This window comes from Somniosus microcephalus, chromosome 1 (assembly GCF_052327205.1).
Source record: "Somniosus microcephalus isolate GS21.2 chromosome 1, FLI_Smic_1.0, whole genome shotgun sequence".
In the NCBI taxonomy this organism is placed as follows: Eukaryota; Metazoa; Chordata; class Chondrichthyes; order Squaliformes; family Somniosidae; genus Somniosus; species Somniosus microcephalus.
The window spans coordinates 425,610,800-425,682,888 of NC_140987.1; the positions used below are offsets into that span (position 1 = coordinate 425,610,800).

The 72,089-nt window shown below is 44.5% G+C and overlaps 1 protein-coding gene across 13 annotated transcripts; it reads left to right on the forward strand.

Moving 5' to 3' along the window:
* The first annotated feature begins 3,069 nt into the window (after positions 1–3,069).
* chrdl2 (chordin-like 2) lies at positions 3,070–59,836 on the forward strand. 13 transcript variants are annotated; one of them, XM_085999998.1, is made up of 14 exons: positions 3,437–4,047; positions 4,170–4,250; positions 4,387–4,603; positions 5,497–5,657; positions 7,564–7,676; positions 8,556–8,667; positions 25,269–25,414; positions 30,222–30,315; positions 31,133–31,197; positions 44,746–44,920; positions 50,592–50,786; positions 51,528–51,710; positions 57,011–57,109; positions 59,684–59,836. In XM_085999998.1, the coding sequence occupies exons 4-14, from the start codon at positions 5,552–5,554 to the stop codon at positions 59,812–59,814; spliced, it is 1,419 nt and encodes a 472-aa protein (XP_085856124.1). In that variant the 5' UTR covers positions 3,437–4,047; positions 4,170–4,250; positions 4,387–4,603; positions 5,497–5,551; the 3' UTR covers positions 59,815–59,836. The 13 variants fall into 13 exon arrangements, with proteins under 13 accessions (XP_085856152.1, XP_085856124.1, XP_085856129.1 ...); XM_086000003.1 differs by having other exon boundaries at positions 5,515–5,657; XM_086000026.1 differs by lacking the exons at positions 4,170–4,250; positions 4,387–4,603 and adding an exon at positions 3,070–3,280 and having other exon boundaries at positions 3,825–4,047; positions 5,515–5,657.
* Positions 59,837–72,089: the final 12,253 nt, after the last annotated feature.

The window sequence follows — 72,089 nt, forward strand, 5'->3', positions numbered from 1 at the left end:
GAATCCCACCCCCCCCCCCCCGTCTCTACCTTTAAGTGTTCAAATTTTATCATAAAAAATGGCTATGACAGATGTATCTATTTGCTGCCATTCTTACGAAGTTCTTTCATTCAATTTTTAAATCACCGTAACTGGTTGAAAGCAGACGTTGTGTCTCCTAACTGTTCCATTTTCAACACAAACACAATGTGATTGCTTGATGCATCTATTGATGCCATATTTACAAAGTCTTCTGTTGGTACCTTTTACAACATGTAAATTAAAAACACTTCAACTAGGGTGTTCTATGCATTTCTTAGCTACTTCAATTGGTTGTATTAAGAATGATGTCTCCTGTCTTTCATTTGATGTGATATTTATGAAGGCATATGTTTCTTTAATGTTCTGAGTTCCTGTTTGAAGTGTTTGTTTTTAACACTTTAAACTGGGTAATGGTATTGTGTTTCTCCCAAACTGCAGACTTCTTGGAAACTCCAACCCTTTGCTTCAATAGGGCCATTGTTTCAGTATTTACAACCAATTCCCATTTCAAAAGCTTGTATGGTGTTTACAGCTTTGTGTCAACAAACCATCTTATCTCAGAAGCCTGTATTCTGTTTACAACCTGTGTCATTGAGGCTTTTATTTTTAAACCCAGTTTTCATGTTTTAATAAAGTCAAAATTCCGTTCATAGGATGGTATATCTTTCTGAATATGGCTATTTCCTTTACAGCACCTGTCCAAGTGCCTTGTCCAAGTATTCATTTTCATGTAGGGACCTGGACAATGGATGTTAGTAAATTATTTGGCCATGTGACATAATGGCCTGATATTTGCGGTCAGTGGCGAAGCAAAGGCGTTTGCCGCAGGCCCCGAAGTAAGCTTTACACAAAGATCTCTCGATCCCTGTGTCGAGAGGTTCGGGTTTTCTGACGTTCAATTCAAATCAACAGAGTATAGTAGGGATCCCCTAGTGCAAACTGCTGTGACATCAACAGCTGTCTAAGCAGCCAGTCATAATACAGAATTCTCACAGACAGCGAACAAGGAAGTGAGTAAGCTCTTAAAATTCTAACTTTTTAAAAATGTTAGGGAGGGAGAAAATCAAAGATTGGGGCTCTCTCACAGGTAAAGGCAAACATGAAATAAAGATGAACAAACTAAAAGTTTCTTAAAGTTTAATTTTTATTAAAATGGATACATTTGACACTGCACAAAATTTAAATTAATTTTCCAGGCCCTTAACATTTGTCTAGCAGTCAATATGCTGTTAAAACCCCAGTTACACCTAATTCCTTTGGGTCTAACTTTTAGTGGGGAATTGAACAGCAGACTTACTGCGGAAGAGCCGAAGTTTTCATCAGTTTCCCTGATTTGTGAGATTACACTGATGGACTGCTCTGTGGGGTGGGGGCACAGCGCAGCCAGTGAAGGAGCAGTGAATGACAGACCCCAACTTCAGGAGTTCCGCGTTGGACTGCACATGCGCCAAATCCCGAAGTTGCGGTCAGTTTCAAAGGCGGAATGACAGCAAACATTGCCAGTTCGCCATCACCCAGACCGCAAATTCCGGCCCAACATAGCCCAGCCTGAGTCTGTGCACGCCCCAGCATAAGTCACTGGATAATGATCAGACATTGGAGCTGCGACTGACGTTTCCCTCCTTAACCTGAGGGTAGGGGGGTCAATGGTACCATCCCTATTGTCATGCAGGATGGTCCGAGTTAACAGCAGAGGCTGGTGATCAGACCTGGGCCTGCTTTGTTCTAGTACGATAGCCTCTTGCATTGTTCCACGGAAGCTCAGCGTAAACTCGAGAAACAGCACCTCATCTTCCGATTAGGCACTTTGCAGCCTTCCGGACTCAATATCGAGTTCAACAATTTCAGATCATAACCTCGGCCCCTATTACATTTTTACTTATATTTTTTTCCACCCCTTTGTTTTGGGTCTTTCCTCCCCCCACCCTTTCCTTTTTTTTCCTCTCTCCCACATGGCAGCTCTGTCTCATCCTGCCAGTACACTTCACACCTAATCTCAGCCGTCTTTTGTCTCCACTTGTCCTATTACCATCTCGTCTGGTTTTGAATACCTCTTAATGTCTCTTTTACTTCTTTTGTTCTATAGCAGCCCTGCCTTCGATCTATTTCATTTCCTTTCCAGTTTTGAAAAAGGGTTTCGACCCGAAACGTCAACTCTAATTTCTCTCCACGGATGTTGCCTGGCCTGCTGAGTTTCCCCAGCATTTTCTGTTGTTATTCCTGCTCTATGTGGCTCTGTTCCACATGGGGCAATGCATGCAAGTAATGAAACCATAGGAGACGGGAGGGGGGAAAAGCTATGTCTACATGTAAACCGTCTAAAACTCATTAGTGTATTGCTTTTGCAAACCTCCCATTATTCTTTATTTAAAAATAGAATCTCCATATATATAACCTGGAGATTTCAGGACACAAAAGAAATAAAACCGAGCCTATGGGCGCATATCTATCTGTAAGTGTGACTGGCGGTGCCCAATGTGTTTAGGGCATATCCCATGAGTCAAGGAAGATTATTTTTTCAGTGGACTTCACATATTATTTACTAACATGTAACATGTTGAAAACCTCTCGCGTCTTTTATTAAATGAAATTGCTTTGTTGAATGTTGCATCAGATACTGGCCTTTTGGCGCAACAAATGAAATGGCTCTCTCTCTCTCTCCGTTTCTGACATTTCATGCTGAGCCATGCCACAATTAGTCAATCGCAATCGTTTTACTTTGTGCACGACACAAATAAAATGGCTTTGCGCCAAGCCAGATAATTTTTCGCAGCTCTGAGTTTGGAAGCTGCGAAGTATTCACACAGTGGGTTACGTGCAGAGGGCTGAAAAGACACATAAAGGGGAGTGTTTATTCCCAGCCGGCCCCGGCACTGTCAGTTAACGGCTGCAAAAATCCAACCTGCATCTGTTTCCCTTTCTCATCTCAGTAAAAAAAAGTCATGAATAATTTGATTACAAATATATGAAACATATTTTTTATTGCAATTGTTATTGAAAGCTTAGAATTGTTTTTGTCATTTGATCATTACTTGCCTCTTTTGTATAAGACGTGTTTTCTAACTTGCATTCCGCTGAATACATTCTTTTGTTCTCCAGGGCCCTATTGCGCTAATTTACCGTTCTGATGATAAGTATTAAGTTGCAGCAAGTTTGCCAAATGAGAGGAAGTAAAGTTAGTGGCTTCACGTTACGCGATGCACCCTCACTCCTCGCTCCGCTGAGAGTCTCCAGCAATTGTCCAGGCGTCTTGTTTTAGGTGGGCTTCGTGTCGACTGGTCCTTTTCTGCTTGAGATCCCACCGTCAGATCACATGTGTGAAAGGGGTTTGCGTGTGTGTGTGTGTGTGTGGGGGGGGGGGAGGGGGGGGGTTAATAATCAGCTATCCGTTCCCCAATGAATGATCCGCCCCAAATGGCTGTCTTCTGACTGCTCTGTGCATTTGTGCACCAGCCCTGTGTCTCTGACAGACTGTGTACTGTCAGCCTGTCGATGGGGCAGCAGCCCAGTGAGAGTCGCTGCTGAGTTAATCTTATCTCCTCCAGCACTTTGGAGTTCGGCCACCTGAGGGATTTCACTGGATTTGGGAGAAAATGAAAGTGTGAGCTTCAAACACTGGGACAGTGTCTGGTCATCACACTGTCAAGCGAGGGTTGGTGATATGAGTTTATTGTCTGTATCTCCACGGTCTGTTGTCCAGAAAGTCACAGACACAGTCCGAATTGAACCTCTTAGCACAAGGTGTTTATTTTTTTCTCGTTTTGTTTTGTCCTAAAAACAAATTCGCTTATCTACCGAACTAGTTGGAATTGAACAGTCGAAGTGATCGCTTGATCCGAACTCAGCCTCCGCGCCCTTGGGCTCTTCCATACATTTCAGCAGGTCGGAAAAGCTGGTGGATTTCCATCATAAATCACCGAGAGAGCATTTCAGAAACGCGCTCCGGATCCTAACCGGGTTCCCTGACAGCAGGAGAACAAAATATTAAAAAAATCAACACAAACACGGCGGCGTTAACCGCTCCTGGTAAGTCATTCCTTACTTCCAATGAGATAAATGATTAACTCGGGAGAAGACCCTTCATTTTCTAGTTTTGCTTTATCTGAAGATTTATATTTAAGATCGCGTTGTTTTTCCTTGATTCTTAGTACTGTAAGCATACCAACACGAACGGAGCCAGAGTCATGTGTGAAATCGTTTGGTCTGATAATAGTTGGAGCTGCGAATAGGTAAATAGACAGAGAATGAAATCATTTAGTGGCCCTTCGTGCTCCAATACTCTGATTCGGTTATTCTGTGATATTAATGTAAAATGATGGATTGTATTGGAGAGCTGTTCATTATATGAATTTTGATTTTTTAAAGCACGGATGTGGTGTATTTTACCAGTAAGTCGCTCGCAGCAGGTCTTCATATTCAGAACCTTGCGCATAGTGTAGAAAGCGGTTTATTTCAGACCTTCGTCTGCCTTCGCCAAGAAAATACCAAGAGCGGTGCCAGCAAATATTGGATGTCATCTCCAGTAACTCAGGCTGAGTTACCGCACGTCAGGAGCCAGAGATTCTCGCTCCTTCACTGAAAGGTCGGTGAAACTGATTTCAAAAAACAAATGTTGTGCAATTCAGACTGGTAAAGCGGACAACTTCGTAGTTTACCGCCCCTACAATAGATCAGATACTACAGAGGTGGAAATGGCTATAGCTTATGAACGTAAACTACGAAACGTAAATTATGAAACGGATAAATACAGAATTATGGCGAATTAATGGTGTATACACATTTTGAAAAACGCAATCGTTGCTTTGATTCCACGCATATTACGGATTCGAAACATAACTCATATCAACCAAGACTTATATAAATTCCCACCTGAATGTTAGATAGACAATCACTGTCAGTTGAATAGAGACCGTGTATATGGGTTTAACATTATTCTACTTCCATCCTTTACAGGTGTAGCTGGGAGAATAGATCAACAGGTAATCTCAGAACAGGGAGTTTGGGGCACTGACATAGAAATGACATAAATTCCTGGTTTCAGGGTGTAACTGGACCAACACTGAAGTGTGGCACACACACACAGAACGGAGTCCACACCAGGAGGGGCGGTGATGTCTTTTCACTCCAGACTGCATGCAATATTCGGACCTGCCGACTGGTGTTTTAAATGTTCGGTAAATGAATAACCCCAGGGTGTTGGTACACCTTTAAACCTCAGATTCCAGGGCGACTTGCATCATAGCCTTAAATGCGCCATGCGAGCACTGAAGTGTCTGAGCAGTGAGTGTGCGGCAGGATGTGTGTGGAATGTCTTTAAAAGTACGCACTGGTTTTTTTTGGAAGTGATGCGTGTCTGTGGGGTTTGTTGAGCAGTCTGGGTGTTTCTTTTCTCCTTATCAAATTAAAAAAAAGGAAGGAGGGGGCTGCACCTCTAGCTTTTATTCGGTGACGTTTTCCCTTTCCTTCAAAACACAGGTCCCTTTTTTTTTCCAGAGGAGTTCTGTTGAACCATTCCCGGTCGCGTGGAAGAATGAGAGCGATCTGGAGACTGGCGAGCAGAGAGGAGCTCAGCCTCGTCCTTTACTGCGCTGTCATGTTCCTCAAAGTGGAAGCAGGCAAATCTGAGCAGGGCAAACGTAAGTTCTGAATACCGCGCACTGGGTTCTCGCACACTTTCGCTGTCAGATTGAGTCCAAGCGCTTTACTCCAACATCCACAAGCTGCGACAGAGTGTCCCCAAAGCAGGGTTCATGTCCGCAGAGAACTCAGCCCCCGGCCTGCAAATGTTTTATTTATTATTTGAAAGATTACTGCTGCCATTGTTTGATTCTGCCCTGAGACTTCACGACGGCTGGAGGAGCCTGGGGAGACGCTTCCAGTGGCGTGGCGGAATGGGCTATGGGAAGCCAGGGGGTCATCAGATTCCTCACCCTGCTTTGTCCCAGCCTCGGTGCTCCCGGCTCCACCCCAACCAACCCGCTGTCCACTCTGTTCTCTCTCTCTCCATCTCATCCGTCACCATACTGCAGCGCCACCGCTCCCACTCCTGAACAGACAGAAAGCGACCCTTTCGACCAGTCCCAACCTTAACCCAGAAACAAGACTATCCTTCCCAGTGGCCCGCCACACAATTATCGTTTCTACTCGTCACAACCAAACCTCGACACAAGGCTGTCGGCTCTACCCGCCTTAACCCAAGGTGCAAGATTTTGAAAATCCCGGTTTTGGTAATCTTCATTGACGCTAAGGTTAACGCAACGCTTCGTCCTGTTCCAACTCTCACCAAAAATTTCGGAGCACAATCTCAAAGAACGCATGGGGTTTCTAACTTCGAATAGAGAGGCAGTTTCTGTCGCGCCTAACCCTAAATAATTCTAGTTTTTTTGCTTAAATTGACCCTAAACCTAAGTAAGGCTGCGGTTTTCGGTAACTTTGGCCCTAAGCCTGAAGAATGAGGCAGTTTGAGCTGGCCCTGATCATAATGAATGATTCGCCTTCTGCTAACTCCCAGTCTAATCCGAATGTTGCAGTTTCTGCGGAACACCCATCCGAACCTTAAATAAGTCTTCAGTTTCTGCTAACTCCGACCCGAACCCGAAATAATAGCTACAGTTTCTGCCAACACAGCCTCTGGCTGGGGCCATTGCAGGATACAGATTTTGCCAACTCTAACCCGAAAGCAAACTCTGCCAAGGGTTCCCTTCGGCTAGGGCCATTGTAGAATGTTTGACATTTCACACCCAAAACGCTACTGAGTTTGAACCATTGGCTTGATTGAAGTATTTTTTTTAACAACAAATAGAAAACAGAACATGAAAATGAAATGGATGTGAAGTGCGCGGGAATTGACCTCTATAGTATACTCGTTTTAGTTCCATTCCTGCCCAAAGACAGATGTTTTGTCTGCACCGGTTTTGTGAATTTGCCGGCCTATAGGACTTGTTGCACACAGAATGTCGGTGTCCAGTGCATGTCTAAATGTGCTGATAAGCGGATGCTCCGACTAACATGTATACTCTACAAATAAACTGCAGCGATCATTTGCTGATGGCTTGAGCCGAGAAGACAACTTGGACCAAGCAGTAGATACACTAGAGCAAGTGAGTTGAGTTCATGCAAGCCTGTGTGTGCGAGTCTCTGGCTCTATTTGCGGATCTCGTTTTATTTGAAGGGTTATTCAGAACAGAAGATATGTAAACGTTATTTTAACAACGTGCAATGCCTCGGGAAACCAACCTGAAAATCTCAGTGTCTGTCTGGGCATTGCAGGATGTTGTGATTCCACGCTGCTGCCTATTGCGTCTTCGTATCTGACTGAATATGGGCTTCAACATTTTACACTTAAAGTGCATGACACTCGCTGTATGGTCAGATACTTTAGATCGAGTCTGGAAATATCTCAGGTTGGTTACTGCGCCTCTTAAAGGTACTCGTTATTCGGTTCAATGTTAATAGAATGGAACTATCATCAGGTCGCTTTACCACGGTCAGTGTTAACATGAAGCAAGGCTTTGACCTGTCTGTTATTTTTTTTCTGAACAGAGTCAGACACGTTTTGCGTGTTCCAAGATAAGAAGTACCGGATGGGAGAGATATGGCACCCTTACCTGGAGCCCTATGGATTCGTCTATTGTATAAACTGTCTTTGCTCTGAGGTACATTGTCATCATCTTTTTCTTCTATAGAACTTAAGGGCCAGGGAAGCTGGGTGTAAAACGTAGCAAATAAAAAAAGACTTTGATTGAGTTGAAACCAATAGACAATGTACCTATAGAGTGCTCAGACACGGCACTCTGTACAGTCAAACAGAAACAGATTGAAGCGCTGTCATATTAGAAAACCCAACTGTGTGAATTTTACAGGCTTGGCGATAGTTTAACCTTAGCCTCCTAACAGCGGCCAAGTGCTCTGTTACAATGGATTTCCCCCTTATTGTAGACCGGTTGTAACATTGTGTGGAGAGGCAACTTAAGCTAATCTTTGGTAAAAAATCACGTTTTAAATGTTGTTTTTGGAGCGCCGGTGTCTAACCCTGTCATCACTCCTTGATTATGATCACATTGGCGAAGTAAGAATTGATCAAACCCAGTGGCCAGACCACCAGAAAGTCTATCCCGGCCATGTGATGAGTTCTGTAGTCTGAGTAGAGTTACAATGTGACTTCATTCGCTGCCGCACATCAGGAGTGCACCGCACAGTCGGGCCAAGCTTCATTTTGACAAACTTTAAAAAGTTGATCACAACAGCAAAGCCAATGAGTCAGAGATGAAAACATTAAAACACAAGAGGCGCGTTGAAAACAAATGTTGTATTTAACTGGGATGAAATCTTGTAGAGGCAAGGATGTGAGGATACCGCTGCCGCAAAAAAAGCAGATTTCAAATGTGTCCTTAATGATAAATGTACCCTAAGCACACGTGTTACCTGCGACCTTTTTTGCCATGATTCCGACATGTGATGTTGATCCAATTCAAAGCCGTGTTAGCTTGCTTTTTGGTGAAATCTCTGAATTTGTGTCTTTACGACTAACAAAGGACTCACATTTCCAGAATGGGCACGTGGCCTGCAATCGAATGAAATGTCCGAATATCCACTGTTCCAGCCCCGTGGCTGTCCCGCAGCAGTGCTGTCCTCGCTGCCCGCCAGGTAATGAGCACAGAATCGCCCTTTCTTATTCTGCATGCGTCCACACAGGGTCTTTGTGATGTCGCGTGGAATGGATGAGGCGGCATGGAGATCGATCTCCTATCCGATTTAATGATATGGACCGGAGTTTGTAAGAGCCTATCACTCATTTGGACGAAATGTAACTCATTCATTCACTCGTTTCATTTGTTCCCTTTTAAAATCTGCTGCACCAATTGAAGATTAAAAAGAGGAAGTTAAACTGTCATCTTCACCTCCATGTGAAACAGTGTGTTGCGATGCAAAAGGTGGCAGGGTACATAGCGGACTATCCATGGCACACACACACTGATCTCCAGACTCCAACTGCAAGTTTTGGCTGGTGAAAAAGGGGTACCAAAGCGGAACTATTGTGTAAATAACTCTCCCACCACTTGGAATTTGCACCCATCCATTGAACAGCCTAGGAACTGTTAAAACTTTGGGTGGACTAATATTAATGATTAGCTGCCTTGTCCAAGCATCGAAGAATTCATTCATAGAATTCCATTTTTGCTGTACCTTGTCACCAATCAGACTAAAGGCCAGTCTACAGTATAACTCTAATCTGCCGACTGCAAATTGCAAATGGTCGATACTAGTCGTATATAGGTAGCTGTAGTATAACTGCAACCTAAAATACTCCATGTAAACACACACGCATTACATGAAGTACTTTGTCTCTCTCACTACACTTTTCCATTGTTGTAAAAGTGGTGAAAATTAGGGTTGCCCATGAAGTCTGTCAGGCTTTAGTGATGAGCTATAATCATCATCTGAGTTTCACTTCCACAACTTTAATTAAAGACCCAGGTTACAGAGTTTTGTACTTGTATGTATCCAGCCACTAAGGGTATAATCATGCACAGACTGGACTCTATTTTAGCAAATATATAAAACTAACTGTATAACACATTCAGTAGGGCTGTGGGAGGCACATAAGGGAATCAATACTCCCTCCTGACACACAATTGTAGAGATCAGCTATATTAAATCATTGCTATTGGAAGAATCATCACATTCATAAGCAAAGCACCTCTTTGCAAAGTCCACATTCATGACTTTCCCAGTTGCAGGCACCAGGGATAAAAAGATTGACTATTGAGCCCAGCTATCAAAGGGTGAAAAGCACTGCTGACTGAACAATCGTTATTCTTTTAGAACAAAGTGAGACCTGAATTATCTGTGTTAAACTAAAACCTTTTTACAATGTTTTAGTTAATATATCAGGAGACATACATCATATATACACCGTGCACAGGGCTCCAAGCACACAGTAACACATAATAATAATAATAATAATCAACTTTATTGTCATTGTTAGTGCACAAGTGCAGTACAACGAAATGTAGGCTTGCGGCTCCCGAGAGTGTACATTTAGATTAAGACATTTAAACATTCAACATTCATTTGGCTTGTAATACATTAACATAAACATAATAAAGTGCATTGGCAGATGTGCAGGCTTTAGAGTTTATTTGTGGAGTTCAGTAGGATGACAGCCCTGGGAAAGAAGCTGTTCCTAAATCTGGTTGTTCGGGTGCGAATGCATCTGTAGCATCTCCCAGATGGCAGGAGGGTGAACAGACTGTGGCTGGGGTGGGTATGGTCTTTGATGATAGTCTGTGACCTCCGTAAACAGCGTTTCTGGTATATGTGCTCTATGGTCGGTAGCCGGGTGCCGGTAATGCATTGGGCAGTTTTGACTACCCGCTGCAGGGCTTTCCGGTCACAGTAGCTACAGCTGCCATACCATACTGTGATACAATTCGTCAGGATGCTCTCTATTGTGCAGCGGTAAAAGTTAGAGAGGATCAGGGGTGACAGGTTACATCCCTTCAGCCTCCTTAGGAAATATAGGCGCTGCTGGGCCTTCTTCACCAGAGAGGAGGTATTGAGGGACCAGGAGAGGTCTTCTGTGATGTGGACTCCGAGGAACTTAAAGCTGTCCACCCTTTCCACCAATAGATACACATACAAATGCATGTATGGGTCTTTCAATGGGTACAACTGGTAGAAGTTGGCCTTTCACGCTGCAGCCAGGGTTCAACTCCAGCACAGAGTGATGGGATGAAAGTCTCTTCTGTCTGTTGTTTTCACAGATCCTACATCGAATGGGATTGGACAGTATCAATCCACCAGGGATGGGTCCACAGCACAAAATTGACTCAGAATTTAGAAATAATTAACATTGGGCCAGATTTTGCTGTGAAAATAATGGTGAGGCTAACAGTGCTCAACTTTATTTATATGCAGGTCAGACAGCAGCTTCCAGCGAGTGCATGAGAAGTTAGATGCAAGCTCCTCCGTAAGCTGCACAAAAATGGCATCTCGCTGCCTGGCTCTCCATTCAAATGTATTAAACAGCATGTAGTCCCTGTACTGATGTCATAGATACAAACTAAACTCGCCATTAAAAGTTAGGGCTTGTCTATTCCAGTCTAAGTACCCTTTTAATGGTGTGGTGAGTCTTAATTAAACAACCTCTCTGGTACTGAAAAGTAACTTTTACAAGTATGGAGACTCATTCCTTCAGCTTTTAATTATGTTTAAAAAACCTTTTATTTCTATTTCTTTTATCTCTCTTAATCCAATCTTTCTTTCCCTCTCTATTTTCCTTTCTGGACCTGATTTGACATTGAATTCACTATTCTAACTTACACTTCCTGATTCTGACACTGCGCTGCTCATTCAATCTGATTGGTTAAGGAGATATACAGTTGCTTGCCCTGTTCACACAGGTTCCAGATGTCCTGTAGAGGGTGCTGTGCTGTTTTAATGTTTGGCTGACAGCAGCTTGCCATCCAGAACCCCCTAGAAAGTCTATGGGTAAAGTGCAAGTCTAACAAACGTACTAAGCTGCTCACTGCAATAAGTGGCCCAGTAAGTTAGCAATCTCATGCAAAGCCATAGGCCAGCTCGTGGGAAAAGTATCATTGATTCTTTTGAGGATGCTCTCTCATGGTTTAGGGATGAGGCAAATTGGTGTGGCAGGATAGAGAGTTTTATTCTGCCTCTACCCATTTTACATAGGATTACACAGGATATACGGCACAAAACAGGCCATTCGACCCAACCAGTCCATGCTGGTGTTGATGCTCCACGCGAGCCTCCTCCCGTCGTTCCTCACCTAAATCTATCAGCATAACCCTCTATTCCCTTCTCCCTCATATGCTTGTCTAGCCTCCCCTTAAATGCATCTATACTATTCGCTTCAACCACTCCCTGTGGTAGTGAGTTCCACATTCTCACCACTCTTCTGAATTCCCTATTGAATTTCTTGGTGACTATCTTATATTGATGGCCTCTAGTTCTGCTCTTCCCCACAAGTGGAAACATTTTCTTTGTTTCCACTCTATCAGCATTTTTCATAATTTTAAAGACCTCTATTAGGTCACCCCTCAGCCTTTTTTCAAGAGAAAAGAGACCCAGCCTGTTCATCCTTTCCTGATATGTATACCCTTGCATTTCTGGTATCATCCTTGTAAAGCTTCACTGAACCCTCTCCAGTGTCTCTGTATCCTTTTTATAATATGGCGACCAGAACTCCACACAGTACACTAAGTGTGGTCTAACCAAGGTTCGATACAGGTTTAGCGTAACTTCCCTACTTTTCAATTCTATCCCTCCAGAAATAAACCCTAGTGCTTGTTTTTTTTTTTTATGGCCTTGCTAACCTGTGTCGCAACTTTTAGTGATTTGTACTCCGTGATCCCTTTGTTCCTCTACACCACCAGGTGACCTCCCTATTCTTCCTACCAAAATGTAATACCTCACATTTATCTGTGTTGAACTTCATTTTATACCTGACCTGGGAGTGCTTGATATGGATACTGAGGCCAGGATTTTCTGTGCCGCTACTGCTTGATTTCAGGTGGTAGTGGGACAGTTGTGAGCTCAAAATGTGATTGGAGGGAGGGGTCATTCTGCTCAGCTGACACTTTTGGGATTTTCTCACGGGAAGTGATAGTTGATGTTAAATACTCTTCCCCTATATTTGGGCAAGCATATTGAAATGACAGGAAAATGTCAACTGAATAATTTCTCATCATTAACGCCTTAGCAATGCTGGCCTTCAAGAATGCTGGCATGTTTTTTGGTGTTCAGCATTGCTAGGATAGCGCAGGGTGCTTTGAATATTAAAGGAATGTTAAGCCTTGACAAGTTACACTTAAATGTCACCAGCTCCGGGGAACCCCTGGCTGCGTTACACTGCCTCATAGAAGATAGGAGCAGGAGTAGGCCATTCGGCCCTTTGAGCCTGCTCCGCCATTCAATGAGATCATGGCTGATCATCCAAATTCAGTACCCTGTCCCTGCCTTCTCCCCATATCCCTTGATCCCTTTAGCCTTAAGAAATATATCCAACTCTTTCTTGAATATATTTAATGAACTGGCCTCCACCGCCCTCTGTGGCAGAGAATTCCACAGGTTCACCACTCTCTGGGTGAAGAAATTCCTCCTCATTTCAGTCCTAAATGGCTTACCCCTTATCCTTAGACTATGACCTCTGGTTCTGGACTCCCCGGCCATCAGAAATATCCTTCCTGCATCTAGTCTGTCCAGGCCTGACAGAATTTTATAGGTTTCGATGAGATCCCCTCTCAATCTTCTAAACTCCAGTGAGTATAAGCCCAATCGACACAATCTCTCCTCATACGTCATTCCTGCCATCCCAGGTATCAGCCTGGTGAATCTTCGCTGCACTCCTTCCATGGCAACAACGTCCTTCCTCAGGTAAGGTGACCAAAACTGCACACAATACTCAAGGTGCGGTCTCACCAAGGCCCTGTACAACTGTAGCAAGACATCCTTGTTCCTGTACTCGAACCCTCTCGCTACGAAGGCCAACATACCATTTGCCTTCTTAACCGCCTGCTGCACCTGCATGCTTACCTTCAGCGACTGGTGCACAAGAACACCCAGGTCTCTTTGCACTTCCCCTTCTCCCAATCTATTGCCATTCAAATAATAATCTGCCTTCCTGTTTTTGCCACCAAAGTGGATAATCTCACATTTATCCACATTATAGTGCATTTGCCATTTTTCTGCCCAATCACCCAACCTGTCCAAATCGTACTGGAGTTTCACAACATCCTCCTCACAGCTTACCCTCCCACCCAGCTTTGTGTCATCTGCAAATTTGGAGATATTACATCCAATTCCCTCGTCCCAGATCATTAATATATATTGTGAACATCTGGGGTCCTAGGATCGATCCTTGCGGTACCCCACTAGTCACTGCCTGCCACTCGGAAAACGACCCATTTATTCAGGTGCTGCAGCAATTTCCTTTCCCTCTCTACCTGAGGCAGATAACCTGGCAGCAATGTAAATGCTACTTGCATCTGCCACAAAACTTTAACTGAGCCGGACCCTGGAAGATCTGCTGGTGGGCAGTATTTGGGAGAATAAGTGGATACAAAGCTTGCTCTGTCACCAATCTGTTAAGATTCTTCTCGAATTGGAACATCTACGCTTGAGTGTCCAATGGCCTCTCTAAATGAGACTGCCAGTTTAATGCAAATGTTTTCTGAATTATGGGGCAATTTGATATGCAGAGATATTCCCAAATGTTTAAAAAAAGTGTACAGGATTGTGAACATAGTCAGCACAAGCATACTCAGTCCACTAAATCTGAGAGCACAAATCTGACAGCTATACAAGACCTTTCTGCAACTTTGGATAATCATGTTTTCTCGAATGGGTTGTATACGGTTTATGTAATACAAGAAGAATGTGAGTTATATCACAGATCATAGTTTATGAAAGAGCCATTGTAATATATTAGAACGAGGGCTTTTTATGCAATTTGATTAGAGAAACCATACCCGTGTGTGTTATGTCAGAGATTATAGCACATCAGATTGAGGCGATTAACACCTCCCAGAGGAAAGATATGTTACATCAATCCTAAACATGAAGACATGAATGAACGTGTGAGATAGAGGGACTGAATTGCCCCTTTTCTTAAATTTAGGATCTTGTGTTCAAGCACTGTTGAGAAAGAGTCAATATTAACTTTATATTTTCAAGAACTGTTAGTGTTGGGATAAATGGTTCATTCTCGACTGGCAATCAGTAACTAGTGGTGTTCCACAGGGGTCAGTGCTGGGTCCCCAACTCTTTACAATCTATATTAACGATTTGGAGGAGGGGACCGAGTGTAACATATCAAAGTTTGCAGATGATACTAAGATGGGAGGGAAAGTAGTGAGTGAGGAGGACATAAAAAACCTGCAAGGGGACATAGACAGGCTAAGTAAGTGGGCAGAGATTTGGCAGATGGAATACAATACTGGAAAGTGTGAGGTTATGCACTTCGGCAGGAAAAATTGTAGAGCAAGTTATTATCTTAATGGCAAGAAACTGGAAAGTACTGAAGTACAAAGGGATCTGGGGGTCCTGGTGCACGAAACTCAAAAGGTTAGTATGCAGGTGCAGCAAGTGATTAAGAAGGCCAATGGAATGTTGGCTTTCATTGCTAGGGGGATAGAATATAAAAATAGGGAGGTATTGCTTCAGTTGTACAAGGTATTGGTGAGACCGCACCTGGAATACTGCATACAGTTTTGGTGTCCATACTTAAGAAAAGACATACTTGCTCTCGAGTCAGTACAAAGAAGGTTCACTCGGTTAATCCCGGGGATGAGGGGATGGACATATGAGGAGAGGTTGAGTAGATTGGGACTCTACTCATTGGAGTTCAGAAGAATGAGAGGCGATCTTATTGAAACATATAAGATTGTGAAGGGGTTGGATCGGGTGGATGCGGGGAGTATGTTCCCGATGATGGGTGAAACTAGAACTAGGGGGCATAGTCTTAGAATAAGTGGCTGCTCTTTCAAAACTGAGGTGAGGAGGAACTACTTCACTCAGAGGGTGGTAGGTCCATGGAATATGCTGCCCCAAAAAGCTGTAGAAGCTACATCATTACATAAATTTAAAACAGAAATAGACAGTTTCCTAGAAGTAAAGGGAATAAAGGGTTACGGGGAACAGGCAGGAATTTGGACATGAGTCTAGGTTCGGATCGGTCATGGCCCTGTGGGTAACGGAGCGGGCCCAGGGGCCGTGTAGCCTGATCCTGCTCCTATTTCGCGTGTCTAATTCTGTTAGATTCAGGAGATGGTTCAGTGATAGTAGATTGGCGGTTAGGATCAGATCAGCCATGATCTTATTGAATGGCGGAGCAGGCTCGAGGGGCCGATTGGCCTACTCCTGCTCCTATTTCTTATGTTCTTATGTTCTTAGTGCCTCCAAAGCTTTCTGGCCCAGTTTTGAGGACAGGTGATGTGGTATGAAATGTTTTAAGGGCGATTGGAAGGGTTGTTGGGTTGGGACTTTTATATTTGTGCGGACACAAAAATGTAATCTCCAATTCTCCACGAACAATCTAATTTATTAACCTCGTCTTAAATGAAAAAAATTGAGTGAACCGAAAGATGTTTTCAGATTCCCCCATGAAGTCAAGCCTTATGGCTCCTTTGGAGACAACAAAAAAGTGGTGGTAAAATGAAGGTAGCATAATCGAGGGCTTTTGCTGCAGTGTTATAGACTTTTCAAAATAATTTCACATCCTGGCTAAGTTTGAAAACACACTTAGCATATCTAGACATGCTCCTACAAAAGATATTACTCTCATCCTTGATGTGGAAGGTTGCTGATTATTGAACTGATTTTGAAGATTTAAGTTGTATTTAAATCACAAGGTAGAATAGCAATGCTTCCAGATTGTAACCTCAGAAAACACCCACAACTGTAACATACCACAGCAACCATCCTTGTGGCTTTTGTGAGCGAGTTGCCACTTGGTGCCAATTAGTATCAATTTAAGGGGTGGTTTGGGGTGTAGGCCCTCACACAATGATTACCTTTAGGACCATTATAGATATCTGATAGACAAGGCTTTCATCATTTTAGTAGGGGTAGGATTGCAAAACTTAACAATACCTAGTATCTTTGCAGCATTCAATTAGCATATAAAATACTTCTAACTCATAATTAAGTACAACTATTCAATGTTCCCCCTAATTGTTTTGGGGTGCGCAGTCCCTTTAATGGGCTGCTCGGCCCATTCAAAGTTTTGCGTTTGTGTGAAATTCACATTTGAAAAGCCGGGCCCAGGCTGTGTGGGATCAGCAGACAGCTGTGCGGCCACACAGCTTAGCGGGAACATTGCAACTATTAATATATATAGAGAGAAAAGTGGAAACATATTCTGTAATATTGCTACATACAGTTAAATATTAAGTTCTTTTGGAAAATCCTTCATCTAAAGAGGGAAACTTACTTAAAAACAATCTGGTTTAGACTAGTGGTTATGGTACAATACTAAATCAAATTAGAGTTTTTTGTGGTTGTAACTAGCAGGGTAGATAAAAGGGGAACCAATGGATGTAGTGTATTTGGATTTTCAAAAGGCATTCGATAAGGTGCCACACGAAAGGTTGTTACACAAGATTAGGGCTCATAGGGTTGAAGTAATATAATAGCATGGATAGAGGATTGTTTAAAGGACAGAAAACAGAGAGTAGGAATAAACGGGTCATTTTCAAGTTGGCAGGCTGTTACTAGTGGGGTGCCGCAAGGATCAGTGCTGGGGCCTCAGCTATTTACAATCTATATTAATGACTTAGATGAAGAGACCGAGTGTAATGTGTCCAAGTTTGCTGATAATACAAAGCTAGGTTGGAAAATATGCTGTGAGGAGGACACAAAGTGCCTGCAAAGGGCTATAGACAGAGATGAGGGGGTTGACGTATGAGGAAAGGTTGAGTAGCTTGGGACTCTACTCATTGGAGTTCAGAAGAATGAGAGGCGATCTTATCGAAACATATAAGATTGTGAGGGGGCTTGATCGGGTGGATGCATTGAGGATGTTTCCACTGATGGGTGAGACTAGAACTAGGGGGCATAATCTAAGAATAAGGGGCTGCCCTTTCAAAACTGAGATGAGGAGAAACTTCTTCACTCAGAGGGTAGTAAATCTATGGAATTTGCTACCCGAGAGAGCTGCGGAAGCTGCAACATTAAATAAATTTAAAATGGAGATAGACAGTTTCCTAGCAGATAAGGGAATTAGGGGTTACGGGGAGAGGGCAGGGAAGTGGACGTGAGTCTAGATTCGGATCAGCCATGATCCTATTGAATGGCGGAGCAGGCCCGAGGGGCCGTATGGCCTGCTCCTGCTCCTACTTCTTATGTTCTTATGTTAAGTGAGTCAGCAAGAAAGTGGCAGATGGAGTATAATGTGGGGAAATATAAGGTTAATCGCTTTGGTAGGAAGAATAGAAAAACAGAATATTTTTTAAATGGTGAGAAACTATTAAATGTTGGTGTTCAGAGGGATTTGGGTGTCCTTGTACAGGAAACACAGAGAGTTAGCAGGCAGGTACAGCAAGCAATTAGGAAGGCAAATGGCATGTTGGCCTTTATTGCACAGAGGTTGGAGTACAATAGTAAGGAAGTCTTGCTGCAGTTGTACAGGACTTTGGTGAGACCACACCTGGAGTACTGTGCACAGATTTGGTCTCCTTATTTAAGGAAGGACATACTTGCCTTAGAGGGGGTGCAACGAAGGTTCACTAGATTGATTCCTGGGATGAGAGAGTTCTCCTATAAGGAGAGATTGAGTAGATTGGGCCGATACTCTCTGGAGTTTAGACGAATGAGAGGTGATCTCATTGAATCATATAAGATTCTGAGAGGGCTTGACTGGGTAGATGCAGAGAGGCTTTTTCCCCTGGCTGGAGACTCTAGAACTAGGGGGCATAGTCTCAGGATAAGGGATCGCCCAGTTAGGATTGAGAGAGGAGAAATGTCTTCACTCAGAGGGTTGTGAATCTTTGGAATTCTCTGCCCTGGAGGGCTGTGGATGCTCAGTCATTGAGTATATTCAAGGCTGAGATCGATAGATTTTTGGACTCTAAGGGAATCAAGGGATTTGGGAATCACCAGGAAAGTGGAGTTGAGGTCGAAGATCAGTCATGAATATCAGAATCGGCTCGAGGGGCCGTATGGCCTACTCCTGCTCCTATTTCTTATGTTTCTTAAATCTTGGCATCTTATGAAATTGAAATCAAATCAAATAAGTAAAAGCTCAACTGGTTCAGGGAAGAGATCATGCTGGGCTAGCCTACATGTGACTGCAGTCCCACACTACAGGGGTGAAACTGGACATGTGCAGGGATGCAGTACATGCGAAATCGCCTTTGCCGACTGTTACATGATACGCCTGATATTCAGTTCCATTGAAGTCAATAAAACTGAACATGGAGCGAGGCATGTAACAGGCGACCGATGCAATACCGCCTGTTTTGCGTCCCTGCCCATGTCCAGTTTTACCTCCACAATGTTTGACTCTTAATCCGCTTAGGACAACTAGGGATGGGCAAGAAACGTTGCCTTTCCAGTGTTGCTGACATGCCAAGAAAAAAAAAGACTGACCAAATTTCAAGATCGACAAAAGAGTAATTTAAGTTAAATAAAACATATAGGATAACATTATGAATTCATGTTTCTAACGCACAGCTTTGACCACTGGGAGTATATATTGGGAATTTAGGCCATGTTTTCCCCCCATAATTTATAGACAATTCCCATCACAATTATGAAAGCAGTCATGGTTTAGCCAGGCATATGCACTGTATGCAAATCTGTACACGACCATCCCATGTTCACAGAATCACAGAATCACAGAAACCCCACAGTGCAGATAGAGGCCATTTCGGGCCATCGAGCCTGCACCGACACATATCCCACCCGATCCCCGTAACCCCTACATCAACACATATCCCACCCTATCCCCGTAACCCCACGTATTTAATCCCCCTAACACTAAGGGTCAATTTATCATAGCCAATCATCCTAACCTGCACATCTTTGGACTGTGGGAGGAAACCGGAGCACCCGGAGAAAACCTCATGCAAACACGGGGAGAATGTGCAAACTCCACACAGACAGTCACCCGAGGCCGGATTCGAACCCGGGTCCCTGGCGCTGTGAGGCAACAGTGCTAACCACTATGCCACTGTGCTGCCCTGTTGTGGCAAATTGGCTGTCTCAAGGGATTTGGTTGGGTAATCACTGCCATCCCACGCCCTCATGGTTATCTCACTGTCAGTCCCACCTGGAGTGGACTCTGCAATGGGTTATAAAGGGCAATTCCTGGTGGTGCAATACATTGGGAATTCCCACCCTAATTCAGAGAGCACTGAGTGAGGCAGCATCATCAGGTAGGAGCTGCAACTTGGGTGGAAGTCAAGGAGGGAAAATGCAATTGCAAACTATGGAGTTGGAGGGAGACAGTGCCTCTGAATTTGGGTGTGAAGAGTGCCATTGTGAATTGGAGGTGGTTGCAGGGGAATGGTGTCTCTCTTAACTGGGATAAGAGTACCTCTGTGAAGAAGGTTTAGAAGGGAAGAGTACCTCTCTGAAGGGGAAGACTGCCTCTGTGAAGAGGATAGGGGAGAAAAAGGTCCATGTGAGAACTGCAAATGGGTAACCCACACTGCAGTGCAGGCCTGCTGCAGTGCAAGCATCCAGTAGCCACTATGGCTGTAGAATGGAGTTTGCAGAGCAGGCTTTTCCTGCAACTTAACCTGTTGAAAACTCAAATGCCCCTTTAATATAATAACAGAGCTGGGACCAATGTCCTCGCGGGGAGGTTATCTAGTGCCGTGGGGGAGGGTTTAAACTAATTTGAAGCCATTGTCTTCGATCCCTGCCACAAGCTCCGTTACTTAGCCACTGCCTCCATCCATCTCTCTAGCATCTGTCTGAGGCTGAGCCAGACTGCTTGCAATCTTGGGTGTCATATTTGACCCTGAAATGAGCTTCTGACCACATATCTGCGCCATCACTTAGACCACCTATTTCCACCTCCATAACATCACCCGACTCTGACCCTGCCTCTGCTCATCTGCTGCTGAAACCCTCATCCATGCCTTTGTTATCTCTAGATTTAACTATTCCAATGCACTCCTGGCTGGCTTCCCACATTCTACCCTACGTAAAGTTGAGGTCATCCAAAACTCTGCTGCCCGTGTCCTAACTCGCACCAAGTCCCATTTACCCATCACCCTGTGCTCGCTGACCTACATTGGCTCTGGTTAAGCAATGTCTCAATTTTAAAATTCCCATCCTTGTTTTCAAATCCCTCCATGGCCTCACCCCTCCCTATCGCTGTAATCTCCTCCAGCCCCATAACCCTCCAAGATATCTGTGCTCCTCTAATTCTGACATCCCTGATTTTAATCGCTCAACCATTGGTGGCCGTGCCTTCAGCTGCCAAGGCGCTAAGCTCTGGAATTCCCTCCCTAAACCTCTCCACCTCTCTTTCCCCCTGTAAGACGCTCCTTAAAACCTAACTTTGTCGAAGCTTTTGGTCATCTGCCCTATTATATCCTTATATGGCTTGGTGTCAAATTTTGTTTTATAATGCTCCTGTGAAGCGCCTTGAGATGTTCTACTATGTTAAAGGTGCTATATAAATACAAATTGTTGTTGGCAGGGAGATGGGCAACATTTGAGAGGAGAAACAAGGTGAACAGAAGACTGGGAGAGACAAATAGCACTTGAGTAAAGAATCGTTCAGAAATAGGAGGGATCAGACGGGGGAAATGTGAGGCTGTCTAAGATGGGTTTGGGGTGCATGTGTGTAAATGCATGTAGCGTGGTAAAACAGGTTGGTGAGCTGCAGGCACATGTTGCCACATGGGACTATGATATAATGGCAATAACAGAGACCTGGCTCAAAGAAGGGGAGGATTGGGAACGTAATATTCTTGGATACAAAGTACTCAGGAAAGAGAGGGAAGGAAAAAAAGGAGGGGGGTGGCAGATCAAATAAACTATTATAGCACTGGAAAGGTATGATGCAGCTGAGGGTCCAAAGACAGAATCTATTTGGTTAGAATTAAGGAACAATAGAGGAGCTATTATGCTACTGGGTGTAGACTAAATAGTGGGAAAGAGATAGAGGAGCCAATTTGCCGGAAAATTGCAGAAAGATGCAAGAACTATAGCGTGATAATGGGGACTTCAATTATCCTAATATAGACAGGGATAGTAACAGTATAGGGCAAAAAGGGGCAGGAATTCTTGAAATGCGTACAAGAGAACTTTCTTCATTAGTGTGTTCCCAGCCCAATGAGGAAGGAAGCAGTATTGGATCTAACTCTGGGGAATGAAGTGGAGCAAGTGGAGCATGTTTCAATGGCGGAGCATTTGGGGAACAGTGACATAATATCATCAGGTTTAGAATACTTATGGAAAAGGACAAGGAACAATCAAGCATAAAAATACTTACCTGGAGGAGGGATAATTTCAGAGTTAAAAAGCGATCTGGCCCAGGTAGATTAGAATCATACATTGATTTGCAAAACAGTAATTGAACAAGGGGATGCCTTCAAAGAGGAGATAGTTCAGGTAGAGTGGACACAATCCCAGGAGGGGGAAAGGAATGACATCCAAAGTTAGAGCTCCCTGGATGACTAAAGATATAGAGATTAAAATGAAACAAAAAAAGGTGGCTTATAATGTTATATAAGGTTGATAATACAGTAGAGAACCAAGCTGAATACAGAAAGTACAGACGAGATCTAAGAAAGGGAATAAGAGGGGCAAAGAGAGAGTATGAGAATAGATTAGCAGTTAGCATAAAAGGGAACCCAACATTCTTTTATAAACATATAAATAGTAAAGGGGTAAGTCAAAGGAAGGGTGGGGTCAATTAGGGACCAAAAAGGAGACCTTCTTGAGGAAGCAGAGGGCATGGCTAAGGTACGACATGAGAACTTTACATCTGTCTTCACTAGAGAATAGGATGCTGCCAATGTAGCAGTAAAGGAGGAGGTAGTAGCGATATTGAATAGGATAAAAATAGATAAAGAGGAGGTACTTAAAAGGTTGGCAGCACTCAAAGTAGAAAAGTCACCCGGTCCAGCGACCTAGGTTATTGAGGGAGTAAAGGTGGAAATTGTGGCGGCTTTAGCCCCAATCTTCCAATCCTTCTTCGATATGGGGGTGGCTCCAGGGGACTGCAGGATTGCAAAAGTTACACCCCTGTCCAAAACAGGGGAGAGGGATAAACCCAGCAATTACAGGCCAGTCAGCCTAGCGTCATTGGTGGGGAAACTTTTAGAGACAATAATCCGGGAAGAAAATAATTGGCATTTGGAAAATGATGGGCTCATAACTGAAAGTTAGCACCGAGTTGTTAAAGGCAAATTGTGTGTTGACTAACTTGATTGAGTTCTTTGATGAAGTAATGGAGAGGGTTGATGTGTACATAGACTTTCAAAAGGCATTTGACAAAGTACCACATAATTGACTTGTATGCAAAATTAAAGCCCATGGAATTAAAGGGACAGTGGCAGTGTGGATATAAAATTGGCTAAGGGGCAGAAAACAGAGAGTAGTGGTGAACAGTTGTTTTTCCGCTCACCACCACCTTCTCAAGGGCAATTAGCAATGGGCAATAAATGCTGGCCATGTCAGCGATGCCCAAAAAAAAAATATTAACAACCTGGACTTGGAAATACAGGGCATAATTTCAAAGTCTGCATATGACACAAAACTCGGAAATGTAGTAAACAATGAGGAGGATAGTAACAGACTTCAGGAGGATGTAGACAGACTGGTGAAATGGGCAGACACATGGCAGATGAAATTTAACACAGAGAAGTGTGAAGTGATATATTTTGGTAGGAGAGGCAATATGAACTAAAATGATAGAAAAGGGAATACAGGAACAGAGGGACATGGGTGCTTCTGTACACAAATCTTTGAAGGTAACAGGACAAGCTGAGAAGGCTGTTAAAAAGACATATAGGATCCTTGGTTTTATTAATAGAGGAATAGAGTACAAAAGCAAGGAAGTTATGCTAAACCTTTTTGAAACACTAGTTAGGCCTCAGCTGAAGTATTGTGTTCAATTCTGGGCACACACTATAGGAAGGATGTCAAGGCCTTGGAGAGGGTACAGAAGAGATTTACTAGAATGATACCAGGGATGAGGGACTTCAGTTATGTGGAGAGACTGGAGAAGCTGGGGTTGTTCTCCTTGGAGCAGAGAAGGTTAAGAGGAGATTTGATAGAGGTGTTCAAAATCATGAACAGTTTTGATAGAGTAAATAAGGAGAAACTGTTTCCAGTGGCAGAAGGGTCGGTAACCAGAGGACACAGATTTAAGATGATTGGCAAAAGAACCAGAGGCGACATGAGGAAACATTTTTTTACACAGCGAGTTGTTATGATCTGGAATGCACAGCCTGAAAGAGCGGTGGAAGCAGATTCAATGGTAACATTCAAAAGGGAATTGATTAAATACTTGCAGGGAAACAGAAATGACAGGGCTATGGGGAACGAGCAGAGGAGTGGGAGCTAGGGGAGTGGGAGCTCTGCCAGAGAGCTGGGACCATAGGTCGAATGGACTCCTTCTGTGCTGTATCATTCTATGATTCTATGACTCTGGGCGAATGAAAAAAAAATAATCTAAGGATTGGATTCAGACTAACGCATGCCATTTACTCAACCCATGTTTAAATTCTGCTACAAAGCTAGTAAACCTGTCACAAAGCGAATTAAGTAGAATAAATGTTGATTTTATAGCGCGCTCATTTTTTTTGTGGGGGGTGGGGGGGAGAGTGGCTGTGTTTAAATGTAGTATTCCTGATCTCCCTGTATGGTTGCCGTTGAGGGCAGTATCTTGGCATCGGTGTATGGAAGTCTGGCACCAGTTTCTAGCTGACTGCACGTCACACATCAATCGTGTTGGAGTCTCGTAACTCGCCTGATTAGAAACACATTGACGCTCGGTCCCTGCAGGGATCGGCATTTTAAAATTAATATATTTAATAAGAAAACACCTCTGCCGCTGCTTTGACAACGGCGCAAACGCACCGTGGCGGAAGACAACACACAGGCGCGTACATTCGGTGTGATCCAGCGTGCACCAGATCTCCGCAGCGGTGAATCGAAACCAATCTGCAAAAATGCTGCGAATTCTGCTTATTCCAGCGGCTTGCCCGCACACTCAGGACACCCTGGAGGCTCTCACACGATTTCTGTGTAACGCTTTTGTTTTTTTATATAAATAGCAACAAATATGTTCAACATAGATCTCGAGGTTTTATCCCAGTTTAAAAGATAACAATCGGCCAGCAAAACAAAAACGGAATAATAAAATATCGATAATTTGGGGAGTGATATGCCAAGTAAATATACATTGTATGTGGGGATCTTTAAGTATAACATAGCTTGCAGTCTGGTCATTGCTGCAAGATACACGTACATTAAATAGGTATAACATTACAACAGTGACTACACTTCAAAAGTACTTCACTGGCTGTACAGCAACATCCTGAGGTTGTGAAAGGTGCTATATAAATGCAAGTCTTTCTTGAACATACACACACAGCAGTGATGCAATGTGCAGGTGTATTTGTTGTAAAGGCTTCTAAGCATATCTGAACACATTGGCTCGCATGATCTGAGTATTGACTCGATTTTATGTACACATGTGCTATTTTTAACGCCATTTCCCCTCCCCCCCCTCCCCTCTCCTTCTCCAAACGCAGAAGAGCATCATATTCCGGCAGCTGCTAATATCATCGGGAAATCATGTGAATATAACGGCACCAGCTATCAGCATGGAGAGATGTTCGTGGCAGAGGGACTATTTTTGTCCCGGCACTCCAACCAGTGTGCACAGTGCAGTTGCTCGGTGAGTCAATGTCCTGCCCAGAATCAGCACACATCGATCCAAGACAAACCTTTGTCCTGGCCAGAGAACTCCCTGCCGCATTGTTTTGTACTGACATTGTAATGTAATCTCCAGCAGCCTTTAAACTTGTTTTATATATAGGCTGCTCCTTTAAATACTACCTGGCGCGGTTCACCATCGGTAATTACAATGGAAATCAAGAATCTGAGCCTCGAACAATTGTGTCTCTGTTTGGAGCTTTATATAGTTTGAATTAACGGGATGTGGGTCTAGATAACGATTTTAGAAAATCGTATTAAAAGCCCGGTCGAAACTGCTGAATGGGCAGCTTACACTGAAAGCCCGAGCAGTTCCTTGCAGCGTTTACATGTCGAATGCTCGAGTCCCAGTGCTACTCCCCGCGATCCGCTGCCAAAACACACGTCGGCTTGTGGACATTTATTTGCGAGCTTGTTTTCCACTCGCTGCAGCGTCGGGAATGCCAAACTGATGGCGCCAAATTAATAGAAACATTTCATGTTCGCCAAGCTATTAGGGAGGACCTAGCACAGCGCTTTCTTATATTTATTTTTACACGAGAAAAAAAATGAGGGTATAAATTAACTCCGTTTACATCCAGACAAGCAATTGCAAACTAAACAAAACCTGGTGGGAGTTGATTTTAAAAAAATAAGTCGAACGTCACCTTTTTGATTCACGTCATGTTTAACATTTTTACTAAATTTTACTTAAAGTGTGGTATTTCGTTGGAATGTAACACCTATCGGATACAATAGACAGCAAAAATAATCAAAAAGATTTAGGCAGAGGAATTTTTTTTTTAAAAAGCTAATTCTCAAAAAACAAGAGAGAAGATTGGAACATATTTATGTTCATATTGGCTCCAAGTCATGTTTTCATACACCACTGAGAATATCCTCTGCAGCAGTCTGCACCTCTCCTTAGCCCGAGGTCAAATCAGCTCTACTTAAAAACACAAAATGGAAGTCCAGTTTCTGCACAAAAGTGCTATTCTTTCAATATTTTGAAGGATTAACTACAATAATATGTTTTCATGGCACGGAAAACTTGATGACAATTCAGGCAATTGAAAGGCACACCCTGTGGTCTCATTGTTTGTGGCCAGTGTGGACAATACTGTTCAATGAATTGACAATCAAGAGATACACAGGGTTGTGCTTCTGACTCACATTTACCCACATTCACGAAGAGAAAGTACTACAGACTTTCTTAATGCATCCAAATGCAATTTAACATTTTCTCTTAAACGGGTATTTGAAACAATGTCTATGCGATGTGATGGGGCCTGAAAAGGTAGATTTAAAAAAAGCATTCTCCAGCCATACAGACATCCTCTTGTCCCCCAATCTTCTCCCTTCATCTTCTCTTGAAGCCACTGACTCTTGCTGGGATACAGGTCCACGGGTGCTAGCAATTTTCAGGTACCTCATCCAAATGGCAATCGTTGATATGCGAGCAGACTATTTCACTGTGGAGAGCCTCATGCCAACCCTTATCCTGTCTTCACCTGGGTAATTTTTACACTTTTCGAAGCCAGTGTGCTAATTGACTATATTTTTGTTTCTTTTAAGTGTAGGGAATAAAATTACAAATTACTTCAGTTTTTTGGTGAGTGAGTTCATTCTGTAAGATTTTTTTCGGCCTGCCAGCAGTAACCTGGCTAATCACGATCCGCCTGCAATAATGTTTTGTGCCTCTCAAGTGGCTTAACGGCTACTTAACTAATAAAGTAAGGACCAAAGGCATTAGACCAGCTCCAGAAAGTGGAAAATTGCGGAAAAACCGACTGAGCAGCAAACTTGGACAGCTCAATTTACTGACAAGCCATTTTTACATTTTGAAAGAATGATTTATAGATTCATGGCAATAGAACCAAAGTATTTCCTGTTATGCACATAATCAACTTCCGAACTTTGAATTTAGAAATGAAAAGTGTCCGATAATTCAAGTTCGAAAGTGTTGTGCATGGTCTAGTGGCATAGATTGCATTGAAAATTATATTTAACCGTATTTATTAGCTAGTTCTGGCCTTCTTTGTACTTGTTTTAACTTAAAGATCCAAACTTTGAAGTTATTGATTTCACATGAGGGAGCCTCTTCTCCCAGACAACCTTCTCCCACCAAAAGGAACAGTGGATCTAACAATAGCAGCAAAATCCATATTGCACAGATACTCTGTCAAAGAGTAAATCTGCAGCTTCATTGAATTAACTGTAGTTCATCGGGTGACCTAATTGCTACCTGGTTGTATTAATTTCCCCAGCAGAAAACTGATGCATTGTTTTCTGAAAGCTCATTAATGAGGCATTAAGAGGGCTAAACATGCAAAATAACATTGTCACCAATTTCACTTTTGTTGGATAAAAACAGAGAGTAATTATAAAACAAATAGTTTCAGTTTATCTCATGTTTTTTGCCAGTTTAACACCTTTCTCTGCCGATGTCAATAAACAATTTCAGGACATATCCGCTCCCTCCAAGGTCAAGGATCACTGGAATGTGATCAGGAACAGGACCCCCAAGCTGATTTCTTTTCTCTTCCCTAGCTCCAGGAACATTAGGGCCAGTTGGGCTGTTCTAGGGCATAGATCAGCTAATTTAACAGGGACCAGAATCAAATCCAGGACTTTCTGGGTCTGTATGGATTAATACTAAAGTTGTTGCCTTTACGCATCAGTCCATCAAGGGATTTTTATCTTCTTTACTATTTATAATGGTTAGAAGGGATTAACTAAATAGAATTAACCAAACCATTGCAGGGATTCTTTGGTAATACTTCAGATGAAGGAGTGTGGGGGGAAGCTCGTGTGGAGCATAAACACCAGCATGGACCTGTTGGGTCGAATGGCCTGTTTCTGTGCTGTAAATACTTAGTAATTACTTTGTAATTCAAGTACTGACAAACAATGATGATTGATTGTCAATTTTAGATATATAACTGTTTAATCGTTTATAATAAATATAATAAAGTAAGGACCAAAGGCATTAGACCAGCTCCAGAAAGTGGAAAATTGCAGAAAAACCGACTGAGCAGCAAACTTGAACAGCTCAATTTACTGACAAGCCATTTTTACATTTTGAAAGAATGATTTATAGATTCATGGCAATAGAACCAAAATATTTCCTGTTATGCACATAATCAACTTCCGAACTTTGAATTTAGAAACTAAAGCAAATACTTTTATTCACAGAATAAGTGCCAAATGAACTATTTGCATACATTAAAAATTATATAATGAAGCATTAGAAAGTTGGTGCACCAGTCAACACATTGCATAGTATAATTTCAATATTTCAAAGATCACACTGAATATTCTGTTTACATTTTATGTCTGCGTAATACAAAATAAAAGATTCAGATCTATGGTATTTTAGATTTATCTCTATTGAGGAATACATTTGCTAGAATATCAATTGGTTTAAAGATCCTCATCAGATTATGTGATTAGGTTCCGACCTCCTTCCAACAGTGAAAGTTTATCAGCTTGAATTTCCTTCAGCACAAACCGTAGACTGGAAATCCATCAGGCGGCTAACTTTGGGAAGAACCCTACATTGGTCGATATTGTTTTATTTAATGATTTTGTAGTATTAATTTAATCATATCATTTGTCAGCACAGAAGGAGGCCATGCGGCCCATCACACCTATTCTGGCTCTTTGAAAAAGTTAGCACTTAGTCCCATTTCTCTGCCCTTTCCCTATTCCCCTATACATTTTTATTTTACTATATTCTTTTGGTGCTTTGATCACATTTTAAATAGATTTGTATCAAAAGTAGACATTAAGTGCTTTTATGAAAAACACCAAATAAGAATTCAATCACACTGAGGCCTCTTTTGAATACACCTTACAGCTATATATATTTGCTACTTAATAATTCTGCTTTTTTGGGGGTTAAATTTCTGTTTTTTTTTAGGTTCTCCCTACATAATTGTCCATTTCCCAACTAGGAGGTTGAGGAGGTGACCTGCTCCTATGTCTACTGATGTTGTTCTGTAACTAGTTGCTGAGAGGGGTGCTTAAATACAAAAGGGATACCTGACTGCTACTTCCCCCCCATACTACTGGTGAAATTACTTTTTGTTTGCCATCCGTCCCCGCCCCCCCTTCCCTCTCCCTCACCAACAGCTCAGCTGAAATTAGGGATGAGGCTTGTTGGCAATAATGGCCTTACTCTGTATCGAAAAAGGTATTTGGAGAAGAATTGCTCAGCTTGCTACATTAGCAGCTGCGTTTAAAAAGGATTATTTTTGCTCTACATATGGACCGGCAATTCTTCGCCTTTTTTCTTATTTTTATGTTCTGAAGAATTTGATATCTAGGTGATCATGCATTCCTACCACTGTGTGGTGTAACATGTTGGCTTATCATTATAGTAAAAGGAATAAGTAAAATTCTGCTTTTATTACGTGGGTTTTTATTGGTGTTTTGGGGATCGCATTCTGCAATTTTGTACACTTATAATTAGGCCCACTGGTTTATAATGCCAGAATAATTCAAATTCTCTTTTTTTCTCTGTATTATGGATCATGTGCCATAATTCTGTCCAATTTTCTGTGAAAATCACAATTCAGTGCCTTTGCTGATGCACCATAAAACAGTTTCATTTAAATATTGAAATCTGACTGGCTGAATTCTGATGCAACAGTACACATGATGTTCATTAGTGTTAATGACAGTCAGTGTTCTAAAGTGTTAGCGTTGGAAATATTTTTCATACGAGTGTAGGAATGCTCCTGGGGTCTTGAAAATGTTAATGGTTTCTTCTTTTCTCTGATGTGAAGGAAGGAAATGTGTACTGTGGCTTGAGGACATGCCCAAAGCTGAGCTGCCCATTCCCAATAACTGTTCCTGACTCTTGTTGCCAGGTTTGCAGAGGTAATTTCTACATCTTTACATGTTTCTACTTCATGTATATAAAAAAAAACTCTTGGAACATTTTGTGCTCATTAGGGAATGCAGCATTTGTCCAACTTTTTGCATCTTGTGTCAGTATCAAGCACTTTCAGATCAGGTATGACATGTACCAGACATACAGTAACGTTGCCTCTACTTTGCCAGAGCAATCTACAATATCAATCCTCAGACAATCTAAATCCTCAGATAAGCAACCCCTAGTGTGCATGTAAGCTCTCTGGTTGAGATCGCTAATTTAGTGCAAATTAGTATCAAATTATGAGCAATTAGTTGTAGATTCATGCCCACCAGAAACTGACCTCCGATTACCCTTAACTCATTTCATGTCTCCCTCCAGCTGGAATTTAAAGGACCGTCATCATCAAAAAGTGTTTGAAAATAAACAAAATACGTTTGCTGAACTGAAGATGCAATGCCACTAATCAAAACAATATAATTTTATCACTTCTGCATGCCATTATTATGATGAATGTGAAGATTTGTCAAACACTCTTTCACAAAGAAATTGGATCTGTAGAAAATAAAACAATAAGGTTATAGACTAAATATACAAACTGTAAGAAGTGGGAATTTACAATATGTGTCATAATAGACCTCATAACTTACTTGTGTCTAAAGTACTTGCGAGTTTTCAGTCTGATGGCACTTGCTGCTTCTCCCTGCTGTATGCCCTCCTTATGGGGCAGAGCATTTCCCCTCAAAAAATGTCTGAAGCCGTGGTTTACTCAAAGAGGCTAGTATGGTTCCTGCTTCTTAAAATATCTGTCTTTGATAACAGGAGAAGGAGACTCCTCATGGGACACATCAGATGCAGAGATATTTCGACCACCCAATAGAGAAGCGGTACGTATATAATGGACACAGTTCCAAATATGAAAATGGAGATGATATTTCAGAACGAGCAGTCAAACCAATAAGCACGATTTCATACAAAGCAGTACATACATACATACTGATATTTTTCTATTTATGTAAGGATCTCACAATTTCAGCTTCCAAGTCATTTATTTTAACAATTTAAGAATCAAACAGAGTAAGTAGGCCACACAGATTCTCTTTGCATGAAGTCATTGTGTTGTGACAAATTTGCTGTTGGCACATTTGTTTTGTCTGGTTTTGGTGCCTCATTGGCAACTGCACTGGATTAGCTGACATGATGGTATGAGGTGGTTTAACTAATGTTTAAACCACAAGATATTTTTCAGCAAACATTGATAATGTGTTAATTAATCATTCAAAATGGTTCAACTAGTAGTTTCTTATGTTTACACAGCATCAGCAAATTATGGAAACTGGTCACTCGAACCAGTTCTCATGTTTTTTGCCAGTTTAACTGAAACTGAAGGGATAAAAGAGAAAATCAGCAAGAAAGGCAATTTTATTAATTTCATGTAAGTAGGGTTACGATAACTGCCATTCACTGCTATAACATTGCAGATGTTCTACTGGTACTTAAAGCAATCATGATGGATTAGCCTATATACCCATTCTCCAAAGATCAGGTTACTACTTCCTATTTGAATTTGCTATGTTGACTCTTTCATACAATCACCATTATAAAAATACAAATTAAAAAAAAAATTGTTTATGGGATGTGGGCGTCGCTGCAAGGCCAGCATTTATTGCCCATCCCTAATTGCCTTTGAGAAGGTGGTGGTGAGCCGTCTTCTTGAACCGCTGCAGTCCGTGTGGTGAAGGTACTCCTACAGTGCTGTTAGGGAGGGAGTTCCAGGATTTTGACCCAGCGACGATGAAGGAACGGCAATATACTTTTAAGTCAGGATGGTGTGTGACTTGGAGGGGAACTTGGAGGTGGTGGTGTTCCCATGCACCTGCTGCCCTTGTCCTTCTAGGTGGAAGAGGGCTTGGTGAGTTGCTGCAGTGCATTTTGTAGATGGTACACACTGCAGCCACGGTATGCCAGTGGTGGAGGGAGTGAATGTTTAAGGTGGTGGATGGGTGCCAATCAAATGGGCTGCTTTGTCCTGGATGTTGTTGAGCTTCTTGAGTGTTGTTGGAGCTGCACTCATCCAGGCAAGTGGAGAGTATTCCATCACACTCCTTACTTGTACCTTGTAGATGGTGGAAAGGCTTTGGGGTTGTTAACCCCTCGCTTCTGTGAGGAGGATCTACCCCTAACTTGGGGTCAGGGTTCGCTGCTTTAGGAGACTAAACACGCTGGTCAGTCTATCACTTTCTCAGTAATACACAAAGTCAGAAACTGTAAAATAAGTAAAGTTTTATTAAGGTACCTGGACTTCACTCTGAGAAACCCAATTGTGTTTGCACACAAGTATGCCTCCCAAAGAGAGTGAGCCCTTAGACTCACGGGGCTACAATATTTATACATTTTCATAACTTGCAAATCATCATGAGAATACAGAAAACTAGGCGATCACACGCTGCACAAGTCATTTGTTTCTTTTTACAGAGTTCTGTTTAAAATTCACTTTTGCTTTCAACAAAATTCGACCATGAGACTGTCTCCAACAGTTATCTAAACATTCTGTTCCTGTCCTTTCTTATCTATGTGTACTGCATTCCCACAGTCCTGCATCAGTTTTTTACATTTAAACTATTCACTGCATGTCAAGTAGTCCATCATGCTTTGCGAATCATTGGTAAGGCAGTATGGGATTAATCCAGCTTAACATTGTGTCAGGAGGTGACACAGGGCATCAGCACCCGTGCATATTGTTGCCTGGGATGCCAGCGATGGCCTCACCATATCCAGATTTACTTCACTTAACACTGTACACCTTGGCTGCCACATGATGCACCAGGTTGGCATCACCCCACACCAGCACCATAAAGCATCCCTACAATCTCCAAGCCATTCCTTTCACACTCATCACCATGGGGGGGGGGGGAGGGGGGGGAGATGTTGGGCTCGATTTTAATAGCCCTGAGGAGATGGATTTGGAGGCAGTCTGTTGGGAAAATGAGGAAAAATGGCTTCAGACACCCATAGAGATAGATATGTGAAGAGAAAAAGATTGGTGAAGCCAAGCGTAGGTCCCTTGCAGTCAGCATCAGGGGAATTTATAATGGGGAACAAAGAAATGGCAGACTAATTAAATATATATTTTGGTTCTGTCTTCACAAAGGAGGACACAAATAATCTCCCAGAGATGTCGGGGAACATAGGGTCTAATGAGAGGGAGGAGTTGAATGAAATCAGTATTTGTAGGGAAATGGTGTTAGGAAAATTGACGGGATTGAAGGCCGATAAATCCCCAGGGCCTGATAATCTACATCCTAGGGTACTTAAGGAAGTGGCCCTAGAAAGAGTAGATGCATTGCTGGTCATCTTCCAAAATTATATAGACTCTGGAACAGTTCCCATGGATTGGAGGATAGCTAATGTAACCCCACTATTTAAAAAGGGTGGTAGAGAGAAAACGGGGAATTATAGACCAGTAAGCCTGACATCGGTAAGTGGGGAAAATGCTAGAGTCCATTATAAAAGATGTAATAGCAGGGCACTTGGAAAACAGTGACAGGATCAGACAAAGTCAACATGGATTTACAAAAGGTAAATCATGCTTGACTAATCTACTGACATTTTTTGAGGATGTAACTGGTAGAATAGATAAGGGAGAACCAGTAGATGTGGTGTATTTGGACTTTCAGAAGGCTTTCGATAAGGTCCCGCGTAAGAGGTTAGCATGTAAAGTTAAAGCACATGGGATTGGGGGTAAGGTACTGTCTTGGATAGAGAACTTGTTGGCAGACAGAAAGCAAAGAGTTGGAATAAATCGGTCTTTTTCTGAGTGGCAGGCAGTGACTGGTGGGGTACCGCAGGGATTGGTGCTAGGACCCCAGCTATTCACAATATATATTAATGATCTAGACGAGGGAACTGGATGTAACACAGGTAGACTATCCTTTATCCGAAAACCTCGGGACCAGCCGAGTTTCGGTTTTCGGAGAATTTCGGATTTCGGAAGGTGGGTCGGCGGGGGTCCGCGGGGGGGTCGGCGGGGGTCCGCGGGGGGGTTGGCGGTTGTCGGGGCCGGCGGGATCCGCGGGGGGGTCGGCGGGGGGGTCGGCGGGGGGGTCGGCGGTTGTCGGGGTCGGCGGGGGTCCGCGGGGGGGTCGGCGGTTGTCGGGGCCGGCGGGGTCCGCGGGGGGGTCGGCGGTTCGCAGGGTCCGCGGGGGGGTCGGCGGGGGGGGGTCAGCGGTTGTCGGGGCCGGCGGGGTCCGCGGGGGGGTCGGCGGGGGGGTCGGCGGGGGTCGGGGCCGGCGGGGTCCGCGGGGGTCGGGGCCGGCGGGGTCGGCGGGGGGTCGTGCGCACGACTTACGCTGACGCTCAGCATAAGTCGGTGGGGGTCGGGGTCGGCGGGGGTCGGGGCCGGCGGGGGGGTCGGCGGGGGTCCGCGGGGGGTCCGCGGGGGGTCGTGCGCATGACTTACCCTTTATCCGAACTTCCGAAACCGGAACCCTCTAAAAACCGAAGGTTTTTTCGTTCAGCGTAAGTCGTACGCACGACTTACGCTGAACGAAAAAACCTTCGGTTTTTAGAGGGTTTCGGTTTTCGGAAGTCCGGATAAAGGGTAGTCTACCTGTATCTCCAGGTTTGCAGATGACACAAAGCTGGGTGGGCGTGTGTGCTGTGAGGAGGATGCAGAGAAATTCCAGTACGATTTGGACAGGTTGGGTGATTGGGCAGATGCATGGCAAATGCAGTATAATGTGGATAAATGCGAGGTTATCCACTTCCTTGGCAAAAACAGGAAGTCAGATTATTATCTGAATGGCAATAGATTGGGAAAAGGGGAAGTACAACAAGACCTGCGTGTTGTTGTGCCACAGTCGCTGAAGGTAAGCATGCAGGTGCAGCAGGCGGTTAAGAAGGCAAATGGTATGTTGGCCTTCATAGCGAGAGGATTTGAGTACAAGGATGTCTTGCTGCAGTTGTACAGGGCCTTGGTGAGACCACACCTTGAGTATTGTGTGCAGTTTTGGTCACCTTATCTGGGGAAGGATGTTCTTGCCATGGAGAGAGTGCAGCGAAGATTCACCAGGCTGATACCTGGGATGGCAGGAATGACGTATGAGGAGGGATTGGGTCGATTAGGCTTATATTCGCTAGAGTTTAAAAGAATGAGAGGGGATCTCATTGAAACTTATAAAATTCTAACAGGACTAGACAGACTAGATGCAGGAAGGATGTTCCTGATGGTGGGGGAGTCCAGAACCAGGGGTCACTGTCTAAGGAGAAGGGGTAAGCCATTTAGGACTGAGATGAGGAGGAACTTCTTCACCCAGAGAGTGGTGAACCTGTGGAATTCTCTGCCACAAAGGGTAGTTGAGGCCAATTCATTAAATATATTCAAGAAGGAGTTGATATTTCTTGAGGCTAAAGGGATCAGGGGAAATTGAGGGAAAGCAGGGACAGGGTACTGAATTTGGATGATCAGCCATGATCTCATTAAATGGCGGAGTGGGCTCGAGGGGCCGAATGGCCCACTCCTGCTCCTATCTTCTATGTTTCTTCTATGTTTCTATAACCCGCCTCCATCCTGCCCCCACCCGATTTTCCTGAGTGTCTGTTTAGCCGCTCCCAAACTGACCCGTCTCCAACCGGTGGGACAGGTAGTTAAGGCAGTTACCAGCCTGTTAACTGCCTTGCTAAACCTATCTTCATAGTGGTTTCCCATTTTCCTGCTTCTGGCTCCTGTTTCCCGACTAGTCAGAAACAGGCCAGGTTCAAGGAGACGAGTTGCTGGAGGACATGATTTGTAGTCATTGGTGGAGCACTTTAAAAACGCCCCTGAAACATGGCTGACATTCAAATGCAACAACTTTGCGGTTGTGGTATGGGATAACATTTTACACATCTACTGACCTTCTGACTGTTCAAGCTGACACACATCTGCAGTGTGACCTGAATGGAATTATATCAGGCCACTTCGACTATTTGCTTGCAAAATTGTTACCTCAATTGAAATCTATAGCAAGGGGATGGGAAACATTTATGCCCTCTCATCCTGGTCCTCATAATCGGGGTAGTAGAAGCTGCATGGCTCACCGCATTTCTTCCTGGGAAGAGGAGTAGGAGGAGGACGAGGGTAGCCTTGCATGCCCTGTTGTGACCAATGCAGCATCCCTCCAGTTCTCTGCTGCCCGTCAACCAGGGTATGCACACTGCCATGCCACACTACCAGAAGCTTACTCTTCAACCATAGGTGGCCACCATATGGCTCTGTAATTGCAGGCAATACTTGTCCAATGTCATACTTTATCTCTGCTATACCCTATTATTTCCTATCACTGTTACCATCAGCATTACAAATGTAAGTCACCCTGAGCCCTCAATGTGCTTTTGCCATTTCCCAGAACACATAGGCCACACAATCAAATGTTTGCCATAATTTCTCTTTAACACATGACAAAATATACCAACAACAGTCAGAAAAAAAGGAAACATCACCCAAGTGAGTCCCCTTGTGACTATAGGTGCTTACTTTTTCTCTTACGCGTGCTTCTACGTGGTGCTTCCCCTGTGGCTTCAGCAGATGTAGAGGCACCTTGCTGACTAGGATGCTGCTGCTGCTTAGATGCCTTTGGCAGGCGGTCTCTGGGTTTGGGAGCCTGGGAGGGCTCTTCAACAGTCTGCTCTTCCTGCGGCTGTGCAGGGGCTGAAATGGCCATCTCAGTTGTCTCTGCAAAGTGGGTCTCTGACCGAGGGCTCCGCAGTGGCATGGTCGTGTGAGCGCTTTGAGAGGAGCCCACACTTCCTTCTGTCCTGCCAACAACATCTCTCTCATGGGTCAGCCGCACCTCAGTGCTGGCAAGTAGCTGGAGAGCACCTTGCTGCACTTCAGGGGGGCCATGAGGACCCATATCTGCACTGGCAGTCCTCCTCAAAAGGATGTCCATGAAGCTCTGGTTTCTCTGCTCAATAGCTGCCCATTGCTACTCCAGAGATGTCAGTCTATTTTTAACAGTCACCATGTTTTCCTAACTCTGGCGACTTATTTCCTCCATGGCCATAGCCATCCTTTCCACTGAGGTAGCCATCCTTTCCACGGAGGTTGCCATCCTATCCATGGTGGTGCGTTCATGCGCCAGTGCCTCCACCACGGCAGTGCTGATGTTAGAGACGGACTCCTCCATTCTCTCCACACTCGCACTAACCCTGGAGGCAAACCCTTCCAGAGACTCCTGCACTTGTTCCTGTATTTCACGAACCATTCTTTTTCTGGATGGCCCCAGAGGCACAGCGTCTACATGCAGCTCAGCAGAGCTAGGAGAGTCCTGCAACCTCCGCAGAGGACTTTCCACTGCTGTCGCTGTCTCCACCATCTGCTGATGCTCACTTGTGCGCTGTGATAGACCAGGTAGCAACACTACTCTAACTCATGAGAGCCCCACCGAGATGTGCGTTGCTGCGCTGGTGCTGGGTGCGCTGAGTCCTGATGACGCTGCTCCCTCAGCAGCTTCAGGTTCCTCTGAGGAGATGTCTGGGTCTTTGTCCTGGAACGTGGGGAGGTGGGCGCTCGATGGTCCTGTGGGAGAGTAAAGGCTTGAATTAGACATCTGATATTGATGGAGCAGGCACATCCTTTTGAGCAGATGATACAAAGTGATTCTCTATGAACATCATATTGCATTGCTCTCTGAGAGGGATGAAACTCTATTATGTCACCAGCTTCCTCTAGTGTGCCTGTCTCTCCATTGCCCATTTCCAGGTCCTCGCCACCTCCAACAATCTCATTTGCTGCCTCCTCAGCACTGGTCAATGTTGCAATGGATGCTGTTCCTCCTCCTGTCTTTGCTCTCTCCCTCTTATTGTGGGCTATCTTTTCCTGCAAGGAGGGACACAAGCGGTGTTTCAGCCACAGTGATGGAGTGAGTGTGAATAATCCCTACCATAGAAGCTTTGAGGGAGACAAAGATGGGGTAAGGTGCCAAGAGGAAGCTAGCTCCCTGTGCATTGTTAGTTGTTGTCACTGCATGACAGTGAGAGCGAGTCTAAAGGGTGCATAGGCAAGATGCTAAAGTGATTCAGTGCAGAGACAGAGATGGATAGGTAAGGGTGCAAGGGAAGTAAGGGTAAGGTGGGATGTGGAGGAGCAGGCTTACAACGCAGAGTGCAGGTGATGAGAAGAGAAGGGAAGCAGAGTGAAGGCAAGTGTGATGGGATACTCACTTTTGATGTTCTCAGAAGGTCATTAAGCCTTTTGTGGCACTGGATCCATGAGCGTGCATAAATGGACCTTGCGCTCACCTCCTGAGCAATGCACAGCCAAGCTACCCTGGTCTGCTGAGGAGGCTTCCTCTGGCCATCAGGAGGGAACAGAATCTCCCTGCGCCCTCTGACAGAATCGACAACAACTTGGAGGGAGTCATCACTTAAACCGAGGTGCTGCCTTGCCTCTGGAAGAAGTCATAGCTTTGAAAAGAAGTGCAGGAAACCACAATGGAAAGGCTCAGGCTGGATGGCAGCTTTAAAAGCAGCTGCTATTGTGACGTCATCAGAGGCGGCCAGCCGACCCAATCGCACTCATTGGACCGGCCAGCGCGCCTCCATGAAATGAACAAGGTACTTGAATAAAAATCGCAACTCTGCAGCTGTTCCCGCCGGAAGTGGCTCCCGAGCCTGCCCAACATGCAACCCGACTCCAACCCACCTCGGGAATTAAAATCGAGCCTGTCGTGTCTCACCATTCACTGGAACTCACTAAGACACTTCCAAAGGTGCATACAAATCTGTCCAAGAAGGCAAAGTGTTGAAAATAAAGATTTCAATGCTTGACAATACATTAACAGAAACTTTACATGAACATTGGTTAAAGCACACGAGTGCCCAACCTTGTGTGTTGTTAGTTTGAATGATTGAACAAGGATGAGGGTGAGTGTGAGGGGTGGCTAGTGAGATAGAGAAGTAATAATGTAGACAGAGCGGGATGGGTGGAGATGCAAGGTAAATTGGTGTGAGTAAGGATGTGCAGGAGTAGGGTAGGGAAGGCAGAGTGATGGGGATGTGATGAGTGGCACAGCAGGATGAGGTTGATTGTGGCTTTACAGTAACGGTTCGTGATCTACTGAGATCATTGAAAGGTTTGCGCCACTGCAGCCTGGTCCTCCTGACGACATCCCTGCTTGTGTCCTCCTGTGCAATGTGCAACCAGGCTGCGTTGGTCTCCTGGGGAAGATCTCTTCCGCCTATTGGAAGGGAAGAGAACCCCCCTGCGTGCTGTGACTCCCTCCATAAGCAAATGGAGGGAGTAATGGGAGAGCCTGGTTGCAGCTGTGCACCTTTGTGCAGTGCTTGTCAGTGTTTGCAGCCCCTCAATGCTGCAGAACACTGACAGCACAACTATCAAAATCAATGTGGACATGGTCCCTTTAAGGAAACCAGCTGATGATGCGTCATCAAATGACGTCATCAGACCCGCTTCCTATTAATTGGGCGGGAACCTCGCAGGGCGGGCTTAACAAGCCCCATCAACGGAAAATCATGTTGTGGGCCGGGATCGAGGCAGATGCGAGGTGCCCACACGCCATGGACGTTGCCCGCCACGGACCCGCCGAGGTTGGAAAAATCCAGCCCTGAGGGTGTAAATTAAATGCATTGACAGTGAGTGAATGTGTTAAGAGGAATGGGCGGACACGTGGCAGATGAAATTTAACGCAGAAAAGTGCGAAGTGATACATTTTGGTAGGAAGAACAAGGAGAGGCAATGTAAACTAAAGGGTACAATTCTAAAGTGGGTGCATAAACAGAGAGACCTGGGGTATATGTGCACAAATCGTTGACGATGGCAGGGCAGGTTTAGAAAGCGGTTAAAAAAGCATACGGGATCCTGGACTTCATAAATAGAGGCATAGGGGTCGAAATTCGGTATCGCCCCATTTGGGGCGCTAGTATTGGCGGTGCGCAAAGTTTAGTGCCAGGCGCAAATTATCGCCACCTCCTGCAAAATTGGGTACCTGCACCCCTGAGGGTGATTGCGGCGCTAAATCAGGTGCTGCACGACAGTCTTAAGGCGCTAACCCAGCGGAGCGAGGCGCTACCTCACAGTGCTGGCGAAGCTCATGTGGTTTCAGTCAGCAATGGAACACAGACACACTGGCGCCATCCAATTCTTAAAGGGGATTTCTGACGAATGGTCATCGACCTGAAACGTTAAATCTGTTTCTCTCTTCACAGATGCTGCTTGACCTGCTGAGCTTCTCCTGCATTTTCTGTTTTTTTCTTAAAGGGGAGGGTTGATCTTGCCTTGCTCTCCACCACATCCTGCTCATTGCAGCCTTGAATCTCGGCCTGAATCTCAGCCTGGAGAGACCTGTACATCTAATCTGCTGGAAAGAACAATGGAGAGAACCAGGGAAAGATCTCAGAGTGCAGACCCCACAGTCTCTTCTAATTCGATACAAGGAAGGGCAAATCAAAACCAACCTGCAAAACTCCTTCACACAGCGTGGAATCTCTCCAGAAGTCTGTCTCACTCTCTCACAATGTGTGGTGCAAAAATGTCACCTTCAAAAAATGCAGGAGGTGTTTCCCTTTAAATAGCGCTCCCCTAGTCCCTTTCAGACAGCATAACGGTCCCCTCAACCAGTCGTTGCTAGCGTCAGGCGGTAAGGCAGGGGGGCGCCACTGAATTTCTGGACCGGGGCACCCCAAGGGCGTTGCACTCTGGAATGACATCATGATCTGCGTGCGCCGGTGAGCGGGCGCTACGGTTTAGCGCCGGTGCTCAATGTCCGCTCAATTTGGGAAGAGGCGCAGGGTTCGCTGCACCTGGGCGCTAGTTGGTTAGCGCCCCACTTCTCGATCTCTTTAGGCGCTAATGGGTGGCACAACCAACCAAATTTTTCCCCCCATAGAGTACAAAAGCAAGGAAGCTATGATGAACCTTTATAAAACACTGGCTTGGCCTCAACTGGAGTATTGTGTTCAATTCTGGGCACCGCACTTTAGGAAGGATGTGAAGGCTTTAGAGAGGGTGCAGAAAAGAATTACAAGAATGGTTCCAGGGATGAGGGACTTCAATTACATGGATAGACTGGAGAAGCTGGGGTTGTTCTCCTTAGAGCAGAGAAGGTTGAGAGGAGATTTGATAGAGGTGTTCAAAGTCATGAGGGGTCTAGACAGAGTAGATAGAGAGAAACTGTTCCTATTGGCGGAAGGGTCGTGAACCAGAGGACACAGAATTAAAGTGATTGGCAGAAGAACCAAAGGCGACATGAGGAAAAATTTTATTACGCAGCGAGTGGTTAGGATCTGGAATGCACTGCCTGAAAGGGTGGTGGAGGCAGACTCAATTGTGGCTTTCAAAAGAGAATTGGATAAGTACCTGAAGGAAAATAATTCACAGGGCTACAGGGAAAGGGCTGGGGAGTGGGACTAGCTGGAGTGCTCTTGCAGCGAGTCGGCACGGGCTCGACGGGCCGAATGTCCTCCTTCTGTGCTGTAACCATTCTATGATTCTAAGAGTGAGTGAAAGCTTAATAGATTGTGACAGACAGTGAAAATGAATGTGTAGCCCCCTGTACCTTCCCTCAATTACTTAACATAAAATATATGTATCTGCATGTTTTTGCCATGTGGAAACTTTTGTTACAACATTTATTACAATAGAAATCTCCAAATAATAAAAAGGAGCAGTGATTGAACTCCTAACATGTTAAATTTAATAGCACAAATCATATTTGAGAGGTTGGGTCGGGTTACAAGTTCACTTTGAATTTCAATCTCAAACAGATTCAAGCATTTGACTCAAAAGTGCAATAGTTGAACATAATAAACAACAAAGAAAAAAGAATGGAGACAGACAGCATTTGAACTTATTTAAACTGAAGTCAGATAGAGTTGCTAGTGCACCAAATTTAGAAGTAATATAAGAGCTGCTCAAAACAGAAAGTGTTCAAGCTCAGGTCAGGTTTTTATTAAATCGAACATATTTTTGGCAGAATACCGTATGGACAAAAATTAAGTCAGAATCTTTCATAAACAACACTATGCACACACAAGCTTTCTGGTATTACACCCTAGCACAAACCACCCGCAAAGCACAGTTTTAAACTCATGTTTACAAAATGAACAAATTATATTGAAAATAATTTAAACACTTGAAATTTCAGCTTTCTGGCACATTCTCAGTTTTGTATGAACAGTTTAAAGCTAAAAAGGGAAAGCTCTAGTAAGTGCACGATCATTTTTTTATATGAACAAGCTAAGATAGTTGGGTCAAAATCCTGGAACTCCAGGACTAATAATCCAACTAGAAAGTGAGTTCCAATCCCAACATGCCTGTTGACAATTTGAATTCAGTTCAGAGATTTCAAAAAGAAAAGCTGGCATCAGTAAAAAAAAGAAAAGTGGTTATGAAGCTATTGGATTGTTGCAAAAACCCAACTGGTTTGCTGATGTCCTTTAGAGAAAAAGAAAACCATTGTCCTTACCTGGTCTGGCCTATATGTGACTCCAGTCCCACACCAATGTCGCTGACTCTTTATTGCCCTCTGAAGTGGCATAGGCAAGCCGCTCAGTTGTATCAAACTAGGGATGGGCAGTAAATGCTGGCCTTGCCAGTGATGCAAACATCCTGAGGATGAATAATTTTTTTTTGATTGTATTGGTTGAAGGAGGAATGTTGGCTGGGACACAAAAAAAAATCCTACTTTTGACACAATAGGGTAGAAATTGGACCTCGTTGCACCTGTTTTATGGGCGTAAAATTGGCACAATGAGGGCCAATTTTGAGGACCAACATCCTGCGTCCAAATTGCACCTGAAAGACGTCTCACCCAATATTGGGTCGGATTCGTTTGCAGGCGTCCCTGGTGACCACCTAAAGCAGGCATTAGGCCCCTTACATATGCAAATGAGGGGCCTAGCTCCTGTCTTAGGCCCACTTTGGGGAGCTGGATAGTGATGAGTGGAGCAGGAGCTGTGCTTGCTCCGCTTAAGATTCTTAAGCAGCTGGTAAGTTGTTCAAAAAGAAATTCAAAAATCGATCCTGTGGAGCCAGGAGGAGCTGGGATGCTCCCCCAAATCCACAGAACTCCCAACCGTGCCCTACCTCAGTTGCCGCTCCCCGCTCACCGCCCAGGACTTACCTTCGGGGCGCTGCTAGCGAGGCAAGTGGCCTGACATTCATCTTCTTAAAATGAGCAATCTGCCCGTGGAGGCATTGGCAGCTCACCCAAATAATATATTAACGAGGTCCAATTTCGTCACCCGAAAAATGAAGGAATTTCTATCCCACTAGTATCTTTGAATTTGATTTACACCATTATATTATATATTTGCAAAGAAATTATAAATGGTTCACTAAACTTTCTGATGGAGGAACTACCCTTTTAATTCAAAGCTGTTGATACTGTGAGGTTGCTTCAGCTTCTGCGGCTCCCTCCACTGAAGTCGTATTATCTCACACAGAACTGAAGCCTGTTCTTTTATTTTAAAGGATGACTTTCACTAGCCAAATTATTGTTCATTTTATTGCCTCTCCTGGGCTCTGGTGGCCACATGGCTTTAATGCCACGTTCATGCAAAATCTAAAGATAAGTAGAAGTCGGCAAACTGACGGCGCAACAAACTTGAAATAGCAACAGGTGCCAGATACCACATACCCAGTCAATGGTCATCACAAATCCATTGATAAAAATGCAGTATTCCGAGTGAATATTTTTTTTTTAATTATTCGTTTATGGGATCAGGGCGTCGCTGGCAATGCCAGCATTTATTGCCCATCCCTAGTTGCCCTTGAGAAGGTGGTGGTGAGCCGCCTTCTTGAACCGCTGCAGTCCGTGTGGTGAAGGTATTCCCACAATGCTGTTAGGTAGAGAGATCCAGGATATTGACCCAATGACGGTGAAGGATCAGCGATATACTTCTAAGTCAGGATGGTGTGTGACTTGGAGGGGAACTTGGAGGTGGTGGTGTTCCTATGTGCCTGCTGTCCTTGTCCTTCTAGGTGGAAGAGGTCGTGGGTTTGGGAGGTGCTACCGAAGAAGCCTTGGCGAGTTGCTGCAGTGCATCTTGTAGATGGTACACACTGCAGCCACGGTACACCGGTGGTGGAGGGAGTGAATGTTTAAGGTGGTAGATGGGGTGCCAATCAAGTGGGCTGCTTTGTCCTAGATGGTGTCGAGCTTCTTGAGTGTTGTTGGAGCTGCACTCATCCAGGCAAGTGGAGAGTATTCCATCACACTCCTTACTTGTGCCTTGTAGATGGTGGAAAGGCTTTGGGGAGTCAGGAGTTGAGACACTGGAATATTGGAAAGTTGAAAGCTTAACAATGGTAGCTTGAAGAAATTGTCACTTGTCAGTTGCATCAATGTCTAATGCATAAATTCAGAACAAATAATCTGTTGTTACAGTACAACATGCACATTTGAACTAATGGCCCTCTAAATTTGTTGAAACAGAGACATTCATACCAGCGGACTCAGTACGAATCTCGGGGAAGCTTCGGGAGCGCCACTGTCAATTTACCCAGAATGCCCAGCTCAAGGACGCATCGTGGCTTGCTAACTGACCCTCAGCAGGGATCCGGTACTATTGTGCAAATAGTGATCAGCAACAAGCACAGGCACGGCAGAGGTAATAAAGTTTTGCTAGTTAAGTAATAAGCTTACTTACAAACAATTATTCTAGAGTTACTGATATTCCTAATTGAAGGCCAGCGTACAAAAAAAGAGCGAGACTCGACTGGCAGGCCCATCAGTGCTAAACCTATCCATTAGATGATTCTGTCTTGTGCACCATTCTCCCTAACCATTAGTAAAGCAAAGTCCTGAGGAGGAAAAAACAAACAGAGAAAAATAACAGTGGCCAACTTCAGAAAAAATGCTCGGAAGTTCCTCCCTGACCCCATAAGATAATCAGCAAGTTCCAAGCGTCCGTGATGCAGCATTGGGTGAATTTAACTAACTATAAAATACCTGATATCTTCATCCCTCGGGAACTTGCCTTCTTACAGGACTGTGGTACATACTGTACCATGCCTGTTACTAGCCTGTTTCAAAGAGGCAACTTTCTGCGAGAAGAAATACTTTCTGGCATCTAATCTGACTTTTGCCTATGTATTTTGTAGACACGCCATCTAGCTCTATTATTTATTTTGAATATTTTATATATATATCCAATCCTTTCATAATTTTAAAAACCTCAATCATATCCACCGAGCCTATGTTTCTCCAAAACAAATAAGCCTAACTCTCTAGGCCCATTCTTTTAACTGAGATCTAAGTTTAAGTATCATCCTGGTTGCCCTCCCCTGCAAGCACTCTAGAGCCTCAGTATCCCTCATGAGGTGTGGGGACCAAAACTGGACACAGTGGGGGGAGACTTTCAGTTCAAATCCAAAACAGACACAATATTGGTGGTGCACCTGTGGTGCCTGCACAAGGCCAGAATTGGGAGGCCTGAACCATTTTGAGGTTTGAGCCTCATTTAACTGTTTACGGTGAGCTGCGGGCGCCAAACGGCACTCTACTGCAGCTCACCCCGTTTCGGACTTGGGGGAAAAATCAGCCGGCTTCTGCACGGAGTCGGCTGGCTTGTAGGGCCTGTTGGGGGATAAGCGGATCCTGGGAGGGGGCGGGGAAAGAGCTGGCAGCGAGTCGGGAGTTTTGTGTGAAGTCAGGAGTAGCATGAATGCTCCTCCTAGCTGTGCAAAAATCTTTGCACAAAAGAAGAAAAACTTGCATTTTTGGAGCAGCTGCCACTGCTCCCTTTAATGACTGCCGATTAGAGCTCTCAACACCTGGAAAAATGAGATTAGCATGCGCTTCTCATGGTCTGCTCATTTCCCCATGAAAATTGCAATCGGGGTCCAACGACCAACGTTGCACCTGAACCAGAGCGGGACAAATATCCTTGCGGGGAGGTTTGCTAGCACTGTTCGGGGGGGGGTTTAAACTAAAATGGCAGGGGGTTGGGAACCTGAGCAGGGAGACAGATGAAAGGAAAACAGGGATAAAAGCAAAAGATAGGAAGGAGAAAAACAAAAGTGGCAGTCAGAGAAATCAACGGTTTAAATCAAACATGGTCACAGTAAATAATAATTCTAATAGGTCTAAGAGCGTTAAAAAAACAAGCCTGAAGGCTTTGTGTCTTAATGCGAGGAGCATTTGTAATAAGGTGGATGAATTGGCTGCGCAAATAGAGGTAAACGAATACGATTTGGTTGGGATTACAGAAACGTGGCTCAAGGATGGCCAAGACTGGGAACTCAACATCCAGGGGTATTCGATATTCAGGAAAGATAGGCAAAAAGGAAAGGGAGGTGGGGTAGCATTACTGGTTAAAGAAGGGATTAATACAATTGAAATGAAGGATATTAGCTCTGATGATGTGGAATCTGTATGGGTAGAATTGAGAAATACTAAGGGGAAAAAAACATTAGTGGGAGAGGTATATAGACCTCCAAACAGTAAGGTGGAGGTTGGGGATGGCATTAAAAGGGAAATTAAAGAAGCATGCAATAAGGGCACAGCAGTCATCATGGGTGACTTTAATCTACATATAGATTGGGCCAACCAAATTAGTAACAATACTGTGGAGGAGGAATTCCTGGAGTGTTTACAGGATGGTTTCTTGGACCAATATGTCGAGGAACCAACCAGAGATCAGGCCATCTTAGACTGGGTATTATGTAACGAGAAAGGATTAATTAGCAATCTTGTTGTACGAGGCCCCTTGGGTCGGAGCGATCATAATATGATCGAATTCTTCATTAAGATGGAGAATGAAGTAGTTGACTCAGAGACAAGGGTCCTCAATTTAAATAAAGGAAACTACGATGGTCTGAGGAGCGAGTTGGGTAGGATTGAGTGGGAAATGGCGCTCAAAGGGTTGATGGTGGATAGGCAATGGCAAACATTCAAAGACCGAATGGATGAGCTACAGAATTTGTTCATCCCAGTTTGGCATAAAAATAAAACAAAAAAGGTGACTCAACCGTGGCTAACAAGGGAAATTAGGGATAGCATAAGATCCAAGGAGAGGACATATAAATTGGCTAGAAAAAGCAATAATCCTGAGGATTGGGAGCAGTTTAGGAGTCAACAAAGGAGGACAAAGGGATTAATTAAGAAAGGGAAAATAGAATATGAGAGCAAGCTAGCACGGAACATAAAAACTGACTGCAAAAGCTTTTATAGATATGTGAAGAGAAAAAGATTGGTGAAGTCAAGCGTAGGTCCCTTACAGTCAGAATCAGGGGAATTTATAATGGGAAACAAGGAAATGGCAGACCAACTAAATACATACTTTTGTTCTGTCTTCACAAAGGAGGACACAAATAACCTCCCAGAGATGCCGGGGAACATAGGGTCTGATGAAAGAGAGGAACTGAAAGAAATCAGTATTTGTAGGAAAATGGTGTTAGGAAAATTGATGGGACTGAAGGCTGATAAATCCCCAGGGCCTGATGGTCTACATCCCAGGGTACTTAAGGAAGTGGCCCTAGAGATAGTAGATGCATTACTGGTCATCTTTCAGAACTCGATAGACTCTGGAACGGTACCCATGGATTGGAGGGTAGCTAATGTTACCCCACTATTCAAAAAAGGTGGTAGAGAAAAAGCAGGGAATTATAGACCAGTAAGCCTGACATCGGTAGTGGGGAAAATGCTAGAGTCTATTATAAAAGATGTAATAGCAGAGCACTTGGAAAGCAGTGACAGGATCGGACAAAGTCAACATGGATTTACAAAAGGTAAATCGTGCTTGACTAACCTACTGGAATATTTTGAGGATGTAACTGGTAAAATAGATAAGGGAGAACCAGTGGATGTGGTGTATTTGGACTTTCAGAAGGCTTTCGATAAGGTCCCACATAAGAGATTAGCGTGCAAAATTAAGGCACATGGGATTGGGGGCAAGGTATTGACTTGGATAGAGAACTGGTTGGCGGACAGAAAGCAAAGAGTTGGAATAAACGGGTCGTTTTCCGAGTGGCAGGCAGTGACTAGTGGGGTACCGCAAGGATCGGTCCTAGGACCCCAGCTGTTCACAATATATATTAATGATCTGGACGAGGGAATTGGATGTAATATCTCCAAATTTGCAAATGACACAAAGCTGGGCGGGAGGGTAAGCTGCGAGGAGGATGTCGGGAAACTCCAGTACGATTTGGACAGGTTGGGTGATTGGGCAGAAACATGGCAAATGCACTATAATGTGGATAAATGTGAGGTTATCCACTTTGGTGGCAAAAACAGGAAGGCAGATTATTATTTGAATGGCAATAGATTGGGAGAAGGGGGAGTGCAAAGAGACCTGGGTGTCCTTGTGTACCAGTCGCTGAAGGTAAGCATGCAGGTGCAGCAGGCAGTTAAGAAGGCAAATGGTATGTTGGCTTTCGTAGCAAGAGGGTTCGAGTACAGGAACAAGGATGTCTTGCTACAGTTGTACAGGGCCTTGGTGAGACCGCACCTTGAGTATTGTGTGCAGTTTTGGTCATCTTACCTGAGGAAGGACATTCTTGCCATGGAGGGAGTGCAGCGAAGATTCATGGCCGCCCATGTAAAGTCTGCCTGAAAATTGAATCAGCCCAACTGCCTCCTATACCCGATGGGGAGGGGTCGACACACTGTTTGCAGGACACTGCCAATGTTGGTCTTCGCTGACACTACCTGCCCTGCTGGGTGATCTTTGGCTTTTACCTGGTGTCTCCCTATGCAGCAGTAGTGTAGGTGTTCAAACCTGTGTCTAACATTCTGTTCCATTTTACTGCATGCTCCAAACAATGACTTACCCTGTGATCCTATGCTCCCAATTGAAGTTGCACTTGAGAGGAATGTGGATGGAGATAGGATTATAATATTGAATCCCCAATTCTCTGACCTTGCTCCCAATGAGTGGGCTCTTTGCTGGGAGCACAGGACTGTGGAACCATCTCTTTAGTCTCTATGGGCTATATTTTTCTCTTTTCACAAATAAAATCTCAATTACCCTTGTTTACTAAGGGTGGTGGACTTGTCAGCTTTGAATTTATTCATTTGAGAACAGCTTCCAACATACGCTCTTAAATGAATGAAGTTATGGACGATTTGCCAGCTGTAATTTCATACAGTTGAAAGCATGAATATTTTATTTATTTTATTCACATCTAAAAAAAACGAATGCCTGTAATTGATTGTCCATATGTGTCAATTCTCTCTCCCTGTTAAGAGTGAAGGTCTTATCATTTGTAAATTCACTTATTAGAGTAGGTGTGCTGGGTCAGGAGTTGGCTCAGGTTGAAGTTACCACCTGGAGTTGGATTGTGGCAGAACTATATTGGATGTTGAGTTGGGTTCAGGCAGCCAATTATTGTTGGATTAATAATGGATTGTAGCCACATTACCCTAAATATGCCACTGCTTCTGTCATTTTAACACAATGCCCTTCATTTGCAAAACGAATTCACAGTTATATCTGTGACTAAAAGAGTTCAATCTTTGTAATTATCCTATTCTGGGCAAAACTACATTATTTGTGTTTGACCAGCTGGGTGTCTGACATGCACAGAAACACATTAGCATGTTTAATAGCCTCCAAACCAAACTACTGAAAAATCTACATAAGTGGAGTTTCCATTTGCCTGATAATGTAAGACATGCTCGCTCCCCCCATAGTGACACATTTATTGGGACTTAGATGCAGGTTGGCATGGAACCAAGGTGTGTGCAGAAGTGTTGCTGGAGCTTAACTGGCTAAAACCATGCAACTTTCTGGCACAGTTTATTCACACTTAGCACAAGTAAGCTTTTACACTGTTTGGCCAGATAGATCTGCATTACCAGTTACAGCACTGGCTAGCTGGGTCCTATCAATGAGTCAGACTGGCTGCAGAGTCTGGGGTACTGTGGAACTCAGCCCATCTGACCTATGTTGGCTCAAATTTAAAATTCTCATCCTTGTGTTTACTCCCAATTTTGACTATGATAATAATTGTCTATGAAAAGGAAGAGGAAGGGAGTTGCAGTAATAATAATTCATAATAGATGGTTAGCAATCAGATCCCCAAAATAAGGGTTAATATTTACATATTTGAATAACTGAATGTTAATATTCATAGTGTGAATATTTTACTATAATTGCTGATGGAACAGGAAATGCAAACAGTGGTTATGCAATTATGCAGACCTCTATGTTTATCTTAGGTCAAACAAAACAATATTTATCTAGTAAATTACAAAGCACCGTAAAAACTGGTAGACAAAAATGTTCAAACAGTGAGTTGCTATTCAAACGATTGAGCTGCTCTTTCTTGTGTCCTCAGTCTGTGTCTCAAATGGGAAGACCTACTCACATGGAGAGTCATGGCATCCAATCTTGCGCCCCTTTGGACTAATGGAGTGTGTGCTGTGTACGTGTAACATAACCAAACAGGAGTGTAAGAAGATCCATTGTCCAGATCCCTACCCATGTAAATACCCACAGAAAGTCAATGGAAAATGTTGCAAAGTTTGTCCAGGTAGAAATGATTTTGTTTAATGCAATTTAATTCTAATCATGTTTAGAAACTTGTGGAGGGTCAGGTTTAGGACTCTTGTATTACTATATAATGGGAAAAATACATAAATAGTTGCTTTGAATTCATGTATTGTCTCTTACAGTTTGTTAGCCCCCAAAATGACAATAGCTCATTTAATTGAAGTTGGCAATTCCATTTTATTTAATATATTCACTCCCAATTTTCTACCTTCCTTCCCCTACAGCACTGGTTCAAGCTGGTGTATAGTTCCAGGTGTGCCAGTTGCTTTCCAGGAGTTGCTATTCTTATGTGAATGTAGGCAGGGAGTGTCAGAAAGCAATTTCTAAGGTGGGATCACAACCCAGCCCCATCCTGTCCTTACCTGACATTTTTACATGTGTACTCTCCAAAAAATTCACTGGATGCTCATCGGGAGTAGAAATTCTGAAAGGTTTTCCCACTCCCTAACCTGGAGGCACCGAGACTAATTGTAGCACCACTACTAATGTAGATTTCTAGGATATTCCTGGTCTGTTGGCTCAGTGTTACAGAAGACATTTCACTTACCAACTGAGCAACCAGGGACCTCAATAATTTCATTTAAAAAATGATGGTAATTCCATTTAAATAGTATTTAGGATTTAGATATCAGATAATGTTCAAGGGGGAAAAAAAACTAGAAGCAACAGCTAATAAAGACACATTTGTGTTAGAGTTTAGTTCTCAGTTTTTCTTCCACAGCACCAGAGATACCAGGGTCTTCTCGGGATGACAGTAAGGAAGTGGGATGCGGTGAAGAGACTGTTCTCGTTTATGAATCGCTCTTCGTCCAGGAAACTGATTCCCAAAAATACAGCAAGAAAATTGCTATAGAGATTGACAATCTTCCAGAAGTAGAAGTGCATGTCTGGACTCTAGTAAAAGGTGAGTTTTATGCTCTACAAAATTAAAGCTAATAATTGTTATAAAAGCCAAAATGTTGTCCAACCCTCCCTCCCTCCATCACTCCCTCCTCCCTCATGAAGTGAATAAAAACAGAAAATCCAAACATTAACCTATTTTTCTCTTCTGCTGTTGACTGACTCATTGCCAATAATGTCACGTTTTTTGGTTTAATTTCAGACTGCCAGTAATTTTTTTAATTTCTCCTGTGAAGTGAATAACCTGTTTGTCACTAAAGGGAGGAAACTACTGCTAATGTTTTATCGTACAAATATTTAACATGCTCGTACAAAATTCCCCTCCCTGCTATTTTGCTGGCTGCATTAACCCTTTTGAAATAAATGGGTTAGCACCTCTCTTAAAGTGAGGGTGAAATTGCCGCCTGCAGTTTTTCTAACTTGTAAAATTACACAATTATCTTTGACACTTGTTCACCCAGGTAGCTTGGCACATAAGCAGCAAGAAGAAGGGCCTTGAAATGTGAGGAACGGAGAAGAGTCCTAAAATATGGCTGCTGCTGCATACTTGTCAAATTCGGGCTGGTGTATACCTGTTGCAATATGTGCAAACCTTTTTATTTTAAGCTTTGTAGCAAACTCAGTAAGTCTCGCTGAGAATAAATGCGATCTGACAGATTCACCTACAGGCGCTTTAGATTAAAAGCCATCTTTGAGACAGCTAGATTCTTTGCAACATGTTATTGATAGAATGGGAGCGACTGCGTATTCCTCTTGCTGCTTTTTCTACTACGGACCAGTAAATGGGAATGGAATACTACTGCACATCACCTGGGATATTGCAGGTTCCTGCTCGTTGGGTAGACCAGGAAGGAAAACTATTGCTGATGGGGAAAACCTTGGGGTTGGACGCTAAATGGGCGTGATATTGATGGTGTGACTGCCCAACACAGCAGGCGGGAGGCCCGAATTACTTTTGAGTATAGGGCTCATTGACATTTTTCGGCGAGCTGTGGGTGCCAAACAGGCACTCCGCTGTAGCTCGACGCCTGTTTAGGAACTAAATCGGCTAGCTATTGCACGCAGCCAGCTGGTAGGTAAGGTCTGTTGGTGGGTGGGGGGGAGCGGGGAGCGGATGCGTTGAGGGGCGAGGACAGGCTGGAAGATTTTTGTGGGACCTGGAGGAGCACTCCTCCTTCTGGCCCCACAAAAATCTTTAAAACAAAAACAAAAACTTAACTTTTGTGCGAGGGCTCCCTCCATCCCTTTAAGGCTGTAGAAAGTCAGACTGGCATGGCACCTTGCATGCTTCACCCATTGTTCCTTGTAAGATGCAATCAGGGTTCTACAGCAGATCTATAAAGAGTTATTGGTTGACGAGAGAAGACAAATCTGACATGAATAAGTCAACTGAGCTTCCTGTAGACAGCTTTAGCAATGGAAGAGATATGGCAATTGCACAGCGGCAATAGTGAGGGCAAAAGTGTCGATAGATGAAGAAGGACTAACGTTGGAACCATCAAAGGTAAGAAGAGTTGGCAGCTGTTGGTTAGATACGAAGAAAATGTGTCTTTGAAAAATTTAAAAAAATTAAATGTTGTTGCCCCATTGAAAGGAATGGAGGAGATCAAGATGCAGTGATTCGGTCTTTACTGTGAGAGATGGAGGTTGTGAGCACTGAGATAGTGTGATCTGAAGAAAATTGATCAATGTAGACTAGCATCATCAACAAAAGAATGAATACTGATGGATGATTAGAGGAGGTCTTTGATAAGAAGAAAAATACAGAGTGGAAGAGAGGACAGATCACAGAGGACCCCCAGATTAATAGAAAATGATACAGAGGAACTACAGCAAGAGTGTTTAGAGAGCAATCTAGCTAGATATGAGCATAACTTGATGGTTACTCACATAACACTGAACAGTGCCAACTCATCTGAAAGATTTTACATACCTTCAAGGCAATGACAGATGATTCACCAAAGCATTTTTAAGAGTAGAGTTCCAGGGGGGTGTAACCTAAGCCACAAGGTAACCAGTGGAACAGCTATGCTGGAAACAATACTGACGATCGTGGATTAGACCAGAACTTTCAAGGTGATAGATGATTTGAAAATTAACAGTAGTATCCATAATTTTAGAAAGCACTGATGTTAAAGCAATATGACAGTTGTTTGAAGAAACATTTTTCTTAGGGATAGTGTGAACAAGAGTAAACTTCCAATGAATGGACTGGGAGTAAGAGAGATTGAAGAGGTGGCATTGCACAGGGGTAAGTGCAAAAGAACAATTTTTGAAAATTATAGGAGGGATACTATCTGTGATTAATCACACAGGCTTTTGGGATTTAAAAAATGTAATCCCCCTTTGCTGTCATAGCAACACTGGACACCATGTTTGAACAGCCGTCCCTTTGTTGCTTTGGGTCAAATGGTGGAAAATACGACTGATAACCTACATCAGTCATTCAAATATTATAATAAACCCGGTCAGATATTGCTGGACATATTGTATATTACCTGTGATGTCTGGTAGGAAACAGGGGGCTTAAAATGCACAGGGATGTGATGGGGAGAGTTCCTGATACATTTCCACCAAAATATCTGCGCAGAGAAGGTGGGAATCCTGGCCCCTGTCTATGGGCACTTTTAAAATGTGTCTTTTTCCCAGGCTGGAGTCTACCACATTCAGGTGAATTTGAAGAGGGGTGTGAGACAGCCTCTTAAGGAGATCTTCTTCAGTGCGCTCAGATGTCAGATTGGGACCTGACTCTCAAGTTATATTGTCACTTTTCACATTAATGAACACTGAAAACCACTCACATTGACTTGAGAGTTGCAATCTAACTGGAACGTAACAATTTGGCAGCTTTATGATAAAAAGGCTTTCTTCGCCTCATGCTTAGACTATGGGGAGTGCACTAAAATCTTGCATGCCACAGATTCTGAGTAGTGATATGCAGGCACTGTATTACTGTAATTATAGCTAGACTGTAAGATACAGGTGACTAGGACAGCCCGAGAAAGCAATGTAACGCTCCTAGCACAACAAATACGCACTCGAATTATTTTAATGACCTCCAGAACAGCATCTCTGCAAACAAAGTGGGTTTGAAACCAAATCCTCCAACACACATAAATTTGTTTTATAGTCTTGTAAAACCCTGGTAGTGAAAGACGGTGACATGCAGTAAAGATATCATTCCACATCGTACCACCCTTTGGATATGTTGCCAGATTAATAGTATTAGTAGCTGCACAGAAGCAAACTGTGACATGCATCCTTAAAATAGATTTATACCTCATTGGGATAAGGCTGCATTGAGATTATTTGATTCTGTACAATTTCTACGTGGTTTCCAAATAGCTTAAAATAGAACAGAAGATTATAGCCATAAGCCGTTTATGCAGTATGCAAAAATGCGAGGAGCTGTTTGTGGCCGTACTATGTACCTTCTCTATTAAAAGATTGGTAAAGCATGTCACCAAAAGCATCAGCTGGCACAGCATGCCAGTTATCGAAGCACCGTGCCACAGAATGGAGTCGTCAAGCCCACTGTTTCCCAAGCATCAAGTTTGGCTGTGCCTGGGGCATCGGGGAGGTAGCATCCAAAAGTGCAGCACTTCCCTGCTGGGAAAGGAGACGAGACGGATGAAGTGACTAAAGCTGGCTCTTTCGAGCAACTGGTTGCAGAACAGCATTGGCAGAGGTGGATCAAGAGTTTGCCTGCCTGCCTGCCTAGTGTCTGGATGGGAGGACTGGTGTCTACAATTGGATGCCTAGAATAAGGAAGAAAAATTAATTCAACTGTGGAAAAAAACATTTGCGCCTTGGTTCTAGTTATCGTTGTCTTCTGCACTCGGAAACACTGGTCTGTTGATTCATCTCGATAATCATCAGACTCTCAGAAAAAGAAAATCTCCTTTGTTGTGGAATGAAACTTTTCAATTAGCCTGCTGACCGCAATTTCCTTGCACTGTACAGACAGAGTTTATTGTACTGGTCAGTCACAGCTTCTGCTATTCTTTCAGCCACTGCCATATTTCCTTGTTCACTGTATTTTGCTAAAATAGACAATGGAAGGTGTCCTGTGATATACTTATATAATAATAATAATAATAATCAACTTTATTGTCATTGTTAGTGCACAAGTGCAGTACAACGAAATGTAGGCTTGCGGCTCCCGAGAGTGTACATTTAGAGACATTTAAACATACAACATTCATTTGGCTTGTAATACATTAACATAAACATAATAAAGTGCATTGGCAGATGTGCAGGCTTTAGAGTTTATTTGTGGAGTTCAGTAGGATGACAGCCCTGGGAAAGAAGCTGTTCCTAAATCTGGTCGTACGGGTGCGAATGCATCTGTAGCATCTCCCAGATGGCAGGAGGGCGAACAGACTGTGGCTGGGGTGGGTAGGGTCTTTGGTGATGGTCCGTGACCTCCGTAAACAGCGTTTCTGGCATATGTGCTCTATGGTCGGTAGCCGGGTGCCGGTAATGCGTTGGGCAGTTTTGACTACCTGCTGCAGGGCTTTCCGGTCATAGTAGCTACAGCTGCCATACCATACTGTGATACAGTTCGTTAGGATGCTCTCTATTGTGCAGCGGTAAAAGTTAGAGAGGATCAGGGGTGACAGGTTACATCCCTTCAGCCTCCTTAGGAAATATAGGCGCTGCTGGGCCTTCTTCACCAGAGAGGAGGTATTGAGGGACCAGGAGAGGTCTTCCGTGATGTGGACTCCGAGGAACTTAAAGCTGTCCACCCTTTCCACCACAGAACATGGATCTAATCACACAACATACCTGTGTGAAATTGTAAGTGTGTGTTGTGATTGGACCGAATGAGATGTATAAATGTCATTTGAAAATGGCAGCCAGAAGCAAAGTTATTTATGGAACAAAAAGAAGTGTCACTGTGGGACCATTGGACAAAAATAGCTTTTTTTTTCGATGTATAGTTTTAGCGGATACTTGCTTCTGTGAAAATACAGTGATAACTGACAGTTTGGCAATATGCCACATCACTGTTGTTGTCTTGTTGCTAAGATTCTTTATGACCCCATAGGACCTGGTACCAGAGAGTTCTGGGGTATTTTCATTATATAAAATGTATTAAACAATATTTTGAACTTTAAGGCAAAACTCACATAAATTATATAGTATGCCGAATGGTGTATATTATAATTAATACTCGGTAAATTCCAGCTCCACAGCTGAACCAGAAGGAACTGCTTTTGAAAAGTGACTTTATTTTACAACAATAAGTTGGTATGCTAACTCTGAAATCCCTAATATAGCTTTCGTTGTTTTCCACTGCAGGTGTTCTACGAAACTTTCACATGGAGAATGTATCAAGAAGAGACTTCGAAAAACAGGTTAATCTTGGATCTTTTAAACTACTCACACGGACCACTCAGAGTAAGTATTAACAGTTCAGGGCCTGCTAAACACAGCAGTAATGAAATAAACTAACTGGGAACACTTTATTCTTTGAAGAAACATTATAAAAATGTTGTGTGCTCTTCAAGTTGAGGGGTGTCAGTACTGATTTTACCACGATTAGCAACCAATCCCAGCACAAAGCACTCCTAAGCCAGGTATAATATGGATCAAGTGCAGTAAAACTCCCTTTACTCTGCTCCAACAATATGCCTTAAGCCAATCCTTAGAAGAAAGCCTCCCACTGCATGGTGATAGGATTATATTTCCACTTCCCACACCAGCCATCCTCGTGGCTAAGATTGCCAATTTGTTGCCATATCGTGATAAATTAAGCAGCAATTGTAAATTGTGGACTCACAACCACTCTGGCAGATTTTATTAGATCCTTGGCCTCGTCAAGATAAAAGTTGGCTTCTATTAAGTTGCCTTTTCGGGGAAAAAGTGGCCGAGGGAAGATCACAAGTTACAATAAATAATGAAATAATTAAATCTACTGAGGGGCATAGGAATATTTAGCATTTTGTAAAAGTTAAAGCAATGGGAGGAATTTTATCCCCACCCCTACAACGTGCAGGAGAGGGTTTGGTGGTGGGGGCGGGTTAAATCGACAAATGTGTGAAACCCGACCCCAACCCGCTGTGAACGCAGTGGTTTAACCGCGGTAGGTTTGGGGTTGTCCAAGTAACCCACTCTGGAGGGGCGTCCGGTGGGTTGTCCAAGTAACCCACATTCCGGTTTAACCGTGGTGGGTTTGGGGTTGTCCAAGTAACCCACTCTGGAGGGGCGTGTCCATGATTATAATATGTTAGAGGCTCCCTTCGTCAGATTTTGGCAGCCATTTGAATTTAACGCTGGCTGGCTGGGTTTCCCAGGGCTCGGGAAACCCGGCAGTTAAAGGGAGGCGGGAGCAGCCAGATCCAGTAGTTGAGTGTTTGTGGACCAGGAGGAGCAGGAGTGCTTCAGGAGAACAGCCTACCGAGATCTGCCAACCCCCCCATGATCTAGTGACGACCACCAGCCCCCCCCCCCCGCGCGTCCAAACCCACGATCCCAAATCCTCCCTCCACTCGATCTCTCCCTCCCTCCCTCCCTCTCGATTGTCGGTCAGGCCACCCCTCCCTTCTGACCCATGAGCTTTGCCTCTCTCCCCACTATCTCCCAACCCCCCCACTATGCCCCGATCTTTCCCTCCCTCCTCGCTGCCACTTTCCGAGCCTCCCTACCATGCCCCAATCTTTTCCAATTGCCCAGTCCATCCCCAATGGTCCCTGGCTGAGACCTTCTACCATTGGCTTTCCCTGGCTGACTGCCGGTTGGGAAACGGAGTAAAAAATGATCATGATTTCCTGCCGTTAAATTCAGCAGGATCTCTGTGTTGCTGGCATTTCCAGGGTCCCTCCTACCACTCCGCCCCCCCCCCCACCCCACAAACATGTGCCCCCGCTCCCTCCCTGCCTGCCTGTAAATATCAGGGCAATTGTTTCAGTTCCTTCTCTCAAATTACTGGAACAATAATGGCGAGTTTAAGGCGGCCGCCATTATTACTGCGTAAAAAACCCAGCAATTTGTGACAAGGAAGAAATATGTAATGAGCTGCGAATCGTCACAAATTGTTGGGATGATTTTCACCGCTCCAACATTAGCCCCTCAAACAGGAGATCGGCGTGAACCTCCCCATGACTGTCAAGAAATTGCTGGATATGCACCGTAAATACGAAAGAATCTTGCCACAGACATTTAGTGCTTGCATCCTTAAAATAGATTGGGTTTGGGAGATGCTGTCGAAGAAGCCTTGGCGAGTTGCTGCAGTGCTTCTTGTAGATGGTACACACTGCAGCCACGGTACACCAGTGGTGGAGGGAGTGAATGTTTAAGATGGTGGGTGGGGTGCCAATCAAACAGGCTGCTTTGTCCTGGATGGTGCCGAGCTTCTCGAGTGTTGTTGAGCTGCACTCATCCAGGCAAGTGGAGAGTATTCCATCACACTCCTGATTTGTGCCTTGTAGATGTTTTGATAGGTTAGACTTGGAGAAGATGCTTCCACTTGTGAGGGAGTCCAAAACTAGGGCCATAAATATAAGATGGTCACTCAATAAATCCAATAACGAATTCAGGAGAAACTTCTTTATCCAGAGAGTGGTAAGAATGTGGAACTCGTTACCACAATGCGTAGTTGAGAAAAATAGCATTGATGCATTTAATGGGAAGCAGAATAAACACATGCGGGAGAATGGATTAGAAGATTATGCATATGGAGATAAATGAAGAGGGGTGGGAGGAAACTCGTGTGGGGCATAAACACCAGCATGGACCAATTTGGCCGAATGGCCTGTTTCTGTGTGTAAACTCTGTTAGTATGTGAAGGGGTTGGATGACATAAAAAGCATTCAAGTATTAGTCTTTTGGTTTATGATGTAATTTAAACACTTTGATTCAATTATTGCCTTGCATCTCACTAGCAACCATCTAAGCTATGTATATTCACTGAATATTGCCGGGTAATAATGCACATTATTATAGTATATAAATATATATTTCCTGTTTGCCTAGGTCGATGGAAAATTTTCAAAGAGGGAGAAGCACAAATCAGCCAGCTATGTATGAACCGAGGATGTAAAACAGAGTTAGAAGATTTGGTGAAAGTCTTACAACTGAACAAACCAGAGAAGGCACACTGCTGAAGTAGGGAGGGGGGTGGGGGGGGGGGGGAAGGGAGGGGAGGGGTGGGGTGCGGGGTTTTGGTGGGGGAACCATAATGCGAGAAGGGAAAATTCACTTCAAAGAAACCTGGTCTGTAGCTGGACTGCAGTGTGGCTCTGTTGATATCGAGAGCACCCTGAAAACCAAAATGTATACAGCAACAACAAAAAATTAAGAAAGAAAAATCACTGTGTTATCTTTCTTTATTACAAGGAAGAAAAAAGTGCCTTTGGAGGCGAAAAAGAATGGAGGTGGTCCTAGCGTGTATTTATTTGTATTATAAAACACTATTGAAATTACTTATGTGATCTTAATTCTTAGAGTACAATTAGCTTACCAATGTATATGCATTAATATTCAAGTCACACGCAATGCATATCTTGGTTTTATGTAAAGTTTTTTTCTTTATCCCATAAGCCTGCGGAATATGTTGACATTATCCTTGAAGGTATTTGTACTTTATTTATGTGCTGACGCTGTTTCATCCCACTTTTCTTGAAACTAATAAAATATAACCAGTTGTATAACATTTTATTCTTTTGCCATCAATCTTCTAGTGTATCTGAATTAATAGGAAACTACTCATCTAAATGTCCACCTAACGATAAATATCATGTGTCTCAGGCATCCTTGGCTTTATACTTTGAAAAGAGACAATTTAGGATAGATACTTCAAGTAGCATTTTCCTTGCATTTTGATATTTTGCTCCTATGATAAATACAGACCAGTTTTCATCGAAGAAAGAAAGAATACTGTTGACAAAAACATCCTCTTAATGTCATCTGCAAACTTGTGTATATATAACTCTATTTCTTCATCCGTGTAATTAATATAAATGGTGAAAAGCTGAGGCCCCAGCACACATCCTGGGGAAATTTCTGATCTGACAAAACATCCAGGGGTTCCTGCCTGCAGTGTGTGGCGGACTTGGCTGCTCGAGTGAAGCAAGAATGTCAGATATAAGCCTGACAAGATCTCTGGGGTAGCAAATCAACCGTTGCAGTGTGAGCTTGTACTGCAACAGCTAATTTTCTGCCCAAGGGGGAAAAAAATACACGATTGCATATAATGTGCATGCTTGCATATGCCAATACTTCAGGGATTCACATAGTTTAATGGAGATGGACAATGAACAGCACACCAGGATAAAAAACCTACAGACACACAACAGTAGTAGCAGGAGACAATAAAAGCAATGGGGGTAATTTTAACCCCCAAAATCGGGTGAGTTTGGGTTGGGTGGAATATTAAAATGTTTTAAAACTCAAACCCGAACTCAAGCCACCTCGAACCCAAGCACTTCTTGTTTTAATGGAGGCGGGACGGGGGGACCAACCTGCTCACAGGAGGTAGGTTGCTCATTTAAATATTTTAATGAAGCTGCCTGCTTCAGATTTTATCTCTCTTCCAACTTTAATGCTGGCCAGCCAGGTTTCCCGGGCCTCTGGAAACCCGGCAGCTAAAGGGAAGTGAGGACTGCTGCGCGGAACATGTAAGTGCTTTTCCAGCACTGCTTTTGGGCCAGGAGGAGCAGGAGTGCTTTCTCCCGACCCAACAAGCTAATCTGCTTCCCTCCCCACGATCAGACCCCATCCATGATCACCGAATGCCGCCCCCCCACGATCACCAACGCACCCCCCCCCGTGATCACCGGCCCCCCCCATCTCTGTCTCCAATCTCTCTCCAACTCCCCCCCCCACCCCGTGATCAATCCCGACCCTCCAAACCACGCTGTGTACCCCTCCTCTACCCCCCTCCCCGCACCTCGCAATCGCTATCCCAAAGACCAGGACACCTACCTGCTCCTCGACTGCGGCCTCTTCTGCAGCATTCCACTTCCAACAGAGAGCCAAGCCTGTCAATCAGGCTGGCTTTCAGGCGGGGAACCTATTAAAACAACACACACAACTCCACAATGTTTGGGAAAACCCGGACAGAACACCTTCCCCCCCACTTGGAAATCCCGCCCCAGTAAATATCGGGGCCAATCTTTCCCCACAGACGTCAGTGGTTTATTGTTGGAAAGTGTCATGGCAAAGCTGCAGACAAGACAACACCAACGGCAAAGACCAACGGGCAATTATAGACATGGTTGCTTTATTATCGGCTTTTGATAGACAAGTAAGTTATATCTTGCCCTTTGAGTTTGTATTTCTCCCTTTAATTTTAAGGTGTTTTTTTTCCCATTTTATAAGAAATCTAGTTGATACAATGCTGCCAGTTTTTGTTCACCTGGCAAATGAGTTTGAATGACAGATGGACAGTGAGCCGTGTAAACAAGCTGTGGGTGGGCATCAACAAACTGGTACAATTGGCTCAGTTCCTTTCCTCTTTACATACATAAATTTAAAATGGCAGCCCTAGCAGGAAAGCAAGTGCTCTATTCAAATTTAAAAAAAATCAAATGAAATCCTTTTAGTTTGGCAACTTGTTGGTTGTAGAATCATAGTTAGTGCATTTCTACCACCACTGACACCAATTAAGCCATTCCCCTTCTTTAAATAATGGTCACACAGCATTTGTTTTTCTAATGTAAGAAGTCACACAACACCAGGTTATAGTCCAACAGTTTTATTTGAAATCACAAGCTTTCGGAGCGCTGCTCCTTCATCAGGTGAAGTGGAGAGATGCATAAAGACATAGCTTATATAGTCAGAGAATAATGCCAGATGATTTCAGGTAATCTTTCTAACTGCCATTTATCACACCTCGGCAGAGAGATAATCACAGCAATCAAAGGTGTGAATGGTGTCCAAACAGGTTAGTCAGGAAAACATTACATCAAAGAACAATGAGGTGGGGTCACAAGGGGTGAAATGTTGCAGATGCTGGGGTCTGTATGAAAAACAAAAAACAGACAAAAAAACATTTTTTTTGCTGGAAATCACAGCAGGTCCGGCTGCATCTGTGTAGAGAGAACAAGCCAACGACAACTCAAGTCTGGGTGACCCTACGTCAGGTGGGGTTACATGTAGCGTGACATGAACCCAAGATCCCGGTTGAGGCCGTCCTCATGAGTGCGGAACTTGGCTATCAGTTTCTGCTTGACGATTTTGCATTGTCGTGTGTCTCGAAGGCCGGCTTGGAGAATGCTTACCCGAAGATCGGAGGCTGAATGTCCTTGACTGCTGAAGTGTTCCCCGACTGGGAGGGAATGCTCCTGCCTGGCGATTGTTGCATGGTGTCCGTTCATCCGTTGTCGCAGTGTCTGCATGGTCTCGCCGATGTACCATGCTCCGGGGCATCCTCTCCTGCAATGTATGAGGTAGACAACGTTGGCCGAGTCACATGAGTATGTACCATGTACCTGGTGGGTGGTGTCCTCACGTGTGATGATGGTATCTGTGTTGATGATCTGGCATGTCTTGCAGAGGTTGCCGTGGCAGGGTTGTGTGGTGTCGTGGTCGCTGTTCTCCTGAAAGCTGGGTAATTTGCTGCGAACGATAGTCTGTTTGAGGTTAGGCGGCTGTTTGAAGGCGAGTAGTGGAGGCGTGGGGATGGCCTTAGCGAGGTGTTCGTCATCATCGATGACATGTTGAAGGCTGCGAAGAACATGGCGTAGTTTCTCCGCTCCGGGGAAGTACTGGACGACGAAGGGTACTCTGTTGGTTGTGTCCCATGTTTGTCTTCTGAGGAGGTCTATGCAATTTTTCGCTGTGGCCCATCAGAACTGTCGATTGACGAGTCGAGCGTCATATCCCATTCTTACGAGGGCATCTTTCAGCGTCTGTAGGTGTCCATCGCATTCCTCCTCGTCTGAGCAGATACTGTGTATTCACAGGGCTTGTCCATAGGGGATGGCTTCTTTAACGTGGTTAGGGTGGAAGCTGGAGAAGTGGAGCATCCTGAGGTTGTCCGTGGGCTTGCGGTGGAGTGAAGTGCTGAGGTGTCCGTCTTTGATGGAGATTCGTGTGTCCAAGAATGAAACCGATTCTGAGTAGTCCATGGTGAGTTTGATGGTGGAATGGAACTTGTTGATGTTATCGTGTAATCTTTTCAGTGATTCTTCGCTGTGGGTCCATAGGAAGAAAATGTCGTCGATGTATCTGGTGTATAGCGTTGGTTGGAGGTCCTGTGCAGCGAAGAAGTCTTGCTCAAACTTGTGCATGAAGATGTTGGCGTATTTGGGTGCGAATTTGGTCCCCATTGCTGTTCCGTGTGTTTGGGTAAAGAACTGGTTGTCGAAGGTGAAGACATTGTGGTCAAGGATGAAGCGGATGAGTTGTAGGATGGCATCTGGAGATTGACTGTTGTTGGTGTTGAGTACTGAGGCTGTCGCAGCGATGCCGTCATCGTGGGGGATACTGGTGTAGAGTGCCGAGACATCCATCATGGCGAGGAGTGTTCCTGGTTCAACTGGTCTGTGGGTGCTGAGTTTCTGTAAGAAGTCTGTAGTGTCGCGACAGAAGCTGGGGGTTCCCTGTACGATGGGTTTCAGGATGCCCTCGACGTATCCAGAGAGGTTCTCACACAGGGTTCCGTTGCCTTACGATAGGACGTCCGGGTGTGTTGGCTTTGTGTATCTTTGGGAGGCAGTAGAAGTCTCCCACGCGGGGAGTACGTGGGATGAGAGCGCGTAGGATGCTTTGAAGGTCTGGATCGAAGGTCTTGATCAGTCTGTTGAGTTGGCGGGTGTGTTCTTTGGTCGGCTCTGCGGGTAACTGTCTGTAGTGTTCCTGGTTGACAGTTGTCGGTATGCTTCTTTGCAATAGTCCGTTCTGTTCTGTATGATGATGGCTCCTCCTTTGTCTACTGGTTTGATGATGATGTTGCGGTTGATCTTGAGAGCGTGGATGGCATTGCGTTGTGCTCGGGTGATATTCTGGACTGTCTTGTGAGTGCGGCTGATGAATCTGGTGTTGATGCATCTCCTGACAGCTTGAGCATACAGTGACCCTCCGGAGGGGTCCAACATGACTTCTTCGGTTGCTGCACTGCGGATCCCTCTGTCTCTGTTCCGGATCATTGGTTGTCTCATTGGGTTCGCTGCTGACATCTTGGGATTTGTGGAAGAATTCCCGGAGCCTCATTCTCCTGATGAATTCCTCTGTGTCTGCCGCGAGACCGATGGGGTCCATTTTGGTGGTGGGGCAGAAATTGAGCCCTCGGCTGAGAACTTCAATTTCATCTGGTTGAAGGGTGTGGTCGGACAAGTTGACGATGGACTTCCCTGTGGTTTCAACCGTGGTACCGGCAGAGGCTTGGTTGCTGCTGGTGGTGATGCCGAGTTTCTCAAGCTTCCTTTTCTTGGTGTGCATGTAGGCAGTGTAGTTCCGTTGCCTCGTCTGTTTGGCGGTGTCTCATAGCTGGTCTGCTGTGTCCTGAGCACAGGCTGAGAACATGGACTCTATCTCGGTTTCGAGGTTGCGGCGTCTGCTGCAGAGCTGGTGTACGAGATGGTTGAGGAGTGTGCGAGAGGTACGACGGCAGAGTCTCTCAGCGTAGTCTGTGTTGTAGGTCGACTTGAGTGGGTTCGTGATCTGTAGTCCTTTTGGGATCTTGTCTGCTTTCTTGCATCGCTGTAGAAACTTGATGTCTGTGTCGATATGCGCGATCTTCTTGGAGATCCTCTACACTTTGAGCCGGCAGTTTGTGGTGTCGATAGTAGCCATGGTGTGGAGATGCCGGTGTTGGACTGGGGTGGACAAATGTAAGAAGTCACACAACACCAGGTTATAGTCCAACAGTTTTATTTGAAATCACAAGCTTTCGGAGCGCTGCTCCTTCGTCAGGTGAAGTGGAGAGATGCATAAAGACACAGCTTATATAGTCAGAGAATAATGCCAGATGATTACAGGTAATCTTTCTAACTGCCATTTATCACACCTCGGCAGAGAGATAATCACAGCAATCAAAGGTGTGAATGGTGTCCAAACAGGTCAGTCAGGAAAACATTACATCAAAGAACAATGAGGTGGGGTCACAAGGGGTGAAATGTTGCAGGTGCTGGGGTCTGTATGAAAAACAAAAAACAGACAAAAAAACATTTTTTTTGCTGGAAATCACAGCAGGTCCGGCCGCATCTGTGTAGAGAGAACAAGCCAATGATGACTCGAGTCTGGGTGACCCTACGTCAGGTGGGGTTACATGTAGCGTGACATGAACCCAAGATCCCGGTTGAGGCCGTCCTCATGAGTGCGGAACTTGGCTATCAGTTTCTGCTCGACGATTTTGCGTTGTTGTATATCTCGAAGGCCGCCTTGGAGAATGCTTACCTGAAGATCGGAGGCTGAATGTCCTTGACTGCTGAAGTGTTCCCCGACTGGGAGTTGTTGTCATAGCATAACAGTGATAGGGAGTGTGAGGGCAGCATAGTCGAATAGCTAAGTGAATGTGTACATAGAGAGAGAGGGATGGTTAAGTGTGCAAGGGATGTAAGGGTCAAGTGGGATGTGGAGGAGGTTGACAATGCAAAGTGCTGGTGATGAGAGGCGATGGGGAGCAGATTGAGGGTCATGGTGATGTCATACTCACTTTCCTGTGCGGAGCATGTCATGAAACCTCTTTCAGCACTGCAGCCAGGTTCTGCTGCACATTGAGATGGCACTCACCTCCTGTGCCACTTGCAACCACACAGCTTTGGTCTGCTGGGGAGCTGTTTTCCTCCCAGCGCTCCGAAAGCTTGTGATTTCAAATAAAACTGTTGGACTATAACCTGGTGTTGTGTGACTTCTTACATTTGTCCACCCCAGTCCAACACCGGCATCTCCACACTTTGTTTTTCTAATAATTGATCACCTTGATTTACTAATTTACATTTTTTATTGAATGTTTTTATTTTTCTTAACGTTTCTGTTCTGGCTGAACAATGTAAACAAATATGTTTATAGAAAAGTTAACTGTTACATTTTTGTACTGAAGATAATTTCTGATTAAGTAGATGTTTGTGTTTTTTTTATTATCAAACACATTGGGCTGGATTTTGTCATTGGGGGCGGGTTGGGGGTGGACCAGGTGATCGGCGGGTCCTGCTCCCGCCTCCGATGTGAAGCGGGACAATTGAGCGATTTTGCCCTAATTGGGCACTTGATTTCCAGCATGTGGGAACCCCTAGCCCAATGTCTTTTGGTCCTGAAACTCGCCTTTGATGACGTCATTTATGCAGTTGCATTTAAGGCCTGCAAGCAGCCTTGGTTCATTTTCTGCCTTACAACTTTTATGTGGGATTGTTCTGAGGGATTTGTAGTGCAGAGATGTCAACCTCAAGGTCCAAGGCCGCACCCGGCTTTGATGAGGACTCCCTCCAAGCTCTGGTGGAGGGAGCCAGAGCTCAGAAAGAGGTGCTGTTTCCTTCCTCTGGGAGGAAAACACCTCCTCAGCAGACCAAAGCTGTGTGGCTGCAAGTGGCACAGGAGGTGAGTGCCATCTCAATGTGCAGCAGAACCTGGCTGCAGTGCTGAAAGAGGTTTCAAGACATTCTCCGCAAAGGAAAAGTGAGTATGACATCACCATGACCCTCAATCTGCTCCCCATCGCCTCTCATCACCAGCACTCTTCATTGTCAACCTCCTCCTCCACATCCCACTTGACCCTTACATCCCTGCAAACTTAACCATCCCTCTCTCTCTATGTACACATTCACTTAACTATTCGACTATGCTGCCCTTACACTCCCTATCACTGTTATGCTATGGCAACAACTTACAACACACAGGGAGGGCCCTTGGTCTTGGGATCTCACTTCATCTCTGTGTCCTTCTAAGCATCTATGCTATGGATTCTCTACACTCACTCCATCATTCTCACTCAAATTCCACTTGTGTCCCTCATTGTAGGAAAAGAGAGCCCACAATAAGAGGAAAAGGGCGAAGACAGGAGGAGGGCCACACTCAATAGCCCAGCTCGCCAGTGCAGAGGAGGCAGCCCTGGAGATCGTGGGAGCGAGGAGGATGTGCAAGTGGGGGACAGACAGACGGGCACATCAGAGCAAGCTGGTGACAGAATAGTTTGGGATCTCTCTCATTTACATTGCATGAGTGACTGATATAGATTCTGATGCTCTAACAGATTGACTTATGATGATCTGCACAATTCCATGTGCATGCAACGTTTATATCACATGTCTAACTCTTTCCTTTAGTCCCCCACAGGACCATTGACAGCCCCCCTCCCCACTGTCCCGGAGGAACAGCCTGAGCCAGAAGACTCCTCAGAGGAAGCTGCAACCTCTTGAGGGCGCAGCGTCAACAGAACTAAGCGCACCCAGCACCAGCGCAGACACTCACACCTCGGTGGGACCTCCGGGACATAGAGTAGTGTTGTCACCTGATGTATCACAGCTCACAAGTGAGCATCAGCAGATGGTGGAGTCAGGGACAGCAGTGGAGAGTCCTCGTCGGAGGCTGCAGGGCGCTCCCAGCTCGGCTCAGCTGCACGTCGACCCTGTATTTCCGGGTCCATCCAGAAGGAGAGCGGTGATGGAACTCCAGGAACAGGTGCAGGAGTCTCTGGCAGGTTTTGTCTCCAGGGTCACTGCGAGTGTGGAGCGGATGGAGGACTCCATTGCTAAAATGAGCAGAGCCTTTGTGGAGGCATTGGCGCATGAACGCATCACCACGGAAAGGATGGCAACCTCTGTGGAAAGGATGGCTACCTCCGTGGTAAGAATGGCTACCGTAGAGGAGAGGATGGCTATGGTAGAGGAGAGGATGGCTATGGCCATGGAGGAGCTAAGTCGCCAGGGTCTTGAAAACATGGTCATTGTTCAGAATAGACTGATATCTCTGGAGGAGCGATGGTCAGCTATTGAGCAGAGAAACCAGAGCTTCATGGAAGTCCTCTGGAGTAGGACAGCCAGTGCAGAAACGGTCCTCATGGCCCCCCTGAAGTGCAGCAAGGTGCTGTCAAGCCACTTGCTAGCTCTGAAGTGGGCTGACCCATGAGAGGGATGTTGGTGGTAGACAACAAAGAAGTGGGGGCTCCTGTCCAAGCGCTCACACGACCATGCCACTTCGGAGCCCTCGGTCAGAGCCCCACCAGAGTCCTCACCCAACTGAGATCGGCATCTCAACCCCTGCACAGCTGCTGGAGCAGGAGACTGTTGGCGAGCCCTCACAGGCTCGCAACCCCAGAGGACGCCCACCAAAGGTGTTGAGGATGGAGCAGCATGAAAGTGAGCAAGGGGCCTCCACATCTGCTGAAACCACAGGGGAAGCATCATGTAGGAGCATGCACAAGAGGAAGATAAAGCACAAGTAGTCACAAGGGTTGTCACTTGGGTGCTCTGTTGTGTTTAATTGTGAAATGCCATCCTTGACTGAATGTTATAAAATGACTTGATGGCAAACTGTTGAAGTTGTGGACTGTGTCATTTCGCAAATGGGACTTCCACATTGAGGGCTCAGGGCAACTTGGAATTGTCAGTATGGTGGTCGGAGTGATAGGAAGCCGCAGGTTCTTGTCCATTGTTGATGGTGTGGTAAGAAGGTGCGAGCCAAATGTGTTTGATTGGGCAACCTAAGCAAATCTGGCCAAGGTGAGTGCATCCCTTGCATCCCGGGCAGCAATGTGCTCGCATGCTGCTGCCGCTGGTTAATGGGCCCCCGCAAGCTCTTCGTTCTCACTCTCCTCCTCATCCTCCTCCTCCTCCTCCTCCTCCTCATCGTCATCTGAGGAGGCTGTGCGATGAGCCACTTGTACCTCAGGCAGCTGCAAGCCACGATGCTGTGCCATAATGTGAAGTGCACAGCAAACCACGACCATTCTGGAGACCCTGGCTGCTGAGTACTGCAGGGCTCCACCTGATCTATCAAGGCATCTGAATCGCATCTTCAGCAAGCCGATAGTTTGCTTGATAATGGGCCTGGTGGAAATGTGGCCGGAGTTGTAGTGCTCCTCAGCTTCATTGGATGGTCTCCTCAATGGCGTCATTAGCCACGTCTTCAGGGGATAGCCCTTGTCTCCAAGTAGCCATCCGCAAAGTTGGTTTGGTGGACTGAAGAGCGGAGGCACACTAGATTGCCGCAGGATGAAGGTGGCATGGCAACTGCCAGGGTACTTGGCGCAAACATGCAAAATTTCCTTCTTGTGGTTACAGACCAGCTGCACGTTGAGCGAGTGGATGCCCTTGTGGTTGACAAAAATACCTGGATTGTGATGGGATGCCTTAAGGGCCACATGTGTGCAGTCTACGACGCCCTGCACCCTCGGAAAGCCTGCCATATTAGCAAATCCAACCGCACGCGCGGTTACACTTGCTTGGTCCTTGGAGAAGTTGATGTAATTGTGTGCGTTGGCAAAGAGGGCATCGGTTACCTGCATGATGCAAGTGTGTGCGGCCACCTGGGAGACGCCGCTGATGTCTGCTGTTGATCCCTGGAATGTGCCTGAAGCAAAAAAGGTGAGTGCGGTGGTGACTTTTATGGCCACTGGTAAGGGTTGTCCACCCGCTCCCCTGGGCTCCAGGTCTTGCTGCAGCATTGCGCAGATATCACCCACTACCTCTCGCGACAGTCTCAGCCTACTTTGGCACTGCTGCTTAGTCATGTTGAGGTAGCTCATCCTCTGTCTATAAACCCTGTTTTTGGGGTAGCTCCTGCAGCGACGTCCTTCCCTGCGCTGGCGCCTTCTGGCCTGTGCAGCATCAGGTGAGTGAGCAGCAGGTTGGCGCACCTGTTGTTGCTCCTGCTGTTGGTGCTGCTGTTGTTCCGGGTTCTGGTGTTGCTGCGGTTGGTCTTTGTCCGAATCTGATGTCCAGGGGGAAAGGAAATAAATGGTTCCCATGCTGTAGGTATATACCTCAGTTGAGGAAGCGCTCAGTCAAGGTGGGGAGAGGGGTTTCCCAGGAGGTCACAGTGGAGATGGATCTCAGCTTCAACACTTCCAAAATCAGTAGACCTGCAAAAAGTTCTCCAAGACCTGAGAAAAGAAAGTTCTGCCACCTGGAAATGATCATTGTGGAAAATGCCATTTTTATGGTGGAGCTGCAGCTGTTAGTAAGCCAACGACTTGTGAACCCGACAGGATTAACTGGTATGTTCCAGGGGAGACGTGCAGCTTGCGGGATATGTGGTAAACTCTGAAAGGCCTCTCAAAATGGCATTATAGAGGTACTTAAGTGGTAGTTAAGTGCCTTAAGGGTTTATCCCACCGCTTGGAGGCAGGACCGAAACGGAGTCTGCAAGCCCACATTTGGGAAAGTTGCGCAGAGGCGGGTTGGAGGTGGGATCGGAGCCTGATGCCATTTTTTGCAACTTTACCACCTGACTCGCCTTCAAACCCGCCTCCTCGGGCCTGGAAAAATCCAGCCCATTAAGTTAAGAAAAACTTGTCCAAATACCAGGTAAAAATGATTTGTTTGACTTACAATATACAGGAAACTTTTGTTTAACCGGAGGTTAAATGTCCGGGAAGCTCTATCTATCAGCAAAATTCAGGAGCCGTTTCCTATAAGTTTTTTTACTTCTCGTTGCTTTTTTTTTCCAGTCAGGCTCTGCAAGGTCTAGCTGAAGCTGTTGCTTAGCTACAGAGACGCTTTTAAGCTGCGGCCGACTGTTTTGAAGCTGTTGCTAAGCAACAGGGTTTGTTGATTCACACGGAGCTCAAAAGCTCCGTATGTTTTAACATTAGCGCTGGTTTCTACGGCAGTTTTCATGGTACGGCACCAACTCGGTCCCGTCAGTGCCGGATACCAGAAAGTTTCCTGTACCTAGCTGAATAACGTAATTTGCGCTATCTAATCCATATTATAAGATTGCAAATTCTCTGGATGATGTTAAGGCCCAGATGGTGGCAGTAAAAAGCACACCTTCATCACTATTATTCACTAACATTTGGTCAGGGACAAACTATAATAGGCCGGAATTTTCCTTACCTTGGTGGGTCCGGTGCGAGCAGTGTACATGGTGGGTCCCGACCAGCTGCTGGTTCCATCCCACTGCAGAAAATGAACTTACCTTAATAGGGCCTATTAAGCCCGCCCAGCACGTTACCCAGCCCAATAAGATGGAGTGGGTCTGGTGATGTAATCCATGATGTGTTTTAAGCCAGGATCCTTAAAGGGACCCTGGCCACATTACATTTTAAGTTTAATCTAACATAGTGGGTGTTGAATCTTTACTGTACAACAATATAATAAAAGTTATATATGAGTGACAGAGAAATATTTAAATAAAATTATTAAGTAACATGACTGCATCTACAAATATGATCAAGAACATAATTGAAAAAGTACATTAATTGGGAAGTTATTGGTGCTTTAGTCACAAATCTATAGACTTTTGTATCAGTAACTGGTACAAATAAATGATGTGTGTG

What these genes read in the sequence shown, in the direction of transcription:
- chrdl2 (XM_085999988.1), top strand. Translation starts at nt 5,155, where the DNA reads ATGCAATATTCGGACCTGCCGACTGGTGTTTTAAATGTTCG. An exon ending in TAAACTGTCTTTGCTCTGAG is followed by an intron (nt 7,677 to 8,555) that starts GTACATTGTCAT and finishes CGACTAACAAAG; the next exon opens with GACTCACATTTCCAGAATGG. An exon ending in TGTCTGGACTCTAGTAAAAG is followed by an intron (nt 51,711 to 57,010) that starts GTGAGTTTTATG and finishes TTTCCACTGCAG; the next exon opens with GTGTTCTACGAAACTTTCAC.